This window comes from Neopsephotus bourkii, unplaced genomic scaffold (assembly GCF_033783945.1).
Source record: "Neopsephotus bourkii isolate Nb327-2 ecotype Australia unplaced genomic scaffold, CSIRO-AGI_Nbou_v1 NB_122, whole genome shotgun sequence".
NCBI classification, from domain to species: domain Eukaryota; kingdom Metazoa; phylum Chordata; class Aves; order Psittaciformes; family Psittacidae; genus Neopsephotus; species Neopsephotus bourkii.
Genome location: NW_026900639.1, coordinates 601,314 through 673,402, shown reverse-complemented (window position 1 = coordinate 673,402; position 72,089 = coordinate 601,314). Strand labels below are relative to the sequence as shown.

At 40.8% G+C, this 72,089-nt stretch overlaps 1 protein-coding gene across 1 annotated transcript; it reads left to right on the top strand.

Annotated features, from left to right (window-relative positions):
- Positions 1-30,736: 30,736 nt before the first annotated feature.
- On the top strand, positions 30,737-66,532 carry MYL3 (myosin light chain 3). Its single transcript, XM_061365870.1, has 7 exons — positions 30,737-30,961; positions 53,533-53,560; positions 58,065-58,214; positions 58,990-59,163; positions 61,116-61,193; positions 62,742-62,777; positions 66,305-66,532. The coding sequence occupies exons 1-6, from the start codon at positions 30,755-30,757 to the stop codon at positions 62,768-62,770; spliced, it is 666 nt and encodes a 221-aa protein (XP_061221854.1). The 5' UTR covers positions 30,737-30,754; the 3' UTR covers positions 62,771-62,777; positions 66,305-66,532.
- Positions 66,533-72,089: the final 5,557 nt, after the last annotated feature.

The window sequence follows — 72,089 nt, the reverse complement described above, 5'->3', positions numbered from 1 at the left end:
ATTTTTTCATCCTTTTAAAGGTATTTTTATCTTTTTTTCTCTCCAGTTTAAATGATCACCTCCATTTGACACAAGCGTGAAATTTATTTCTATTCTTTTAAAAGTGTCTTCCTTGGTACAAATATTATTATTACAAAACTGATCAGATTTTGGTCAAAATGAGTACTTCCTCCATAGGCAAACAATCTCCTCACTCTTCAGTACAGCCTCAGGCAACTTTTTACCAGAACAGCTGGCTGTTGCTAAAGAAAGAGAATGCTGAATAGTCATTTGAGATGTACTCGTCTTCTCCTATATGAGCTTTGTTTTAATTTGCCTGAAAACTGTAAGCACATTAAAATGTTTTCATTGGCCCATCTGTTAGCAGAAAAGACTTTGTGAAATCCATGTGAACTTCCATTGATATATTTTGCTCTATTAACTATCCAAGCCATGTTGATTATTTGTTATTCATTGTTAGATTTATAATAGTGTTAATAGAATAAATATTTATTATAAAAGACCCTGTTGTCTAAGGCACTGTTGTAAAGCAAGCAGAAAACAGCTTGAGTTAAGCACCACCCTTCTTTCAAAACTCTCCCTAACTGTGGTTGAATTCCATGTCTCCATCTCCTGATGATTTGAAGAACATTACTACAAGAGATCAACAGAGTGATTAACAGTTAAAAACAAAGTCTGGTTGTCTTTGTTTTTTTTTTAAGTGACACTGGGATTAAAAAAAAGAGAAAATGTGGTAGAAAAGTCTCACTAATCATTCTTTTAGAAACCTCTGAGTTGTTATTTCTATTTTTTTGACATGGATTTGCCTCCTTAAGGAGATGAAGTCTCCATAAATGCCTATATTCATAGGACCAAAACGGCAACACCACCAGAAGAGCTGTTACCTCCTGCCCTGATGGCAAGAAGAGCAAAGACCTGACGACCATGGGTGGGAAACCATATCATCCAAGTCTGTCTCTACCCATGTCAGGTGAATGTGGAGGCTAGTGACCTCATGAGTGTTGGAAAGCCCATCCATCCACATGCCAAGGATGGATTTCTTTCACATTTGGAAAATTTACTTTCTATAGGGCTGTTTTGGATTCAGAAGCACAGAACTGAACCAGAGGCTGAGCATCACTGTCACAGAGTGAACACCCTCATGCATTGACCCATGTCTGTTTTCAGTCTTTTTTTAACTGATTATTTATTTTTAATGTGACCTGCTTATTTTATGGGCCTGGTTGAAAGTTTATTGGTGTTAGCAGGAAAGGTCTCAGTGGCAGTTGTGTTTTCAAGCTCAGACTGTAGAAAGCTTGTGGAAGATCATTCATATATTATTTCTTGTAACCTTGCAGGGTGAGCATCAGACCACGTGGGCCACTGGGAACTGCTGACAAGGATGCAGTGGTTTGGGACTTTCATGGGGTAAATCAGCCTTTTTAGACACCAAAGTGCCAAGATGTCTTTAATTTCTCCTCCCTTTGACTACAGTCCTCCCATCACATTCTATTGTTTATTAGGAAAATCCTGGTATCATTCTTTCTAGTATTAAAAAAAAAAAATAAAATAAAGAGAGAACTGGTTCCAGATTTGTGCTTTCATAACTGGTTCTTGTTAGAATCACCATGACAGGTTGGGAACAGAGCCCAGAGTGGGTGGGTGGAGAGCTTCTGGCCAAGCAGTGCTGGCTGGCTCTTGGGGTGTGCTACGCAGGAGCTAGAGACTTTTCAGAAGCATTTGGGTTTTTCCCCTCAGCCCTGTGATCTCTTGTCCTTTTGCTTTATTTTTAGCCTGACTTCATCTGGTGTTGGTCTCTCCATCTACACCAAACTCTCAGGAGTAGGGCCTGCCTCCAGATCACATCTCTGCCTGGGCACAAGTGACGAGCTACGGTGCAGAAGCTGTAAAGTTTCTGTACACCTTGTGAAACTTGAATGAATCACCTGGGAGCAGTGGGCTAAAGAAGAACTGAGGGACACCACGTTCCTAACATCTCCCAGTGATACAGAATCATATAGTCATAGAACTGTAAAATTGTAGAATCATAGAATCATGGAATCATGGAATGGTTTGGGTTGGAAGGGACTTTTAAAGGTCATATAGTCCAACATGCCTGCAGTCAACAGAGACATCTTCAGCTAGACCAGGTTGCTCAAAGCCCTGTCCAACCTGACCTTGAATGTTTTCAGGGATGTGGCACCTACCACCTCTCTGAGCAACCTGTGCCAGTGCCCCACCACCCTCATTGCCAAAAAGTTTTTCCTTCTATCTAGTCTGAATCTATCATCTTTTAGTTTAAAACTATTACCCCTTGTCCTACCACTACAGGTCCTACTAAAAGTCTGTCCCCAACTTTCTTATAAGCACTTATATGTAAGTATATATAATCATATACTTAAAGTATGGAAAAGATATACCTAGCTCCCTGCCATCCCTCCTCATCACTATGTCCTCTCCATACCCTCCACTTCTCAAAATACCTCATCTTTCTTACATGTTGCCCTGGCTTACTTTCTTGCACATCTACCTACACAATCCCTTGAATCTGTGGTATACTGGCAACGGTTATCCATATCTTCATGTCCATCTCTCCCCTGTGCAGTCCCTACACCATTATTATGGCTAACAGCTGGATGGTGGCTAAGGAAAAAGGACAGATACTGATCAGACCAGATCTGCATCACCTTTTTCAACCCCTGTCTCATCCCCAAACACAGGTATGCCTGCAGGAGGCAGGAAAGACAGCAAAGTCATCTGACAAAATGCTGATGCTTTAAGATGTTTCTTTAAACCAGATGGTTTCTAGTAAGCTTGTCTCTGTGTTGGAAGCTATTTCCTTCCTACCCAAAGGCATATCAGAGCAAATTCACCAAAAGCATTCTGAAATATATATGTATATATACATACATATTACACACACTTATTTGGGAACACCTTTAGCCATGCATTCTGAACAAGATTGTCATCTCAAAAACTCCTATCTTCAAAACCGGGCTGATGGAGCTTGTCTGACCTTGTATGGGCTTCCATCAAAGAGGAGGACACTCTTACAAAACCTATGACCTGTGGACTTTGCTGTCACCGTCCTAGCTAGCTAGGCCATGTCAGTTAAACCTCAGGTGTAAAGGGTGAGGACAGTTCTGAGCAAGCTGCCCTTCACCTGAAAAACCCACTGTGCAGGCTGGAAGAGCTTATTCTCACCTGTCTGTATGGACGGGTGAGGGTCAATGCAGTAGGTGACAAGGTGCATGGGAAGCTAAAAGATCCAACATTGCATGCGGCTGGACCAGTGCATGGGTAGCTTGAGTTAGCTCAAGAGTTGACAGTCGTGGTCGGACACTTCCTGATTGCCTCAGCACCCTTTTTCCCAAACAGATTTGCATATCCCACATGCCCATGGTCATCATGCTTGTAGTAAATGTGGTTAAAGCCCTTCCCAAATCTTTGCTCATGAAGCCAAGCCATCAATACACACTTATATGCATATATCTGGCTCGACAGGAGAATATCCAGATTCAGCATATTTAGAGATGGGAACAAAGTCAAGCCTCAGTCCAGGCAGCCATGAAATATGGAGGCTATAATGTGAATATAGATTCAGCCATGGGGAAGAGTCTAGATTTTACCCTGAGATCTTTAGCAATTCACACGCCTGTCTTATTAAACACTGCTTTTCATTTAAGGATTTGGTGAATCCTTTGAACTCATTTTCTGATTTTCTGTATATATACACATAATCTACATTTTTTTGGCTCAGACGTTTTTGCGTTAAACCCACAAATGTTCCATCCCTGTGGTATTTGAGGTTGCTAGTCTTCAAATAGCCCTTGTTCACATCCCTAGCTAGGTTTACCTATATTCACCTTCTGTTGATGGAGTCTTCAGCTAAACCACCACATTTTCAAGGTTTTCCCCAAACCATGGAATAAGAAGTAGCTACCTTTTTTTCCCTGTTTTTTTTTTTTGTTGGCTTTTTTTAATATTTATTTATTTGATTAAGGTTTTTAAATTAAGCACAATATTTTTAAGTAGTTGCAGGAATCCAGAAGCTGGAACTGTTGGGAAGAAAAAAAAAAGAAAGAAAAGAAAACGAGAGACTTGCAGTAATAAATTGGCAGTTATGAAAAAGCAGGCCTGTGGTTTGCTATTTATACTTGCGTCTGATCTGTTTGGCTCTTGCCTGAACTAGATCATTGAGGGAATTATTGCTTTATTTATAATGCACCAAACATATCGTTGGTATGAAAATTATCATGGTACAGATGTGTTCCTTGGGTTGCATCTTGCACAACACATACCTCATAGTAAATCAGAAACAGCTTCAAGAGAGGAAGCAAAACTGGAGTCTATCTTTGTGCCCGCTGTATATATTTCTATCAGGCTATGATATTTGTTTGACTTCCTATGATTGAGTACTGAGCTAATGTTGATATTAACAGCTAATGCAAATGAAATATTGCCAGATCTGCTGCCAATTTACATTCAAACAAGGCTGATGGATTGTTTTTGGGGTGGGATTCACCTCAGCTAATTTTACAGTTCAGTATTTGAGTTAGTCAAGCCCAGACTTGGTAAAGGAGTTGCACTCCTTTCAGTGATACAAAGCAATACAAAGCACAGAGCCAAAGATCCCTACTCAGTTATTCTCCTGCCCTTTACCCCCCCATCATTTTTTCATTAAATTGTGGTGTTTAGTTAAACTCTAAGAGGTCAGATTTTTAGCATCTTTTCATGGGTGGGAAGATGATCAAAGTGAAGAAAGTTAAAAAAAAAAGATGGAAATGCATTGAAATCTCATGCCTGTTCTCCAGAAACAAGGGACCTTCTGTGCAGCAGAGTAATAAGATTTTTGAGTATATTTCTGATTGTGAAGGCCTTATCTTTACCAGAAAACTCTGATGAGTTGGTTTTTATTTTTGGGTGGTTTTTTTTTTCTTTTTAATCAAGCGACTACATGAAGAGATCTATTTTACAGAGAAAATACAGATACTTATACTCTCAAATCATCTTTGAAAATGCCTCACTATTGCAGAAACCAGAAGTGTTTCCATGAGATGTTTTACTAACTCCCGTTATTAACTCCTCTTCTTGAGTATGGCACTGGGAGCAAATCCTTCTGCAGCAAAAACCTGGTTTTGATGAAGACAAAATATTTAGCAAAAACTTCAGGGTTTTTTAAGCTTTTAAAATGAAACAATTTTTTTTTGCAAACTTGTTTTCTAAAGCCCCTTAATTTTTCCTTCAGTTTGAAAGTATTTTATGAAATGTCATTCATACTACCTCAGTACTGCTGGATGAAATGCAGCATTTATTGTTTAAAAAAAATAATCAAGAACAGCTGTTTCTCAGCACTCACTAAAAGTTCTTATCTTTTCTGGATCAAAGTGTTTTCTGTCTGTGTTTAAATAGGGCAGTATGATACTTTGACTGTTTTGTAGGAAACCTCAAAAGCTTTTTTTCATTTGGAACAAAGAACATTTTTGTTAATTTTGAATTTCCCATAAAATAGAAATACTGAGTTTCAACCAGTTGGATTTGAAAGCTTGACTACCTGTCTCTATTCACCAAGCTGCACAAAACAAGAGATCTACTGGCTTTTCCAGCAACATAACTTTAGTATTATACTTTGCCAGTACTTTATCTCACTTCTTTATCCATTTTACACTAGTTTTACTGTATAACAAATCCAATGCTCTTTTCCCCAACATTAACCTTGGTCCTATAAAATTTATATTACAGAGAAGAGCAAAAGCAGGAATGGTGAAAAATAATCAAGATTTGATCTGTCAGAATTTCTATGGAAATCAGGTTCAGTAGTTTTGCAGATTCTAACATTTTAATAGGTAAATATACTTCACTTCCATTAAGAAGTTATCAGTGACCTGTTTGGTCAAATACAATGTAATCATTCTTTGACATTTTAAAATAATATTATGTAGATGTGTGCATTCAGACCAATCTTATAAAAGAAGATGGTGAAATGGCAGGGGAAACTAGTTTAATACAAAAGGTTTACTATCTGTCACTAAAAGGTGTGCCTCCTGCTATATTTATTGCTTTACAGCTGTTGAGACACATAGCATAGTATTTATCTCACCTAAATTTAGCCAACAAAATGTTAGACAGCTGGAATCTCAGCTATTTGAGGGATTAGCCTAGTCAAATTTTGTGTTATATATGCTTTAGATAAGCAAAATTTCGCTATGATTCCTAATCATAATGTAGGATCTGAAGTTTTAGACATCTATTCAGAATATACAAAAGAAGGAATTAAATTAGCATGGCAGAAAATTTGTTAGAACTGTATTAAAATAATCTAATGATCTACAAAATGAGTTTGTTTCATCGCATCAAAGGCTAAAGCACTGGTGTCATTTCCAACTCCTTCTCCCAGACTGGCAACCAAAAAGTGTCCATGTTTTCTCCATCCCAAATCTACCAAAGGAATGAATGAGCAAATAAACAAAATTCACTCACCTTTGCACATATCAGCAGCAAATAAATCTGTTGATCAAAACCCAAAGAAACTGAGGAACTGAAGTTGTGAAAAGCCACTTGATTGACGGATGTTGGAGAGGTTCTGAAAATAGTATCTTCAACTGCAGATGCTGACAGTGTCTAATTAAACTGCAATGTGTACATTGTTAATGACAGTGACTTAGCAAGCATCTATTTTCTTTTCTGAGATTCTGGGCCAGGGCAACTCCCAGTATCATTGTAGGTTGGGGGATAAAGGGACTGAGAGTAGCTCTGAGGATAAGGTCTTCGGGCTGTTGGCTGACAAGGTCATCACGACCCTGCAATCTGTATTTGCAGACCAGCCTTGGGCTGCATCACCAGCACTATGACCAGCAGGTTGTGGGAGGGAATTCCCCTCTACTCAGCTCTGGTGAGACCCTCCCTTCAGTCCTGTGTCCAGCTCGAGGCAAGTTGTTAACCCATCGCTGCCACCACTAAACTAAACCCACCACTAAATCACATCCCTAAGTGCCATGTCTACATGTCTTTTAAATACCTCTAGGGATGGTGGCTCAACCACTTCCCTCAACAGCCTGTTCCAACACTTGACAAGCCTTTCCATGAAGAAATTTTTCCTAATACTTTCTCCTGGTTCAAGCTGATGCTGTTTCCTTTTGTCCTATGACTTGTTTTCTTGGAGAAGAGACTGACTCCCACCTCACTCCAACCTCCTTTCAGGTAGCTGTAGAGAATGATAAGGTCCCCCCTGAACCTCCTTTTCTCAGGCTAATCTCCCCCAGTTCCCTCAAGCATTCCTCATCAGACTTGCTCTCCAGACCCTTCACAAGCTTCATTGCCCTCCTCTGGACATGCTCCAGCACCTCAGTAGCTTTCTTGTAGTGAATGGCCCAAAATTGAGCACAGAAATTGAGGTACAGCCTTACCAGTGTCTAGTACAGGGGGATAATTTTTATCCTAGTACTGCTGGTCACATTATTGTCTGCAGAGCATCTTCTCTCACTATTCTCACTTCTCTTTTCAGCTAAAGTTGCATTGGTTTATTTTCCCCCTGCTTAAATATGTTATCCCAGAGTGAATACCATTGTCATTGATGGGCTCGGCCTTGGCCAGCAGTGGGTCTGTCTTGGAGCTGGCTGCCACTTGCTCTGTCAGACAAAGGGGAAGCTACTAACAGCTTCTCACAGAAGCCACCCCTGTAGCCTCCCACTACCAAACCCTTGCCACGCAAACTCAATACATCATGATAAATTCAACAGTATCCAAAAACTCTTGCAAGGTATAAGATGGTAAAACAGAACCATTTATACCACCATTGACAGCCTTGTGTATGTATGGACTAACGTGTTGCTGTTCTCCTCTGGGAGATGGATAATCCAGCAGACTGCAGTTGCCACTGCCACGTCCTTCTGGTTTTATATCACAGTCAAGAGGTCTGTGCCTTATGGCAGTGTCAGTCCTGCTAGAGCTGCCTAGAGTTTTCTAGCATTTGCTTTTACAGTGCAGAGTGTTCCTGCTCTAATGAAAGGAGCTTATGAGCTTCTCTGAGCAAAACCGATGTAATGGAAATAATGTGTCTTATAAAAGCTAACTGCCTCTTAAATAAACACTCACTAGATTATGGTAGCTCCCATCAGAGGCACATTTCCAAAAACTGCTAAAGAAAACATTGAAGAACAAGAGAGCAGGAAACATACTGGAAAAATTACCTTGAGATAAATACTGTTAGTTTATTTTTCTACTCTTATTTTAATGAGGTAATAGTTGGGGATATTACACAGATGAAATTGCCTTAGCTAACTGGGTTTGCATCTTACCTCACCATTTTTTATCTTCTAGGATTTCCTTCCTTTGGATTCTGAGGAATTTATACTATGCTAAGTGCTTTCTTGGTATGGAAAAGAGTAATCCTGGTGGAGATGTGTTCTGTAAACATGCCTTGGGTATTGGAATAAAGTTATGGTGGGCACGCAAGCTTGGTGATTTTCTGTTGGGTGTGCAGTATGCCTAGCACATCTAAGATGTGCATTTCTCATTGCTTTGGACTACTTGAGATGAGAAGCATAAACCCAGGGACATTTCACATGCAGTTGTTAACAGCAGAAAGCAGAATAAATGAAGGCAATACCCCTGAACGCTAAGTGTTTGCTGAGGGGAGGGGGATTAGGATTTCAATATAGCCCACATTTTCTGGTCTGCAAAAGCATTCCCTGTGCGTTGGAGCATGTAAAAATTATTGGCAATCGTTAAGCTCCCTTATTAATTCATGAAGACAAATAGGCACCTCTAAGAGGTGATTCACCCCATCATAAAACCAAAATGTAAGTAAGGACAGTCACGTAGTAAGCCAAGCCATGCAGCTGGTTTGGGATGTTGACTAATTGCTGCTCTGAGACACTTGCTTATCCAGATCAACAGACTGTCTTTCACAATGAATTTTTCTTCACATATTTCGATTTTGCTTCTTAGAGGAAGCTGCCTCTCTCCAGCTATCTACCGACTCTGTATGCTTATGGTCTCTGCTGCCTACTAATATTCTTCCTTTTCTTTGTAGACTTTAGTGCCAGGTGCGCAGTGCCAAGGACCTGGGCTGTCTTTTCTGGGAATGTGATATTTTTGAGCTACTGACCTTAGGGTTGGGGGGGAGGTATTGGCTGTTTTATGGATGTGCCCTTGCATAGTTGGGAGTTATGCTGGTGGTCGCTTATGCTTCCGGTAGGGTCTCCCATGCCAGTCAGCTCTCAAATGAAGGGTCAGACAAAGTGTGTCCATGGGCAGGATGGGCTCACTAGCCTTCGGGCAACCATCCTAGGAGAAGGACAACTCCAACTTCAAACCCGGGCAGATGGAGCTCGTACAGCCCTGTAAGGCCATCCATCTAAGAGAAGGATACTCTAATCAAACCTACGACCTGAGGACTTTGCTGTCACTGTCCAAGCTCGCTAGGCCCTGGCAGATAAACCTCAGGTGTAAAGGGTGAGGCCAGTTCTGCGCACGCTGTGCCTCACCTAAAATAAATCCACTGCGCAGGCCCGAAGGGTTTACCCACACTTGCAAAGCCCTGTAGCGACAGGTGAGGGACTAAACGGTAGGTCATAAGTTGCACTGGAAGTCTCAGACCCTACCCTGCATGCAGGCGGTTCAGGACATTGGTCGCTCAGGAGTGACCCAGGAGATGACAGTCTTGTTTGGCAGCATCCTGAATGACCAAGCAGCCTTTTTCAAGGACAGCACTGCTTGCTCCATATGGAGAGAGGCCTAGAAAAGGTGGCCTAACCAAAGCTCATCTCCCCCTTCACCTGGTTGGCTAGCCACGGCCAATGGGCTTCTTCTATTGCGGTCAATTAAAGACAAAGAGACAAAGGCATACACCTGCCTCCAAAGGTGTGTCCAGATTGACACTCGCATGTTGGAACATCAGAACCATGCTTGATACAGTGAACAGTGGGCGTCCTGAGCGCTGTTCTGCGCTAATTGCCCATGAATTGTCACGACTTAACATCGATATCGCTGCTCTCAGTGAAGTTCGTCTTCATGAGGAAAGTAGCCTCAAAGAACACAGTGCTGGCTATACACTCTACTGGTCAGGCAAACCCAAAACTGAAAGTCATCTTTCTGGAGTCGGCTTCATGATTAAAAACTCCATCATCTCTAAACTTGAAAATTTGCTGATAGGTCATTCCGATCATATTATCTCCTTACGTCTTCCACTACACAATAAGCAACATGTTGTTCTTTTCAGTATATATTCTCCAACTCTACAAGCTGACCCTGCAGAAAAGGAGAAATTCTACTCTGACTTGCGTCACCTCACTCAAAAGGTTCCTATAGAAGATAAGACCATAATCCTTGGTGACTTCAACGCTTGAGTAGGAAAGAACTTTGAAACCTGGAAAGGAGTACTAGGCAAGCACGGTGTTGGCAGCTGCAATGATAACGGTCACCTCTTACTAGAGTTCTGTGCAGAGCAACAGCTTACCATTACCAACACTATCTTCCAGCAGAAAGACAGCTGGAAGACAAGCTGGATGCATCTTCAATCTAAACATTGGCACCTCATTGATTATGTTTTAGTGTGCCAGAGAAATATTCATGATGTCTGCCAGACCAGAGTGATGCCGAATGCAGAATGCCAAACAGACCACCGCCTTCTGCGTTGCAAACTTAATTTCCACCTCAAGCCCAAACCTAAGAGGGGCGGCATTCCAAGGAGGAGGCGCAATGTTAATAATCTCCAAATAGCTGCAGTGAGGGACAGCTTTCAGGCTAACCTTCAAAGGAGGCTTGAAGACCAACTTATAGATTCTTCTCCTGAAGCGCTTTGGCAACATATTAAAAATAGCATCCTGCAGTCCTCCGTAGAATCCATCGGGTTCTCCTCCAAGAAAAACAAAGACTGGCTTGACGATAGCAACCAGGAGGTCCAGGAATTGATGACAAAAAAGAGATCTGCTCATCAAGCACACCTCGCTCAGCCACTCTGCCATGTAAGAAAAGCAGCCTTTCGTCTTGCATGTAGCAAACTCCAACAGAAACTTAGAGACATCCAGAACAAGTGGTGGCTCAACCTAGCAGAAAAGAGTCAACCATGCACAGATTTGGGTGACCACAGAGGATTCTATGAGGCTCTGAAGGCAGTGTATGGACCCACATTTCAGGTTCAAAGCCCCTTACTTAGTGCAGATGGCCAAATGCTTCTTACAGATAAAATCTCCATCCTGAATCGTTGGTCTGAACATTTTCAAACCCTCTTTAGTGCTAATCGTGTAGTCCAAGGCGAAGGAATCCAGCACATTCTGTAACATCCGGTGAAAAATGAATTGGATTTAGCCCCTACCATGGGAGAGACTCTTAAGGCCATACAGCAGGTGAAAACTGGCACGGCACCTGGGGTTGATGGAGTCCCACCTGAAATATGGAAGCATGGAGGCCAAGCACTTCATGCTAAATTTCATGAGCTAGTTGTGCACTGTTGGGAACAAGGCAAATACCATCAGACTTTCGTGATGCAATCATTGTTACTCTGTATAAGAAAAAAGGTGTCAAGTCAGACTGCTCAAGCTACCGTGGTATAACTCTGCTCTCCATTGCTGGTAAAATTCTTGCAAGAATACTATTGAACAGACTAGTACCCGCTGTTGCAGAAGAACTTCTACCTGAAAGTCAGTGTGGTTTCAGGGCTAATAGAAGTACCACAGACATGATATTTGCTCTCAGACAACTGCAAGAAAAGTGTAGAGAACAGAACATGGGGCTATACGTAACTTTCGTTGACCTCACCAAAGCTTTTGACACTGTGAGCAGAAAAGGCCTCTGGCTGATCTTGGAACGATTAGGTTGTCCCCCCAAGTTCCTCAAAATGATCATTCTGTTACATGAGGACCAGCAAGGCCAAGTCAGGTATGGTGATGAACTCTCTGAGCCTTTCCCAATAACCAATGGTGTGAAACAAGGTTGTGTTCTCGCACCGACTCTATTCACAATTTTCTTCAGCATGATGCTCCAAAGGGCTACGGCAGACCTCGATGAACAAAATGGCCTTTACGTTCGATATCGTACCGATGGTAGCCTATTCAATCTAAGGCGACTGAAGGGCCACACTAAGACCCTAAATCATCTTGTCCGTGAACTGCTTTTTGCTGATGATGCTGCCCTTGTTGCCCACACCGAAGCAGCTCTGCAGCGTTTAATGTCTTGCATTGCGGAGGTGGCTGAGGCTTTTGGGCTGGAAGTCAGCTTGAAGAAGACAGTAGTCCTCTACCAACCTGCACTGCAAGAAGATTATCGCCATCCCCATATTACCATTGGCGAGTCAGAGCTTAAGACAGTTCAGCAGTTCAGCTATCTGGGAAGAACCATTTCCTCGGATGCCACAATCGACAAAGAGACAGACAACAGAATAGCAAAGGCATATAGAGCCTTCGGACAACTCCATAAAAGAGTCTGGTGCAATAAACACCGGAAGTACAAAGATCAGTGTCTATAGAGCCATTGTATTGTCTACTCTTTTATATGGGTCTGAATCATGGGTCAACTACCATCATCACCTGCGACTCCTCGAACACTTTCATCAGCGCTGCCTCCGTACAAGTCTAAACATCCATTGGACTGACTATGTGTCTAATGTCACTGTCCTCGAACAGGCAGGGGTCACCAGCATCGAGGCCATATTGCTGAAATCGCAGCTGCGCTGGGCAGGGCACGTCTCTAGAATGAAGGATCACCGCCTCCCCAAGATCGTGTTTTACGGTGAACTTGCCACCGGTAGCTGCAAGAGAGGTGCCCAAATAAGAGATATAAGGACTCCCTGAAACAATATCTTAGCCTTGGCCAAACTGACTATCATCAGTGGTCCACCTTGGCCTCCAATTGGGAGACTTGGAGGCACACCATACATAATGCTGTTGACTCCTTTGAGAGTTCACAAAGAACTAGTCTCGAGGAGAAAAGACAACGCAGAAAGAATCGCGCCCCCCCTATACCACCCAAGGAGACCTTCTGCTGTGCTTTTTGTAGCCAGATTTGCCTATCCCACATTGGCCTTCTTAGTCATCAGCGTGCTTGTAGTAAGCGTGGGTAAAGTCCTTCCCAAATCTTCGTTTGCGAAGTCAAGCCATGGTGGCAACCTGAGGGACTCTGTCACAGCTCTGGAAGCTGCTACAAGATGGGTAAATGAATGCAGCTAGCTGCAAAATATAGTTGTATCTGTTATTTTCATGACTGCCACGGGTAGGATTTCTCTCACTTGAAAATTAAACATTTAGACTATGCAAGCTGTGTAAGCTGCTTAGAGAGGCAGAGCACTTTGAGGGAGTGAATCACTCAGATGAAACACTTCAGTCAACACAAGTGTCACGTTTGAGTTACCTTTGCTGATACTGCTCACATGGATATGAAGTATAACAAGGTAATGGCAGATAAAATACCTGAAGTTTATTACATACAGATATCCAGTCCAGCTCAGGAAGTCATGGAATGTGTTTTGGGGATATATATTTCTTTTCATAGAATCATAGAGCAATTTGGGTTGAAAGGGACCTTAAAGCTCACCCAGTTCCAATTGCGTGCCACAGGCAGGGACACCTTCTCCTAGACCAGGTTGCTCAAAGCTCTGTCCAACCTGGCCTTGAACACTGCCAGTGATGGGGCAGCCACAGCTTATCTGGGCAACCTGTGCCAGGGCCTCACCACCCTCACAGGGAAGAACTTCTTCCTCAGATAGCATCTCAGTCTCCCCTCTGTCAGTTTAAAGCCATTCCCCCTTGTCCTGTCCCTACCTGTCCTTGTCAAAAGCCCCTCTCCAGATTTCTTGTCAGCCCCTGATGTGCTGGAAGCTGCTCTAAGGTCTCCCTGGAGCCTTGTCTTCTCCAGGCTGAACAAGCCCATTTCTGTCAGCCTGTCCCCATAGCAGAGATGCTCCAGCCCTTGAAGCATCTTTGTAGCCTGCTCTGGACTCACTCCAACAGCTCCAAGTCCTTCTTATGTTGGGGCCCCAGAGCTGGACACAAATCTGCAGGGGGACTCTCACCAGGGCAGAGTAGAAGGGGAGAATCCCTTCCTTTGACCTGCAAGTCATGCTGCTGATGATGCAGCCCAAGGCACAGCTGTCTTTCTGGTCTGCAAACACATATTGCTGAGTCATGTTGTCCTTGTCAGCCTACACCCCAAAGACCTCAGGGACGTTCTCAATCTGTTCTCTGCTCAGCCCACATTCAGGTAGTCTTCTTCCTAGGTCTTTGTTGTTGGCCATTTTCCAAGAAAGACTGCTATAGGGTCCATAGGTCGGCCAATTGCAGTTACATACTTATTTTCTTCAATGGGATGAATCAGTCACTGGATTTACCTACCTGTTTTCATGGCTAGAGATAATCTAGATAAGCAATAAGTGGACATGAGGGATGGTGTTCTTACATTGTGTTAGGCAACTACAATGTAGTACACTAGAATTAGTCGCTCAAAGCCCCTTCTAGTCATTGTATAGAAAAGGGCATGGAGAGCAGTCCATCTCATGCTGAGTTATATCTCTTCTATAGACCAGAATCGCTGTACCCACAAAGTTTCTATTTCATACCTGTACATTTTTCAGAGAACAACACATCTCATTCTAATTCTGTTTCTTCTACAGACCAGGTCATTGTGACCTCAAAGTTATTATTTCTCTTCTATTTCTCTCTCAGACATCTGGGGTACAGGATCAACAACAGATGAATCATAGAATCATAGAATAGTTAGGGTTGGAAAGGACATTGACATTAATTCCTATTCCATGTTTAGGTAGCTGAAGATATTTGCTATGGACTCACCTCTCACATCCTTATACCAGACACAGCTAGCCTATTTCATGCTGCTTTTTCTCATAGAAAGAACTGATTGTGTTTCTGCTGTTGGCTGGTAATTTGGTCCTCATGTCCAGCACAGTGGTCCCATGTGATGCTCTGAGTGTTTCTACCAGTGATATACAGAAGGGCTCTTTTGTTCTTTGAACTGTCCACTGCTTCAGTTCACTATTTTCCACACAACTCCCATCACTGTGGACAGAAAAGGCTTTGCCTTGTAGATATAAGATGGTTTCCATGGTGTTTGATTGATCTGAGATGTTTTCTTTTCCTCTTGGGCAAGAGTGAATATGCAGTACAGGAAAATGTATTCTATGTGGTGGTACTCAGGGTTGAACAGTAATATGAAATTTTATGATGTACGTCTTGCAGGAGATAGTGATGAACCCTGGAAGGTCTTCCTGCTCCTTTCAAGACTTTGTTTGACCCAAGGAAGCCAAAACATGCTGTTATTCTGGATTTTATTTTTAACCTCTAAACCTCAGATCATGGATATGTACTCACAGGGAATCTGTTCTGTGCATAATTTGGCATTGTCATTTTTTATCAGAAATACCTGTTGCTTTATGCAAAACCCGAGAATCTCTCCCAGTCTCAGAACAAAGACACCACATCCACAGGTCATCTCATAGAGGCAACAAGCCTGAGACTGTCAGACTCTGCAGTACGTAGTTGTCACACTGCAACACAGCAATCCTTGTTTCTTCTGAGCAGTTTCTTTCACTCACCCAACAAAATTTCCTATATAAGTGGGATGGGGGAACATGCTGTTAAATGTTTATTACTAAAAATTTGAGGGAAACCACATGGATTTGCTAGACAAGACTTACAAAAACAAGTTGTAATAAAAAGTTTATAGCATCTACCCCAGCACCCTAACATAGACTTCCTTTTTGTTTATGAAACATATGCATAAACTGATGAGCAAAATTTGCCTCTCTGGCTACATGACAAACATCCATTTCTGACTGTGTTCATATGTACCAGATGAAGAGTTTTCCTGTTACTACTGCATTTGAAAAATTAGCATTCAACACAACTGAAATTTGCACTGCATGGGGCAGAGTTGCAGGAGGAAGCAAAGAGGAACATTATGTTACTAGCATAAATTCTTTTTATTTTACTTCACTTCTTCCTCACTCCACTTTGGGGACATTTGCTATGAGATTGATATGTGTGATTCTGACAACAGATCAGACAATTATAAATGGTCTGGTTATTTCAGCTTAATGTGCAACCCGTGACAGACCTCATCAATTTATTTCAAGTGCCAAGCATGGTGCATTGAGCAAAGGAATTCTGCTTTACATAGCAAAGCTTGGAGCACATGCAGATACAGTAATTTCCTCACTTACATTTTCCTTTCAGCTTTGAATTAGTATTAATTGAATCTGTAGATGAAAAAAAATAATTTCAAGTTTAATATTAATATTAGTGTTAATATTAATGTTGTTATTACTTTTATTATTAATATTGGTATTTTGTGCTGTGTTACAATACTACACAAATGGAAGAAATTCTCCATATGGCTTAGCTGTGTATGAACTTGAAGTAGTTGAAAGTTCCCAGCAAAAACTGAGGGAATCTGTGGTGTAAAAATAGCATACTGAAGAAAGAGCTAAAACATTATTTTCCAGTTCTCAGTGCCCAATGCAAATAAGCTAAATAGTCAGAGGGTCAATCGTAACAAGGATGAATCAGTTTAGACATCTGTACAAAAACACCCAAACAAACAACAAATCCACCAAAATTTGTATAATGGTGTGGGGAAAGAAATCTTCTATGCATTGCTTAGGGAGACAGATAATTTCCCATCCCTGAAGATTTTAGGTCAAGCCCTGCTGGGAATGACAGGTAGACTCAATCTTGACCTGGCAGAGGAGACATGAGCAAAAGGATTTTCTGAGACTTCAACCAACGCTGCAGTTGCAGAGAAAGGGTTAGTTTTGCAAATATTTTGTTAATTCTGCATTTGCTTTTTTTGGCATAAGAAGGCAAATGAATCCTTGTTAGGATTAAGATTTATAAATAAGATTAGGATCAGGCCTAATGGAGCAAAAGGGGATTCGAGTAGCTTTACGATCTGACAAGTTCCTTTCAGTTTTCTCCCATATGTCAAGTAATGCTAACAAAGGGTTTCCTGTTGGAAGAACACTCTCGGGAAGTACTGCTTGAAATAAACCTAAATAGAACAAATTGATTTTGTCATTCTTTGGGGGAAAGTTTAGATCTTATAAAAGCATTACGCATGATCTCTGCTTTCTGTGTTCATGTATGTGCAATGATCTGCCATTTACCTGATGTGACATGAGTCAAAATGATACTCAAAAGTGGAGGAAAGTGGATTTTACAATGTGCATAAGTAGGCAATTACCATGACTAATTAGGCAGTGCCAAAGAAGCTTCCACGCAAGCAAGGAGAGAGGATGGAAGATGGAGTCAGAGACTGATTTGTCTCTCTTTGACCAACCACCATGAAGACTGAAAAATTTCTTGCTTTACCTGCTTCCACCTTTTTTCCCTTGCTGGCTTTTGCTAGAGATCCTTCTTTGAGGTTAACTGTCTTCACTGTCGTAGAGCCATTCATATGGGTGTTAACCTTTCACCACAAGGTTACCTCCCTTTGTGCTGGATTAAAGAGAGTCGCATCTACCCCAGTTCTGCTGGTTGCATGGTCTTGAGGTTTCTTCTGGGGACGGAGAAGAACATACATTGTGGGGAGGCTGAAACCACACCAGCTATATATAAAACCAAGCCTTCATCAGCAAATCTTAATGGCTTTACATAATGAATGACAACACTGTCCTGTGTACTAGCAGGATACAGGAATATCAAACTTCAGGTTGGTCAATAGATACAGACAGCTGAATGCACTAACATTTTTATCCAGAAAAATTAGGCTTGGAAGAGGTCCTCTGTCCACTGACAGCTGAACCTTTGCTCTGGCCCCAGAACGTGACAGCTATCCAGTGCTCTTTTTTCCTTATTAGTGGTGAATATTCCCTGACTGTGTGGTAAAATGTAATAACCAAGACATGTGCATGAACAATTTTTCAGTATAGGAAGGACCATGAGGAAATGTGATCTGGCATGAGACTGCAGCCCTTTGAATGGGAAGATGTCCCAAATCCCTTTCCGAAAGCAGAACTATGTGACCTAAATTTAACAGCTATCCACTTTCTGTGCTTGGCTTTACGGAAAAAAAACTCCTTTTACTTCAGCAGGTCTTGTATTAACCTGTCTGAGAAACTACTAGTAAACCCAAAAACTCATATTAGAGCTGGGAGAAAACACGAGGATGAATCAAATCAATATGTAAACCTTGAGGTAGAATGGGGCTGGCTGTAAGACATTCTGAGATGATGGACCAGTGGAGAGTATGGCAGATCATGTCCCTATCTATCATCTTTCTCTTTTGGTGGAATAAGCAGAGGCTGAATATTCCTGTGTCCAATAACAAAATGACTGAGTCCCTAATATTTTTTCCTTCTTCTTCTACTTTTCTGAGTTTCTAGTGAAAAAAACCTACTCTAGACTCATGTGTCTCCTTACATTCCTCTTTGTCCCTGCTGGTATAGAGAGCATATGCAGGTAGGTTTCTTTGGCTCTCAGGCCTTGTTATGTTTTTATAGCCTGCACAATTAATTGGTCAGGAAGGCCAACATGAAGAGCTGTATTCTATATGTATGAAAACTTCCTCGGGAACCTGGACCACCACCAGCCTACCTGAGCTCATGATTGGTACCATTCACGGATACGCTGAGCTCTGTAGTCTACATGGTGACTGGGGTGGTCAGAGAATGGAAAAGCCTGGAAGATCCTCAAGACATGTCCCGAGATAGGCTCACCCCTCCACATATTTCTTACTAATGCACTGGGGGACTCTTCATGGGGATGGCTCCTTCCCATGAGGTCACCTTGTTACAGAGCCCATCTAGGTTGCAATGTGATGCCTTCAACACAAAACAGAGCCCTAGGATCAGATGACGGCAATTGCTTCCACTGCATCCAAAACACTGCCTCTCAGCAGAAAAATATGTCTGGAATGCACTGTCATTGTATTACATAGAGGGGCAATTTCACTTCAGGGGGTACAGTAAACCCCTGAAAGATGTTGGCAGATCAACAGATCATGCCGTAAGACTCTGCTCAGATTGCTTTTGGCATGGCTGCCTTGAGACAATTCTAATTAAAACCAGCTGGCCCTAACTATATTTAGTGATATTTATTTGGGTTTTGATGCCTCTTTTTATCTTCTGTTTAATCCATATGTCTGAAATAATTTCTAAACAGGCAAGAACAAGAAGCATGTTGTTGATCAGCTAATGAGAACAAGAGCTGGATAAAAGGGGATGGCAAACCCAACTGAAGGGCATGATACACTAACGAATTGGCCGTAGGCAATATTTATGTTGAGCTTTATTTGGTGTAGCATTGTGACTGGAAACTAAAGCAGCTAATTGTCATGCCTGTGTGACTGAGAGACTGGGAATAGTTCTGATTTCTAGTAGGAACCTCAACATCCTGGTAGAACCTGAAAGACCATCCAGTCCCAAGGCAAGAATAATTACATCTATGCTCTTCCTGACAGCAGTTTATATAAATTCACCTTAAGGATTTCCAGCAGGCAAGTTTTCCACGAGACAGATTCCAGCACACAGCATTCATCCTAACAGAGTTTCTTCTAATATTTAAGAAAGCAGATTAACCATCCTGCAGCTTACCCTCTTGACGGTGACAAACATTGAAAACAGACTAATTTTGTTTGCTCTGAATAATTTTTTCTTGTTTTTGAAGGCTATCAAGTTCCTGCCTTCTCCTCCCCTCTCCCTCATCTCGTTCCTCTTTATCCCAAACAACCCCAGTTCATTCAGTCTGTCTTTATAGTTGATATTACTTGGATATCTCTGTTTGACAGTATCTGGGGAAGTCTGCTTTCCCTTCCCCATATGAAAAAACAAACCCACCTCTGTGTCTCTGTCTACCTGTCTACAGGATTTGATCGGCTGTTATTTGGGTGACATGGGTGGGCTGCATACACATGGCCATCCCCACTTCACAAGAGTAGGCGCTCACCCCTTACCAGTCAGTACTCATCAGATGAGGATTTACACAACTGAAAGCACCTTCCCTTCGTCCCTCCCTTAAATCAACTTCCCAGCTAGTGTTGTAACGAGTCAGATGGTCATATGGCTCCTATTACCCTTGGATCCTAGCAAGGCCCATCACTTCATCTAACACCTTGTGAGTAGTGGCTGGGGATCTGATGTTTTGTGAAACCATACTTTTCACAGGTGATGAACCAGAAGGGAAAGTCTGGTAGACTCAGTGTTTTATGAAAATGGGGAGAACAATGCTGTCATCAGATTGCACTTAATCTTTCCCTCTTGGCAGGCCAGATGTGAGAGAGGTTGACATGCTTTGTTTCAGACTGCAGTGATAATGGTGAATGCGACTGTTCTATCTACAGCTGCCATTCAACATGACACAAGTGGAACAAAAACTCTACAATACTTGGAAAACCTACCTGTTTGTTAGGTCCTCTACCTATCTGACCTGTTCTTAAACCTCTCTTTTTCTGTAGTTTTTCTACACTGAATGGTCATGTATAGGGAAAGATGCCTAGTAGGCTTTCTTTTTTTTTTTTTTTTGTAATGAAAAAATGTTCATAAAATTAATATCCATAAGCAGTTTTCTCTATAGATGTTTTTCACCAGCTAAGGATGGGAAATGAGATGCAGCAATGTCCGGTTCTGTGCTGTACTCTGCATTCATTTCATTAGGTTTACTTTGCATGGTTAGGTGAATCACAGAAAATAATCTTAGTTGTGTATCTTCTGAAGATACACTGAACCATTTATCATGACTGCACTTACACTGGAGGAGATCTGAACAAATCACACCATCCGCCTTTTCACTCATACCTGCAGGACTGAGACCTGTTCACCAAAGAGATCACTCCCTGCCCAGGATAGGATCTGCTGCAAAACTGACAGCTGAGGACTGCACGGCTCCTCAAGTCTTACCTGAACACTAAACAGTTATCATCATCACCCTCAGCTAACAAACAAATCTCTCTGTATTATTTTGACTCTTCCTTGCCAAGCCCCAGGTCCCCTTTATCATTCCAGAAGATTCCTCTACCATGTTCTCTGTGCCGTGAATTTCAGGAACCTTGTATCTATCTAGTGCTCCTGTCAGAAAAAAGAAGCAGCATGAAAACCTGTGGTCATTAGGAGCAAAATTAACAGACAGGTTTGGATATGCCTGGGAGGTTCGTTTTATGGTTTTGTTTTTTTGTTTGTTTGGTTGGTTGGTTGGTTTGTTGTTTGGGGATTTTTTTAATGACAATGTTATTAATGTTTTCATATTTACCATACCCATAATATAGACTCATAGAACGGTTTGTGTTGGAACAAACCTTAAAAATCATCTAGTTCCAACCCCCTTGCCATGGGTGGGGACACCATGATTATATATGTATGTATATGAGATATAGACGTGTGTGTATGTATATGTATGTATGATATATATGATTATATGAGTGTGATATGCACAAATTCATATATAGCTAAACAACATATATGCAGAATTTCCTTGAAAGAGTCATTGAAGTACACTGTATTTTTCTCTTTCTGCTATATGTTTATGTATATATGCAGTAGGCTACACATATTCAAAGTGCATGCATGTAGCAATGAGAATATATTTATTTCTGCTCCAGATAAGCCAGTGTAACAAGCCAGACAGAAAGCAAATATGCTTTGATATCAGAACCTCAGAACATTCTTACAGAACCACTTTTGGGTTTTGGGAAATTCTTCAAAATGGTCAAGCATATCTCTGGTTTGTTGACGTCAACAAATATGAATTGGAGTCATTCTTTCCAGGAGCTGTCTTGTTTCATTATGTCCTTGTGGTGTACTGTAAAACCAAAATGTGACTGGCCTGAGCTGCTGGGGATCACATGTCTCTGAACTGGAAGCCAAGGTCCACTTCTGAGCTTAGTCCCAGCATTAGTCCCAGTTTTGATGTGCTCTCAGACACTGCTTTGGGATCTTGAAAGGGAAACACAGCACTTCTTCAGCTGCTGCTAAGTGCTAACCACTGATAATAAATTGCTATTCTGGGGAGCAGAAGGGTTTGCCTTCCCATGTGCTGTGTGCAGGAAATCCTATAGGCAAAACTCATGGGACATGACTCATTAGTTGCTTCTGTAGGAGACTGATATCTACTGTGGGTATCACAGCACAAAAGACACTTGGTGGAGCACAGGTTCAATGTCACTTTTCCTGTACCCTTACCCCATTCAGTGGGTTCAGTGAATGTTAGTAGTGGATCAGTGGCCGATCGTGGAGCTCATGCTATCCTTAGTCATTAGATATCTGTCCAAATCTTATTCCAGCTTCTTGAGGAGGTATATGGGAAATTTCTTGGCTCAGCTAAAAAGCAAGGGAAAGGAGGAGTACAACAGAAAAGGGGAAAAGGGCAATTTTTGAAGAACAATGAAAGTTTAATTAGATGTCAAGATAAAAAATAAGTTTGTTGGATGCTGTTTTAAAAGTGATCAATAAATAAATAAGAAATAAAAGGATAAGATGATAACTAAGGCAGGGTGATAAATGTAGCTAGAAATACATACTAGGGCAAGACCTGGATATGAATGCTAGGGGGTTAGCATGGGATCATAGCCCCTGTTGGCTGAATTGTGTCTGTACATCACAGACTGTCCATGGGCAGATCTGGATCTCCCTGTGCTTTGCACATTTTAAATGTTAATTCTGCCAGAGCGAAGCTCTCTTTTCACACCTCCAAGGTTTCTTTAGTCAAGCCATGTCTGGTGGAGGGTCCCCAGGGTTTCAAGAGCACAGAGCGGAGCTAACCCTTGAGTCCTTCAGCCCAGGACATTCCTGGCATTCCTTTGCCAGCCAGCTCTATTGTTCCCAAGCTGTTGTTTCAGATTGGGTTACAGCCCTTTATAGGGGCATTGAGTTTCACAACCCAGCCAGAAATTCCACTGCATGAAAAAAGATTAGTATTTTGGGAAGTGACATTAATGTTACACCTGTGACACCAAAAAGAAAAGGCTCCATGTTTCCCCTTAATATCCCTTCTGCTTATTTATTTATATATATATATTGTATATATATTTTATTTTTAAATAGTATCAAGACCAAGTAAATTATTTACTGTTAAAACATTGCTGGACAAGGTTTCATGGGTATGTTCCCATCACATCCACTGTGTGCCTTCTACAGGAATTGTATTCAACTCCCAGAATATATAGTGCAGTGTGGAAACACGAGAAATTTATTTATTTCCAAATTCTGTCACAGAAGCTCTGAACTTCGTCAAATCAACTATCCTTCCATTACAAAAAACAAGGAGTAGGATAACACTTCCCATTCCCCTTTTATCTCCCATTTATATGCATATAATAAATTCTTACATTTTTGATTTCTATAGCTTGCTTTTTTTAAATTTTTTTTTTCTTCCTGTCTGTAACTAGAAAGGAGGAATTCTGGTTTCTGCTGGGACTTCAAGATAATGATAAATGCTAACAAAGTATAAACTGCCTTTACAGTTATGGCCCGTAATTTTAAATTTCTCTGTTAACAAAAAGCAATAGAGAAATGAGTAGCAGGGCCAGATCATGAGTCTTATGGTTCTTTTGAAGTTGTTAGAGCTCATCTCCAGTAGGATTTGGCCTACAGGAAGCAAAAATAAGATAAGCTGGGTACATCTATTTTTGTTGTTGAGCAGAAATCTCAAACAGAGGCCTGAGTTGTTGGAGGCTGTTTCTTGTGATGTGGGATTTCTGCCTTCATCTCTCATCACATCAGGGATAGTATAAGCTCTGTGCATCTCAAAGCTAAGCTTAATGCTACAGTTGAGGTATGTCCTGAAGCGACTTCTGATAGACTGAGCTTGGACTTTGGTATTTCCTGGAGTAGAGACAGCTCCCCAGAAAATTTGTGGGTGTCAACATCACTCTGACAGCATCAGAACTGAAAAGTGGGAGTCTCAGACTCAGTCTACGGCCTTCTTTAACCTGGGATTTTTTTTTCCTAGAACAGAGCTAGATCCCTGTGAATTCATTTCAGATTGCTAGAATAGGGCAGCTCTTACTTACAGTCCCTTGGATTGCTTTTCAGTTAATGCCACTGAAAGCCAAACATCTTGGAAGAGCTGAGGAATACCACCTTTGCTCACTCCTTGCACTACAGCTGTCTCTGGTAGTGGTTTAGTAAAAATATGAAATGCTCAGCTTTGAAATTTACAGCAGCCACATTGCAGTACAGGTGGGTACAGCCAAAGGATGTAAAAATATTTACACTGTCGTATGAGCTGCTGATCACTTACAGTACCAAAAAAGAGAGAAAGGAGCAGAAATGAAGAGAGGAAAACACCACATCATCATTTAAATCAGCCATGTGTACCCCATTTTTCTTATAATGGACTTTATAAAGTTGAAAACATGAGGTAATGACAAAGTGGTGATGGCAGTGGGGACTTCTAGGTAAATCAACACGCATTTACTACTTTTACCTTCAGCATCTGCCCTAGGATCTGTAAGGTCTTTCTCAAAGAGAAGTATGTACTTACCTGCTAAGTAACCTGTGATCAGGGTATGGATAGTAACCAGCTGTCAACCTGTCAGTTGCTGAGATTGATCATTTTAACTTGTCCCTGAGAAGATCATGAGTTGACTTGCCCGTAGCCTGTAAGTCCTCAAAGGAGAAGAGTTCTCAGACTCTGTTGAGTTCCAGAGACAAACACATAAAAACCTTTGCTGGCTGGAGGTAGGTATGCTCCTTTTGGAAAAAATGGAATACATTATTTTATTATTTTCCTGAAAGAAAAATCAGAATGGCCTAATGGGGTTGAAATGGTCTGTATGTGCATGGAATGTGGAATTTCCCAATTTTAAACATCTGAAAGTTAAGCCTCCAATGTGAACAACTGGAACATCCTTTGCCAATATATATAGTGAAAGAAAAGTCTAGAAGGATATTTATCCTATCTGTTGTAAAGACCAAAGGATAGAAGGAATGACCATTTGGGGGTGTTTCTTAGTTTTAACAAAGAAAAGGCATAGCTGATCATTCATCTAAAAGCTAGACATTTCATTGATGCTGAAGTTAAATGACACAACTGTTGCCTAATGTTCTGATGAGAACTAGATGGTTTCCTGAAGAAAATGAAAGTCTATACTTAAAAGAAGTAGGCTATCATAAAGTCTGCAAAATAGCTGGTAATTAGTCCTTTCAATTGATACCTAACTCTTTTTGCTTTCGACAAACCACTGAAGGATCTTGTTGATTTTGTCATGCTTTCACTGTCTTTGGAACAGGTCTTCTAATGTTCGCTAAGGCTGTAATATAGAAAACATTTCATTTCTGTTCTTCATCCTATGGTACCTATATAGTCTCAGGATCCATTACATATTCATTTTCTACTGAATCCCACGTCTTCATGAGCAAGAGCACATTTCGACTGGGGTTTGTGTCACCAGCGCTGCTTGGTGTATTTGGTGTTGCATTTTCCGTATAAAATATACAGCTTTTTTTTTGCCTTCTTCTCCCTCCCCCCCACTTCCCCCCCCATCCAGATGAGCAACAAACATGTGTTCTCCTGATCCCAATAATTAGAGACTAAGATGGCTACTGCCAGACTATCTACTATTCTGGTCTATATCCACAGCTGGCATAAATCAACATAGTTCCCTTGAAGTTAGTAGAACTCTCTGATTTATAGCAGCTGAAGTGTTGCTCTAAAGGCAGGCATTTGCTTTCCTTCACAGCTGGTGTTCCTATAGGGAGATGTGGACAATTCACCCTATGGAAACTAGGAGAAGTAACAGTAATCTTTAAGAAAATTCTTATTTTTACCTTTCTGTCTTCCTCCACCTTTGCTCACAGCAACTTCCCATCAGATAAACCCCCTCACAGATGGCCTACCACATCCTTCTCTCTCCTTGCAAATACAACCTATTCTGTTCTTCCTTCCAGTATCTTCTTGTCTTGTTTGAACCACTCAGGTGTTAAGACATGGATGGAAAAAGCTGTATAGCTGACAAAAAAAATAATAAAATAAATAGGGAGAGAAGCCCCATCTGGTTTTATTTTATATTTTTTTCATTAGCTATCTTTGAAATGCCACCGACATTTGAAAGTATCTGACTTTCTGTTTATAACTTGATTATATAAAGTGCAGAGGTTGAGTAGCATATAAGCAGATGTGGTTTGCAGATTGCTTTCTTCATCCAACAGCTGACATCTGCTGTGCTAGGGACTGAAAAGGCAGAAAAATAAATTGTCTTCTGGTTACAAATCTTCTAAAAACACTTTTTCTCTGTTCTCTGGGGAAGACACTCAAGCTGTGGCCATCTCAGAACTCTAAGGACAGCATTCCTTATTGGGAAAAGTTGCTCAAGCACATTTAGGTGGAGAGAGAAACATCTTTGACGTGCTCTCAGCCTCTCATTTAAAGATGTCTGGACAGTTTCCATCAACAGTTTATTTTGAGGAGAGAATTAAAGTTTAAACTCAAAGATTAATTTTATTTTTAAGAGAAAAAAAACAACCCAGCCTGCTTGGGGGAGAGGGGTGTTATTCTGTTGAGAATTCAACTATCTGAAAAGTGATAATTTTTGGCACCAAATAGTTCAATTCAAATATCCCACAACAAAATTTCATGAAAATTCTTAACTTTTCTCAGGTCTTTATTGTCCTCGGAAAGAGACAATTCTCATTCTCTATACTAACTCCTCCACTTGGTCCAAGGAGGAGCATGGTAAATTGCAGTACATGGAATAAGACTGCTAGATGAACTTATCTAGGCTCCTTTTCTTGGACCAGATGAACTTTTGAGGTCCTTTCCAAACTGGGATGTTCTGTGATTCCAGCAGACATTCCGGCATTCCATTCCATATGACAGACAGACTTATCAAAGACCAGAGAATCATAAGGCACTGTGGCAGTATTCCCAAATTGAAACAATTCAGATTTGGCCAGAATATTTTGTTTTCACTTATATTCTATTTTTCTGTTTCCTAAATTTTTTATTTTATTTTATTTTATTTTTTCTCTGGAAAATGTCCTGATGAGCTCAGTTCTCTTTGAAGATTAACCTGGTCCATCTCTCAGGAGACATCATACCCTGATGATCAAGAGAATTTTAGAAAATTCACAGTTAACCCGGCCTCCCATGTAGGACATTGGAATAGCTTTTTGGGACTGAGTTCTGCTGCTAATATCTGCTGTGAATACAACTGAAAAATAAAGAGGACTCCCCACCCTGTTCCCTGCCTTTCAAAAACCGATTAATAGGAGGAGGGATATTTGGTCAGGATTTTTTTGCAGCTGCTGGAAATCTAGGGATTCTCATGGAAGAGACGAATGGGGGATTTAGGGCAAGATCATCTGCCTTGATTTGGCTGTTTGCAACAATTTACAGGGCATTGTAATATCTTTAATCCATGGAATTGATCCAAGACATCCACCCAGCAGTGGTTAGCCAGCCCTGCAGGTACTTAAAACCCAAGATGTACCTCCCTGTTTGCTTTGATATTGTATATTTGAATAAAGGTAATCATACATATATGTAGTAATCACATAGATGGAGCTGTTGACTGCCATCTATGTTACATCCTGATGAAAAAGAAAAGTGAAGAACACTCACCAGAAGCTGTGTGAAACGGCTGATCTGTTAGGGTATTTTGGTTATTGTTTGGTCTACAGGAGTAAACTAAACAGAAGTCAGGAGGTGATGTGCCAGGGGTATGGAAGAGGAACAGAAAGGTAAGAAATTGAATAAAATCCCGAAGTATTTAAGTGGGATTTTTTGTCATTGCCAGAAGCCTCCCATCCATACAGAGCTGCCAATTTACAAGAAGTGGCAACAGTTTTGATTTTGACAGAAGTGCAAAGGATCATCTCTGTGTCATGCCAGCTGTACTGTGAATATACCTTATCTTGAATATATAAAAAAACGTACAGATATAATCCTTGGATGACAGTATGACTACTGGATTTTGGCCAAGAATCGACAGAGGTGAGCTTTCAGATACCTTTCTGGGTTGTTTCTTTACTGTTATTTCTCTAATGTATTTTTATTAGAGAATAGCTGAAGTGTGGGGAAACCTACCAACAAACCCCACAACCATGCCGATTGTGGAATTCGGAAGACAAAGTGAAATATGACTCTCCCTGTTATTATGGTCTATTCTTATCTCACAGAGGTGGAGCTGACAAGATCCCAAGCTGCTGTTGAACTGCTGCTGGCATCTTAATTGCCTGGTATTTTCCAGTGCTGTTTTCAGCTCAGGAATAAGACCTGGTGGATTTTTAAAATGTCATGTAAAACACAGGTATGTGCTTGTGCCTGCTCGGACATTGTCTTTGTGGTTATGGCTTCTCTCAGAGCGCACACTAATTTGCATTACAGATTCACACTTTGAATTTAAACTTCGAATTTCCTGGGTCTGCCCTGGCTCTTGCAATGTCATTCAAGAAGTCTGTAGTGAGAGAATATGGTGAAATTGCTCCCTGGTATTTCTTTGGGTCTGTAGAAAGCTCTTACAGTTCTCCAGCCATGACACATTTCAACGCAGAAATCAATGCAACAAAACTTTTTACAGGGCATGAAAACGGTGCATGATTTCTGTTATTTCTTAGCAGAAATACCTACAGCTTGCAGAGTCTGCAGGGATCACTCATTCTGATCAGCAGGGTACATCTTTCCACACTTTGTTGTTGCCCTGAACAGAAAATGGCCAAATGAGAACTCAAAACCTGCAGAAAAACCTCTACTCCAGAGCTTTGCAATTTGAAAGAAATCTCAGAACATAGAATTCAGCCCAGGTACGGTTCATGTCACTTAATTTAGGTGTCTACAATGTAAATATATTTATGTGAACTCTGTGGTTCTGCTTCCATCACAGTCAACAGAGATCTAGCCCATATATTCAGTGTGAGGGTGATGTATCTCTCAGCTGCAGGTGTCTATGGCTTCACTCATTTGAGATGCCTCTGCCTCCAAAGGCCTCTCCAGAGCTCTGTGGGTGTCCTGTAGTTTAATAATTCACAGAGGATGGGATTAATTTGCCTACATAAGTGTTTCTGGAGCCATTTCTGATATCCTGTGGTATCTGAGATATGTATGGGACTGGCAAGTATGAAGTTTTGGCACAGACCCTATGGGAGACTGAGGCTCTTCTGCAATGGTAGTTGAAGGCCAGGTAGGACCATCTAATGCATCTCTGTCACACCTCCAATGCAAACAAATCCCAGCCTACAACCCAGGGACCAAATGTAGCTGAACTTCTACCCTGTCTGCACTTGTTATAGTGAGATCAATATATTGGAAAGTTGTTGTCAGAAACTTCTTCCCCATGTGACCATACAAACGTGAGTTTGAACTGGTGGGCCCCATTAGAGCAGTTCTGGTGGCTTTTGTGAACTGAAGAGTTGTCAGAACTAGAGTCTGGTCTAGGCAGAGTGAGTAGACAGATCTCTGCGTAGCTCCTCATGGAGACATGTACAGCCATAGAATGGTTTTGAGTTAGAAGGCACCACAAGGATCATCCAGTTTCAACCCCACGAGACCAGGTTGTTCTTAGCCCACACTGAGGAAACTCAGTTCTGGTCAAAGCTGGTAGTAGAGAAGGGATGCTAGGAAGAAATTGTTTTACTAGCAGGGTGGTGAGGCCCTGGCACAGGTTGCCCAGAGAAGCTGTGGCTGCCACATCAGTGGAAGTGTTCAAGGCTAGGTTGGACAGAGCTTGTAGCAACATGGTCTAGTGGAAGGTGTCCCTGCCTGTGGCAGGCGGGTTGAAATTGGATGGTCTTTAAGGTCTCTTCCAACCCAAACCAGTCTGAAAAAGTTAAATTCTTTTTCATATAACTGATACTAAATGAAAAGAAATATACATCCTCAAAATACATTCCAGAAATTTATTCCTCATGGACTTCCTGAACTGGTTATCTTTATGCAATAACCTTCAGGTATTGACAGGGGGTTGGAACTGGATGAGTTTTAAGGTCCCTTCCAACCCAAACCATTCTATGGGGAAAAAAGAAAAATAAAAATCTGGGTAATGTGGAAGTGTGATCTCCTGATTTAGAAAATGGACATAAGAAAATGCAGATCTGAAAACTAAGTTCAATTTGCTTTGAAGGGAGGTTATTTAAATCAAAGGAGTGGTGGGATTAGACAAGCTTCAAAGGGTTACCCTTATCTTAGTTATTTTAATGAGAATTTGGAATTCAAGTCCCTAAAATGGTCTGGAAATTCTCAGCCGTGAGGATGTACTTGAAGACACACAGTACTATCCCAGACCATATCTCACACCATGCATGTGTGTGTGTATGTATGTTTCCCTCTTTGTTAGATGCATTATAAGTACTACAGATTCTTCGTACATCCCCAGGAGAACACCAATGTGTGATCTGAGGTGTGAACTCTTCCCTGCACTAGATGACATGTTGGTGGTCAATCTCCCACATAGGTCTATCCCTCACGTCTAAATATAAATCTGTGCTTGTCATTTAATGAACTGCAGCACAACAAAGGCCAGGGGTGCAGTCCTGACTGAAAGTGAGATGCTCTGCAAGTGAAGTAGGAAGGTAATTGTTGGCGCAGTTGTGGGGAGGACAAAACCCATCGATGGGACCTGAGCCATAACCCAACCTCCCCCTCATACATGCACACGCAGGCACACACAACCAGAAATTTTTGACCCAGTGCCAGCCTCAGCCCTAAAACCCCTAAACTCTCTTTCCATTTAAGTGTCAATTCGTAACAATACCATATCCCATAGCTCTAAAATAGCCGAGTAAATGTCTTGTCCTTTTATAGCTGTGGCCCTATTGTAATCTCTGGCATGTGACAGGTCTGAGAGTGACATAATGTGTGACTTCAAGAGACTGGACAGGGATAAAGACCTGTGTGCGCTGATGATTTATCCTGCAGCAGCCATCTCTTTCCTGTCTGTCTGTCTCCTTCTCTCCCTTTCTAAAGCAGCTCACCAGCAAACCAATATGGCTCCAAAGAAGCCTGAACCTAAGAAGGCAGAACCTAAGAAGGAAGAACCCAAACCAGCACCTAAACCAGCAGAACCAGAACCCCCCAAAGAAGCTGAATTTAACCCAGCTTCTATCAAAGTATGTATCTTTTAACCTGGCATGGGAGGAAGCAGGCTGGTGGGGCTTGGGTTGGTGGTGGTTTTGGCAGTGGTATATTCAGTGCTGTGAGATGACATTCTCCAGAAGTAGCTCTTGGTTTTGAGCAGAATGTGAGCAGCAAAGACAATTGCTACAGGTGAAGTAAGAGTTGGAGCAAAGTATTGCGGGATCAGCTAAATAGAGACACTCAAAGCAAATTTTATTTTATCTGAGGGTGTTCAGACCTATTCATTCCATCTTATTCCCAAAGTAGCAGATTTTATTGCATGCAAACTTTACTGACCTCAGTGGGAAGCTTATTGCTCCTCTGCTGGCAACAATGCAGGTAGATGCCAGGAAGACTTGATTATATTTGAGGCTGACCACTGACTAACAGACCAAGGCTAGATTGTAAGTTTGGAGTGGGCTTAGAGCAGGCTTGGAGCATGGGTTGAATTAATTTCTCTCTGCCTGGAATGCATCATTTTGGTAGATACCACCAGCCCGAGACTTCCTTAAAGTAAGCCAGTGACACCTCCTGAGGTTTTCCAGAAAAGCCCAATTGAATGGCAAAGGAACTGTGTGCTTATGTGTATCTTGGGAGGCAGAGAGAAACTTGGGAAAAAATCCAGCTTTCTTGACTGAACTGCTGCTTTCAGGTTCTGCACCCAGGATTCCTTCAATGGGCATGAGCCTTCTCCTTCTCCTTTAGAGAAGTCTCTGCTGGAAAGAGCTGTTGCTGCTCTCAGCAGGATTTGCTGAAGTCTTCCTGAAATATGTAAGGAAAAGATTGTTTTCAGGGCCATTTCAGAAAGAGGTTTTGAGAGAATTTGGGAGAATTTAAGAATACTCTAATCCTGATCTGCCTAACTGGCGTGGCGTCAAATTGCCCTTTCATTGAACAACCCCATTGACAGGCAACTACCAGTGTCTAGGAAACACTCAAGGTTTTAAAACGGTGAAGTAGGTAATTCCACTGAAATGGTGCTGGAGATCTTTCAGATGCTTTTTTTCCATGGAAATTTACTCTTCATCAGATATCTGAGAGTGACCTTTACTTTGAAAAACATTTGCTTCAGGAAATGATAAGGAAAAAGAAATTTTATAGTCCTGTGAAAATGACCATGAAATGGACTATTCAAGAGTGACCTCTTGACTTACAAAAATGCAGTAAGCAAATAAAGATCTGACAATGACTAGTTCCCCTTTGATCTTTCTGCACAACACACATACACAAGCAATGTTAGAGATCCCCACAAGAATCTTTAGAGAGAGTTTTCCCATATTGTTAGCACAGTAAATACCCCATGATAAATGGACACGGCAAGATGTAGCTGGATATCTTTGCAAGGCATTGTTCTTTGGGAAAAGGCATTGACCTTGGGGAAAAGAAGAGGAGCTTTTTAGGGTCTCCTAGTTGTTTTTTTTTCTCATGGGGATTTGAACCAGACAATGGCTGGGTATAGATCAGCATTATTTTGTTGATTAAAGCAACCAGATTCTTCAGATTTTTTCTTGTTTCTTACAAGAAACTGAGTAATCAACAAGGGAGTCCTGGCTATCATCCATGTTTATGGTGAGCCATGGGACATGAAACAAGACTAGATAATACCAAAGAGGAAAATAACGCCACTGCCATCCATGGCACCAGCTCCTCAGAGCTGAGGTGAGGGATAAGTGTCTCCTGGACCCTCTCTTGTTAGGTCAGAAAGTGATTTACTCCCCAGGAAAACATAGGAACTATGTGAGAAAGGGAGTAAATTACTCTGTCTTTTCAGCGTGCTGCCCGAGTACACCGCAGCAAGTCTCATGGGTGGCTTGTAAATCATGGGCTGCTGAAACCATTTGCTTCTTTCACATGGGAGCGACTCCTACAGCTGGGGATTTCTAACAAAGGAAGCACTAAAAGTGGAGGATTTTCTGCCTTGAATCATAAAGACCTTGCAAATCTTTCAGTTCAAATGCTAGAGAAAAAAAGTGATCATTTGTAACTATATCAAGAAGAACTCAAATTACAAGAGATTTGGTTTTGGGCTAATTTTTAAAGTAATGCCCACAGAGTTAGTGCCGTACTCTGAGAACTTCCACCGTGACCTTGAGTAAGTGGTACGTGGTGGGATCCATCTCTCTGTACTTAACATTCCTGCACTGTAAAAGGAGGAGGGGGAAATAGCAATAACTTCTCTTTCAGGGCACAGATGGCTTCAGCCAGGATACCATGACACTGTGGTAATATTCATCTGGGGTAGTGTGACACTGTGGTATGAAGGGCAGCTAAGTCCATTAGAAACATGAGTTATAATTAAAAGAAAATAAATTAAAAAATCCCAAACTGGTACTGCTAAGAAAATAGACACTCCTCTTTGTAGTCAACACAATATCAGGATCATCAAATACATTTCCACCCATGTAGGATTTGAAACCAATTAATTTCTACATTTTTATTTTAAACTTATTCTGCACATGCATTCATGCAAATTCTTATATTTTTCCTCTATCCCAATTCGCAATTATGGACTCTTATAATGTTTTAAATTGCCAAAAAAATATATTTTGGGTTCCTTAAAAACAAATAAATCAATTCAATATCCTATTTTAACATCCCTTCATCTTTGCAGAGAATATTCCATTATCTACTATATACAAAATTAGACTAGGGAAAGCATTGGTAGATGCATAATTTGGGTCCCTTAGCAAGGGGAAATGACATTCTCTAGAGAAGTTTGAGAAGTTTTCCTGGGAATTTTTCAATTAAATGTTTTTCATCAAGAATGCTTCTGTCAAAATTGAAGCTATTTGTGCACAGGGCTGGGTCTGGCAGTATGCTGCTTCTTGCTACATAAGCCTAGTTGTGATGGAGCTCAGGCCATCTGGTGTAGATCAGAATACCTCCGTACATTCTACAACATTTGAAAAAAAAAAATAAAAGGCTTTAAAGAGTTTTGAAATTCTCCAAACATCTGATGTCTACATTCCAGGATAAAACTGGTTCTTGATTTTAGGCCAACGATAATCTGAAGTTAAAAAAAATCTGAGGAAAATAATCTTATATCAAAACAAAATGTTAAAAATGATCAAAATGCATCTTTTGATGGGAATGTCTCAAATTTTCAGTATTTATTCTCAGACTTTATTGCACAATTTTGAATTTGGAATTTTTAATTTTTTTTAAGTCTCAAAGCTGAAGTATTTCTGTGGTAGAGAAAATCTTCTTGTTTCAATTTTTCTGGTATGTCTGCTCTCATGATAATGGTTTAAGAGCCTTATTTCACACTCCAGAACAATTTTAGATTTTCCCATTGTCTTTCTCTAGCTGCTTCATGGTCTCAGGGTGTATTTGGCTTCTATTGGGATGTGATTTATAGTGGCTTAAATCTGAGCTACATCCCCTTAAGTAAATGCAGTTATACTAAAGTTTTAATGCTACTCACATATACATTCCCATGGGATTTGATCCAATACTTAAAATTTCAAAGTAGATTTGGTGCAATTGAATATTGTTTGGAACTCATAGAGAAGAGTTATGGGTTGTTTTATTTTTTGGTTTGTTTGTTTTTCTGTAAGACTTTGTCTGAACCCATGAGGAAGTCTTTCAGAAACTGTTACTCTGGAATGGGCCTTGAACCTCTTTACTTTGGGAAATAGATTGTCTTGAAGAGATTTTTGTAGCAAGAAGATTGTCTTTTCCATATTTCTAATTCATTCCCATCTGAATGCTGTCTTGTAGCAGGTGGACACATTTTGCCAGAAATATATTCTGCTCTCCTGAAAACCATTAAGGCTGATGGAAAACAGGATGAATATTTCATTGTTATGGACACAGAAAGTGTGACTGGGTTATCTAACTTTAACTACTGAAAAAAATTACCACTGACCTTAAGCAAATCGCCTATAATCAACTCTAGAGAGTTTTATCCCTTGCAGCTGTGCTAAACACCTATATGAGGATGAATTGTATCACCCTTGGGAGATGGTGATAAAGAGAGTTGAGAGAGGTATTTGGGTGCCAATTTCAGCAGCTAAAGTTAGCTGAGATGACGTGTGCTCAAAGTCCAGTGAGTACTGGGTACAAAAAAGATAGCTGGCATATGTGAGGACCTGGAAAGGACACAGCTTACCGTGCAGACTTATCCTTAATAACCACATTTTCCCATGCTGTCACTTGATATGCTTATTGTAGCAGCATGCAGCAATACAGGTGCCTGGGGAAAAAAGAGTCATCATTTATTTTTGTGGAGTACTGCAATCTTAAAGCCATGTGAAAACTGTTCTCCATGAAAAGTCCTGCAGGCTTCTGAGCATCTGCAGGCACAGTAAACAATAAAAGCTTCTTCCCTTTTATTTCTTCTTCACCTGGCATGGGAGCAGCCAGGAGGCAAATACACAGGCTTTGGACAGCACCAGTAAAGATGAGATCCTTCCAATATGCCTGTTCAGCTCCCAGGCACCGAGTATGCCGCACTGTGGTGGCAGACATGCAGGGGTACATGTCTGAGCCTACACTGCAGTGTGAATCAGGCTGAGCAGCAATAGGGAGGAAGATTGAAGTCTGGGGGAAGAGAAGCAAACATCTCTTGGGGGAGATGGATTGACTTTTATTGGGGAAAATCCCATTTCAACATCAAATACCCTGCTCGGTTGTATTGTCAGAGCAGGTTTTTGATGCTTTTCTGAATAGTTTATTCTGAACTGAAGTGACTGAAATGATTATTTCATGGTCAGCTTGGACGTGGGACAAATGTATGTGAGTTAATAGTGAATATATGTGTCCGAAGGCCTCTGGGGAATGAAAAAACAAGAGTCACTTTGTGGTAGAAAGGATTTTGTTTGTGGGGTAAACGTGTTGAGAGGTTTTGAGCATACTTTTTGAGAATGAAGCATATTTTGCATGTGTCAGAGAGAGGAATTTAACTAGGTCCCTGACTTCTGTAAGAAGAGATGGAGTGTGTGTAGGGGTGAAGGGTTTTGTCTGCAAAAAAGCTTCTTTGTGAATAAGAAAGCTAAGGTGTTTGCCTACTTGAGGGAGATTTTGAGTGTGCAAAAGAAGTGTTTTATGTGACTGTGTGAGGGAACCAGCTTATGAGCTCATGGGCACATACCTCTACTGGCGTGAGAGACAGATAACCTCATAGCTGGTTGGTGATAGGAGTGTGAGGTCCTGTGCAGTGTAGATCTGTGGGAATCACTCTACAACAGGGCATTTTCTTGTTAAGAAAAGCCATTTGCCTGGCCAAAGTTAGGATATCCCAGCACAAACATGATTTGAATCTCAACATATTGAAGAACCCTTTACCTCTGGTACAGAGACAAGAGGAGCAGGTGTCTTCAATGCCATTCACCAATCTGTTTCACCTCTTTACACCAGGAAAACACAGCTATATCAACAGTACATGAGATAGATGGTGGTACAGAGCTGTCCCCAAGCCACCCACACAGGGCTGTACATTACTCAGTGTGGGGATTATTTCTAGGGGTCTTTGAGTAGATGATCTCCTAGCACATACTAAAGGCATCCAGCTACTAAGGGGCTTATCTGGTTCCAAGAAAGCCTGTCTGGATATCCAGAGGACAACTGAAGGTGGCCACCATATGCTTTCAACCCTCGAACACCCTCTCATCTTTCTCAATCTAACCTATTTTTTCCCTTGGTTTCATTCCTTCCAGGTGCTACATGTTTCCATTGTCATCACCATTATTATTGGCCTAGATTGCATCTCAGTAGAAATACTTTTAGAGAGCTATTTCCCTCCTGTGCTCACATACTTGAAGGTTTCTGAAGTGGGCAGAAATCTGCCAGGCTAAACCAAGCCCATGCTGGGTTCCTTTCTCTTTCAGTGGTTTCTTCCTGAGCCTTTCAAGCACAGAGAAATTTAAGTAGTGATTCTTGAGGAGGCCCTAAGCAAAAATAACTGAAATTTAGTGAAGACAAGAGACACTATTGCAAGCTTGTGGGAGTCAGTAGGAAATCTTTCCTTTTGAGTTTTATGAGATTTGCCCCTGACTCACCATCCTAGCTATGGATCAGTGCTTTAGCAAGGCATGAGAACTTTTGTAAGCTTATTGTGATTTATTTTCAATTTAGCGAGTCGTGAATGCCTCTTAGGTATCTGCTCAAAAACTGCTGGCAAATTGTCTTCAGGTGCATAAAGACAACTCCCTTTTCAACATAATAATGGTACAAGCTCCTGTGTGGTGTCAGATGCTACCTATTTTAAATAACAGGTACATTTCTTAAAATGGGATTAATAAATTTGAATTTTGAAAAAGTCCAGTCCGGCTTCTATGGAGGGAACCTAGATATTTTGCTTATATGAGATGCCTATCACAGCTGGTTATAGCAAAGAAAAAGGAGCTCCATCCTGAAAATTTTGGCTGCACAATTTCAAATTACTATCTCAAGCACAAGGTCTTAGTAAACAATCCAGATAAGTACAGAGTCACTGGAGGTTTGGATTGTATTACTCCAGTTTCCACAACTACTTAACATGTCACCCATTTCCCTCTTGCACCAGAAAGATATTCAACCAAAGTGCCCTGATACCCTTGTGACAGGCACAGAAGAACCAGAAAAGTATTAAAGAGGAGAAATTCCACTCAAACCCCAGATAACCAGAGCCCTTTGCCTTGCTCAGCCTACACTATACCGGGGATAAGTGAAGAATGCCATAGGCTCCTAGATGATCTATCGTCATTTCATGTCACCGAGTGTGATGAGTACTTGTTTTATGGACCTCAAGTCTGTTTAATTATCTAATCTGACATCTTATACACAGGTTTTGACTCAGATGAGCTCTGCTTGAGCCCAAAGATTCTGGTTAGGGAAAAGCATTTTGGGCCTAATGACAGTGAAAGAAAGGAAGATCAAAAGTGGGATTCTCCTGATGTCTTTCAGGCATCTACAAGTTAGATATTCAAGGTTGAGCTATTCTCTTTAAGCTCCTGTCAATCACAGCTGCTAACAGGCACTGATAGAAGTTTATTCATTTCACCAGAAGGCGGCGAGCATCTAAGGTAGATGAAATAAAGCAGTGGCAGAGAAGAGGGCCCACTGAAATATAAGCATATGCAAGCCATGATCTGGATGCAGTGAGGAGCCCTGACAGCTCATTTTTGTGCCCCAGCTGATGTGAATTGCAAATACTTTGTGCTCGCCAGTAGAGTACTGCCAGAGCTGGACCATGCCTGGAAGCAAGCCAATAAAAAGCTATCTGGTTTGTACAGTGCTGTATAGCACTGCTTTGGTAGAAATTCACTGCTTTGGATTTCTACCAGTCTGTAACTTTTCCACAATATAGACATTGGCTGCTGAATGTTATCAGCTCTGCCTAAGACCCTATTCTAAAAGAAATTATAGACCTACTCCAAAGGGCTGACCACGGAGGAGGACAGATCGGCAGGACCCTGAACATGAGAAATCACTGCCATGTCTGAAAGAAAGTCCTGCATCTTTCCCGTCTGTCATGTCCACAAACCTGAAGGGAATCCAAATTCAGTAGCCCATGGTCCTTTCTGAGAAAAACATGGCCTGTGGATTTCAGGTCATGCCAGTCAACAATTGCTTTGCATGAGCTGAGGAAGCATCATCCTCCTTGAGGGATTCCCCTCCAAATTCACAACAGCTAAAGTCCATGGCATAGCACTTTCCCTTTATAAATGGTGCTTTCTCACACACTCTCTTCCCCCCCCTGCATAGCAGGGAGTGTAGAGGTCTGATGTCATACACATTGCACACACACAAGTGTGCACTGTGAGGAAAAGCTAGAGGATGCTGTCAGGTCTGTCTTCCCTCTCCAAAACCTCCCTGCCTAGGAGAGGCTGTTATATGCAGCTACCACAGATATTTTCTCAGGAGCTAGTTGCTGAGACATGCTGCCTTGCACATAAAAATCATGGCCAAGCTTATAATGGGGTCAAAGCCCCATTAACAATTTGCTTCAGTGCTTCTGAGTGGACCCCAGAGATAAACATAATTAAAATGCCATGTGGCCATAGCTCATTTCTAAAGGCAGCTCTGCTCTTTTTTTTCTCTTTTTTATTTATCACGCTTCATGTCAGCTGTAAGCACAGGATATTCCCAGGCAGGCTGCGGCTGCTTTTAAGCGTCGAAAGAGCACCTTTCTCCCTCCCCTCTGTCATTTCAGAAACACTGGCCCCAGGTTGACATGAGTTTGGCAGCTTGCTTAACAGAAATGAATCAGTGCCTGAGAGTGTAAGGGGTACTTCAGCATTAGGAAAAAACTTATAGCCTTGATCCAAGGAAACGTTTCATCAGAAGAGGGGATGTGAGATGTCTCAAGTCCCCGGGCCTGTAGCATCCCCAGTAGAGATGATCCCCAATGGAGATGCAGGCCAGGATGCAGAGCAGAGAAGAAATAGCAAGATGTTGAGCAAGCATGCATTAAAACACAGCAAAAGGCTTTCTTTGTGGTATATTCCACTCATCCTTAGGGCCAAACCTGAGTAGTGCTGGAAAGCAAAGGAGCTTTCCAGATGAATTTTCTGGGCCAATGGAAGTCTGGCTATCTTTGTATATCTCTCTTGTTCACAGAGCTGGGTGACATTTCTTGTAAAAATACTTTTCAAGGAGACTTGAAAACTGCAATATCGTGGTACCAGAATGTTTTGCAAATACACACAGATTTTGCAAAGACTTAAAAAAAAACCCAACAAACCAAAACAAATTTAAAAGGATCAAGAAAATTACCAGTTTCAGCTTTTTTTAGTCAATTCCCTGTTTAATTTTTTTTTCTTTCTTTTGATCTGAAGCAGCTATTAATTTTGGAGGGTTCTTTCATTCTTATATAAAAAAATACCCAGATTTTTTTAATGGTTGAAATTACTTCAGTTTGGGCAAAAGAGAACATTTTGACCGATCTGGAACAATTTTTCTCCTTCTTTTCCAACTAAAACTGTCATAAAGTAGAACACAAAACCCCAAAATGTTTTCTTTCTTAATCAAAATTACTGTTTCCCTTAAAATTTGGAAATTGTGCAGCAACACTTTAAAGATGTAGTAGTTTGATTTAAAAAAAAATAATTTTTTTTCTTCTAGGCTTTTCTGTGTCTTTGTTAAGCATCTGCCAAAAAAATAATTTTTCTGCAATATCTGATGTCTGTGGCACAGAGATGTAGAGATGTACAAAATCAAACCTGTAAACAGCTCAGCTTGGTCTGAGGGATGCAGAGATGAAAACCTATAAAGTTTCATAAATTCTTTTTTATTTGAAATATCTCAGAGTTGCAGCATTACTGAATCCTCAGGCCTTAGAGCATTTAAAGCAAAATGTGCAGCTGAGTCTGTATCTGGGTTGCTGAGAAGGACAAGCACAGTGTGATGTTTTGAGCATGCTTTTCCTTAGTCTTTCATGTAAAGGAGGTGATTTCTATAGAGGGTCTTAAATACCATTATCTTTATTTTCCTAACACAGAAGAAAAGCCTGTGGCACTGGGTAAACCCTGCCCAAGGGTAGCCCAGATTTATTGAGTCATTTGAAATCATCGTAGTAAGATTAAGAGTTTCTGCAAGCATGTCTAGGACTGGTTTTTTTTTGGGGGTTTCTTTGTTCGTTTGTTGGTTGGTGTTTGTTTTTTTTTTGCCTTACATTTCCCCTTGTAATCCTGCATGTTTCATATCTTTATCTGTCTCACGTTAGAAATTATATATTCGTTGTCTCTATAGTATTTACTAGCACTGCTTTTCACTTCTGTGTGAAGCATACAAACTGATCAAATCGTGCAAAGCAAAGAGTTGTTCAAAAGCAAATAGTTGGCTTAAAAAGGTTTGCACTGCTCTCAGCAGGGTGATTTCAATGCAGTTATTATTTTCCTGGTTCATTTTCTCTTTTCAGTCGCTATCTCAGACAAACTAGGACTCAAGAGTTTGTTTACTTCTGCTATTCCATCAGATTTGCAGCTTTTTGAAAAGGGGGTGGCGGAAATAAATGAGAGAATAACAAATAACCCTTTTTTTGACAGCTTGTGGGGTTTTCACATGGCTATACAGCAGGTCCTGACTTAGAGAGCCCTTACGATAATACATCCTACCACAGAAATTTATCTTTTGAGATCTCATCCAGCATGTTTATCTTCTTCTCCAGCACGTGGTATGGACGTGGCCACTATAGGTTTGTTTGCTTGTCTGTATATGCAAAAAAGGTTTGCATAATGTAGGTTTACTTTGATGTGTAGATGGGTAGTTCGGCAGGACATCAGGGCAGAGGTCTTATACCATGGATGTGTGTATGAGAGATGGGAAGCAAGTGAGAGCTGCCTGATCCACAACTTTACCATTGTCCCTCCAGCCTGTGCCTCCTAACCTTGCATTTTCTTTTCCCTCTCTCTCCAATCTGCCCCTTGATGAGCAGGGAGTTATTAAAAGCACACTCTGGATATGGAACAACTCTGTAATAAGATCTGCATTTCTCACATAGCTGCTAAACCTCAATCAATATGGTTTTAATCACCATTTGTGTAACGTGCAATAACTATTAAATTTAAATTAAATGCACAGCTCAGAGCATGCAAAAGGCTCTGGCCAAAGTGCTAACTTTTCTCAAGTTGCTGGAAGGCTGGACTGTAGAGACAGATTATTTATTCCTCTCGTAAACCAGTTAAATCTTAACTTGGAGAAGGGAAAAAAAATGTTTAGAGTAGCTATCGGAGGAATGGGGGTGGAGAGGAACTGTGGCTCTCAATAGAAACAGAAACGTCGGGTTTCCCCTAACTTTTGCAAAGATGTTAGTGTTTGGGCAGAGGTGCCAGGATGGAAAAGGTTGTTAGCAGGTGTTCCCCATGGACAGTGGAGCCACACAGGTTGTAAGTTGGATGGCAACATGACTTAGAGCCAGATCATGATGTGCTGTTTTCTCTCATGGTTCTGCACCTTATCCTTTTCCAGGAGCAGGTTGGTTACCGAATTGTCACCAAGTCTTTGATGTGCTGGCCAAGGGCAATGTATCCCCATAAGAAGTGGACTCCCAAGTGAAAGAGTCCTTCAGCTTTGCTGTGCAATCCCTGATGGTGACCTTGGGAGCAGTCATCTTGGGTAAAGACCTATCTCTGCACATATATGTTCCATAAGCAAAGTGGGGACACCGATAATTATAGATCTGGATGGGCTTTTGTGAAGGATTTTGATGTGTTAGAAGAGTAGGGCTGATATAAATACTTAGAAACTGCTATGGAACAATTGTCCTTGGCAGCAGGAAAAGGCAGAGTATATCTACAGTGATTTTCAGGCAGAGGTGTGTGGTGAGTACCTGATCTGGACTGGGTAAAAGTAGGGTAACCGGTTAGCTCTGTACCAAGACCAAGAGCATGGGAAGAGCTCCTGCTGCCTTTCTATACACAAAGTTCCTGCTGATGAGACCTGCCCACCTCGTTGCATAAGCTCTGGGACTTTGGGTCTGAATCATCCCAGTCTCTCCTAAAGCTACAGTAGCTCTGAATGATCTCAAAGTACAGAGCTTTCTGATATTAGACTAGCAGTGAGCTTCTCCATCTCCCTCTTCCTTCTTCCCTCAGCGCAGGGACTGCCGGGTTTGCTTAGACAGTTGTAAGGTTTCCAAGTGGCAGAAGTATTAGTTAAAGCCCAGGTATTACTAAAACCAGCAACAACAGAGCAATGGCAAAACATATTTACCAACAATATTATATATTTATATGTATAAAATCATCATCAGTGTAAAGAAGTGGAAAGAAATATGGGAAAGGAAGTGGATGCAATATTAGTAGAGAGGCAATGCCAATATAATCTCTAGAATGTTGGGTGTTTTGTTTCCCTCCTAAGCAAATTTCCTTCTTAAGTTTCATGTCTCATTATCTCGTTGCATGTATCTCAGATGTCATTGTTTCTTCCCCTGTCCTATCTGCAATCTGAATTCTAAAAAAGCAGACAGGCAGAGAGAGACCTAAATATAAACTGAGATCATGCTGCTATGCTCAGGGTATAAAGTCAGCTTGCAGCCCAGCTCTCTTTGATGAAATAGCTGCTTCCCAGAATCCTGGCCATAGCCAGGGAACTGCGTGTTACTGCCACTAATAACAGGGATCAGGAAAGTTTTAGGAGCTTTTACACATGAATGCTATCCACATCACAGACTGATTCCCACCAAGGGGTCAGTCAGCACAGCCGTCTCCAGTCATGCTTATACTCATGCTGGTTTATCCTGATACTTGCATCCTACATTTCCACAGATCTGTGCCCTAAATCCAAAAGATCCTGGCCTCTAAATTTGAAAGTTTTTAAAAAAGATTTATGCCAGTCCTTTGTAAACCATCATCTCTCACTTCTGGTTTCTCTAGCTGCCTTGGGGATTGATATGTGAATATAGTAGTCAGTGTGAGTTATTCATACAATATATATCAAGACGTTCTTCTCTGCGAAGTGAGGTGGTGAGACACTGGCACAGGTTACCAAAGAAGCTGTGTCCTCCCCATCCCTGACACTGTTCAAGGTCAGGTTGGATGGGGCTTTGAGCAACCTGGTCTAGTGGAAGGTGTTTGAACTAGATGATCTTCAAGGTGCCTTCCAATCCAAACCATTCTATGATTGTATATATACATATGAATGTAGAAAAAAAAAAGTATGGAAATATACACTATATGCATGTGTGCATAGACATGTATGTAGGAAAGAAATGAGTGTGCATTTATGCATATTCATAGTACCTATGAATCAGTACACATGTATATACATGTGTATATATAGATGAGGAAAAGCTGACCCCCATGCACACCCCTATAAGGTTTTTCTTTATCCAAATGCCTGGTGCATATGTAACCACACACCATACCCATGCAAGGTGCTTGGATGGTCAACCTAGGGTCCCATGCCCCCTTTTCAGTCCTCTAATAGGTGGGGGAGAGGCAAACCTGCAACCCACCCCACTGGGATTGTGCCAGAAAAGGAGGTGGCACTAAGCCTGCAACCCAGAAGGAGCCTACCCAACCTCCAGCCTGTAAAAGCTGCTCTGCTCCAGCAAACCTAGGCATCCAAAGCCCAGAATAGAAACAGTGACAATCCATCGATTGTATTTTCTGGGAAGCAGCGGAACATTGCAGCCACTGGGCAGACGTGACAGAACAATCTACTGTGAGAAGTCTGCCTCTGTGAATGACCTTCAGAAAACAAAACAGATTGTAAGCCACCTAACCTTAAAAACACAGCAATGGGGAGCAGGGAAATAAAATGAGGCGACATGGAAAACCCCACTATGGTTAAGAGCAGCCTGACAATAACTGCTGAGTGCTGGAGGGGGGAGGGGAGAAGAAAGAAGGAAGAAAAAAAGGCAGGGAAAATAAAGAAGAAAAGAGAAAATGTTCCTAAGGAAAATAGCTCAAACTTTTCACTGTTTGTGGTTAGTACTGACTACTAGGTAACAGTCACTGGCTGGCAGTGGTAGAAATGTTCTCTCCCTTTCACTTAATGGTTGCGAAAGAACAACCCTCCCAAAATGCACACCCCTCTGCCCAGAAATTAAATGTCATCAAATACCATGCTGCTTGGTGACAGCTCTTTATAAACACATAGACTGAATCTGCCTACATCCTTGCGCATGATGGCAGGAGCTGGCTGTATGGAATGCAAAAGGGCCCTGGGGACCAAGGCTACAGGACATGCCCAGTGCATGTGGGTCTCAGAAGTTTCAGTGTCACCTGGCAGGTTCTGCTGCAAAGCCTGGAGAAAACCGTCACGGGTCAGAGCACTTGTTAGTATGATCAGGATTTGGACATTGACACCTTTGTAAGAGGACTGAAAAAAACACCAGATCAAAACTCTGAAACATCAGCTGTGGTTGTAGGAAACTCCAGAATTGGCTTCTTTCTACATAAATAAACCTCTAAATCAAAGGACCCCAGTGAACTGAACTGAAATGAAAAACTCGTGGTGGTGGCAGGGAAAGGGGAAAGGGTTTCTCCTTTCTTTTTTTTTTTTCCAGGAGAATTTTAAATTTTAATAAAAGGGCAAGATTTAAAATTTCCATCCTCTTGACCAACCCCCCCAGCTAGGGCTCATCTTTTCATGCTAAAGGCCCGTGGTGATGCTGGAGACTGGCAGGAACAGCCAGTATGACCGCAGTTACACAGTGAGATCAGAGCATGCTGGTTTTCAGCTCACAATGAATAACATCCTGCTTTGGAAAATAATAATAAAACAAAAGAAAACAAAACAAACAACCAAATCCAACCCCCAGAGTATGAAGTATGGCAGATATGAGTTTGTGCTCTCAAATTTTCTACAGAGAAGTTTTGGCCCTCTGGAAACTCGAGCTGGGTTACAGTGTGGTTGCTTTGGGAGCAGCATGTGTGCTGCGCATGCCAGTTTTGTGAAACAAAAGAAGAGCTCTTTCCCTTGCCAGCACGTTATCATGGTAACTCTTTGGCAGCTTAATCCTGTTGATTGGGTAGTTTGGTTTTGTTTTTTCCAAGACAGGGGTGTGATATTTTAAACGGGTTCAGCTACTGTTTGATTTTGCAGGAGCTGCAAGTGCATAAGGATGGACTGGATTTGCCAGGAGCTGGAGGCTGGCATCCTTCCATCCCTGGGAGGGCTTGGGGTGATGGTGGCTGCAATGTTGATAATGGAGATAACATCTCTGGGACAGAAATGGGGGAGTGTGATGTTTGCATCGTGTTGCTGTGTGAGCCCCACAGTTTAAGGTTGTGTCAGGGAAAAACTTAGTATTTCTTACCAAGGACTCTGAATCTCTTTTGTATGTGCTTCTGGACTGTAAATCACTGTCAGACTAGACCCTGGAAGAAGAAAAGCATGGTAGATGGTTCTGGCATCTGGTGCTGATGGTGGAGGTACTTTGCTGAGGTATTTTTTTTGCTGGTGGACCTTGCTGTGTATGAGTAACAGCTTCAGCTTCCACGTAGGTGGTGGTGCGATATATGAGGGTGGTGAAGCCCTATGAAATGAGGTGGTGAGGACCTTGCACAGGTTGCCCAGAGAAGCTGTGGCTGCCCCATCCTTGGCAGTGTTCAAGGACAGGTTGGACAGGGCTTGGAGCAACCTGGTCTAGTGGAAAGTGTCTCTGCCAAAGGCAGGAGGTTAGAAATGGGTGAACTTTAAGGTCCCTTCCAATCCAAACCATTCTATGATTCTATGATTCTTATCTTCCAAAGTGACTCCTTATCTTCCAGGAGACCTTGCTTTGCAGATGCCTTTCTGCTACGCCTTTCCTGAGACCCATCAAGCTTATTTTACCAAGGCCAACTTGATGTCTCACATGGTCTCATTTACTGCTATAGTGACTGACACATCAGTCAGAAACCTGTAGGAGTTACACAACTGTGTAATCTGAGAAAAAAAATAATTCTGCAAAGGGTGGTTGGTTTTAGGCTTGGTGGGGAAATTAGAAGTAAGTAGCTTAAATTTTCAGGAGTTTTCAAAAACCCACAAAAATCCTTTTTTGGCTACTTGAAATGGATTTTTTCAGCCCCAAAAGAATTGTTTTGGTAGGGTTTGGAATGATATAATACAGAGGAGTGAGAATCTTTAAGTCAATTTTACACAAAATACGCCACTTCAACAGGAAAACATTTGAATTTAAAATAAAACATAATAATCATAAAGAAAAAGCTGCCAGTATTTACATTTCACTTTGGAAATGAAAGAGAAAGGGATTTATATATCAAAATAATAAGTGTAATAATAATAATGATAATAATAATGCCTCATTTTTTTTCTTTCTTAATCTGTTTGTCAAATGAAATACAGGAGTTCCTCTTTTTTCTGGGCACTTCTCAATATATCCACCAAGTGTATTATCTGGTGATTAATTTCCCTGTCCTGTTGGAGACCTTCCATTTTAAGATGGTCATTTTGCAAGGGGCACAAGTGCAAAGCTGTTCCATAATTATGTGTGAAATTGTGGAGTACACCTGAGCCCATGGATGTGGATTGAAAGAAGGACCTTCTTCCTTCTTAGCACCCACTTACCAGAAGGTTTGAGGGTCTGAATCCTCTAGGAAGCGTTGCAATGTGGTACACAAGCTGTATCTTCGAGGCTCTTCTCTTTAAAGAACCAACCCATGAACTATTGTCTACTTCAAGCAGAAAGTACAGTCTGACCTCTCCTACATCCCAGGCTCCTATCCAGGATTTAACAGAGAGTATTTTTTTTAGGTTTCCTAATTTCTTCCATGGTTGTGAACATCTGAACAAACATCTGCTGGTGAGGCTGGTGAAGGGGGGAAATTGCAAAGAAGGCTGGAAGCCAGCTGTCAATAGCTGGAGACTCCAAAACCATGTTGCTACAGGAAGAGCAGTCAGTCTTTAAAGTGTTTTATGTTTCTGGTCCTGGCCATTGCCAGAAGCTGTCTCAGTTTGCCAAAGTGGCTGTGTCATTCTCCTGTTGAGGCTCTGGAATTTCCGTTTATACTCCAGAAAGTTATGGCAACACATTCCTCATACAAGAAAGGGCGCTATCAATTTATAGACTACTACTAGAGTTGGAAAAGCACAGTGATTGAAAAGTGCACTGCTGCTTCAACCCCAGAAGGTATGTACAAATCATGAAGCAATGCCACCCAGAGCTTTAGTTCAGGCTGAGGATGAAGAGAATCAGTGCTGAAGGTGACTCTGCTCCTTTTTCACATAAGGCTTTTTCACCTACCTCTTGAGAGACCAGGTGAATCAAAAGCCACAATTTAGCAGATATCATCCAGACTTATTCAAAAATAAAGTAGGGATCTGGAAGTTATAAAGTGTGCTGAAGTTATAGTAGGAGCAATTGTGATATACTGCTATAATTTTTAAGCTCATGGGAAACCCAGATATAAGGAAGATTCAAGGTGACCATCTTCTGGTGAAATAGAGTGCAGGCTGGGTAAAAAAAATGCTTGTGTATTTCCTTATGTAGCATCATCCTCTGCAAGAACTTGGCAAAAGCTTTGCATCATTTTCTGGATCTTGAAATACATATCATTTAATTAAAGTCACTTGGAAAGATGAAGGGTAATGGGAACAAGTCACTGTTCAGGAGATTCCACTAGTCACAAGAGGAAAAATTTTCACAATGAGAACACTGGAATAATCTCCCCAGAGAGTGGTGAATTCTCAGTGTTGAAGTATTTTAAGACTGAACTGGTCAAGATGCTGGGCATCTTGACTTCAATTCAAGTGAAGGTCATACTTTGCCTAGAAAGGTTGGACCAGGTGATCCCTGAGGTCCCTTCCAAACTGGGATACTAGGATTTTATGAAAAGCTTCACCAATTCAGCTGAAAATAATGGCTGAATTCTATTTTCACTTCACTTTCATTGTCAGTATAGTTAAGTGTTGTAAAAGGTCAAAGATTCAGTCCTTTATTCAACTCCCAAATGATGTATTTTCTGCCATTCCAAAGTGACCTATCATTTCAATTCAACTAGCAAGAATTTTTCTTCTGAAAAAGCTGGGGACCAAATGAAAACCTGAAAAAACAGAGTATCAATAGAGTTTTATGGTTGGTTCCATTCTTCAAAATATTTATTATATTTTAGCTGTTTCCCCTGAAGACCAGGTGGAGGATCCTGTACTGTCATGTGCTCTTATACTAATCAATGTCTGTATGTTGTATCATAACTTCCCTCCCTTCAGACCATGACCTGAGTAGAAATAACGAGGAAAGTCCTTAGGACAACCTTGGGAGCTAAATGCAGATATACCAAAAGAGTTTCAGAAGGCAGAGGAGGTGATAGATCAGGAATGACTAGCAAACAACAGGAAAGGATGGAACTTGACCACATGTCAAAGTTTCCCCATGGGCAGTGGAGGAGTTTGCGTACATTATAACTGCTCTGCGCAGTAAGTGATGGGCTTATGTGTATTAATAGGTTTAGAAATGTCTTAGTGGAAAAAAACACATACTTGTGAAATACAAATGTAACCTCAACACAGCGATACTGATCTTGATGGCCTTCTGGGCCTCTTTCCATCTGCTGCATTTCTGCCTCCTAAATCGGTTTCCCAAGAGCACAGTAAAAAAACCCTTTCTCCTTCTCTAAAACTATCCCTGTCATGGCTAAGTGAGAACCTTGCTGTTTGTATTAAGATTCCTCAGTGTACTATGAAACAAGAGGTATATTGTTTCTTTTCTGGAGGGGCTCCTTGCTTGCATTATCTAAATGCTTTTCCCCAGGTAACCTCTTGACTGCTGGTTAGCAACAGTTTTATTAATAGGACTTATTTCAGGCTTAGATATGTCTGATTTATCATGCACAGGGTTATGTCCTTGATTGAGATACTATGGCTTTATAAAAAAATCGCTGAGATATGAAGCTGTGAATGACCTTAACAGCACCGGTGGGTGCATGTATCCCTCCTGGTGTCTCTGGAACAAAACCAGCTTAATGTCATGGTTCTGGCAAAGACGACAGTAGCATTAGGGCTACAGCTGATACCACCAGTGGCCAGGTGGTGATCCCCTCAAGCTAAGATTGCCAAAAGACTAGGAAAGCTGGCATCATACTTCCAGTTTATTATAGAAAAATGTTTATTCGGATGTCTGATGTATTTAAAGAACATGTAACATGGCCCACACAAGGGCAGGGCACAAGAGGAAAGATATTAGCAGTCAGAAGCATCAAGCACTACTACTGTGAGCCATGGTGCTGTAGATGCTTGGCACTCATAGTGCCTTTGCTTTAAAACCTCAGTTGCCAGTAGGAAAAATGCCAGGGGAAAATCAATTGTTCTGAAGTACCAGTGTATTTAAAACAAACAAACAAGCAAATAAGCAAACAAACAAATAAACAAAACCACAAGTCTGCTTCCAAGGAACTGGAGAATGTAAAGCCATATATGGGAAAGTAAATTCACATTAAGATTGTGAATAGGTTTTTCAGCCTCCAGCTCTGGGTGATGGTGGCTGCTTTGTAGACCAGGTTCAGTAAAGTGTGGGGTGATGCTGGTGTGTAGCAGTGTAAGTGCCTGGTGCAGGAGTGGGCAGCAGACATACCCCTGGAGGCATTCACTCCCTTGGATGCCTGTTGCATTAAAGCAGCAGACAGAGGTGCCTCAAAGCATGGATATGGGTCACTGTGGGTAAAATGCACTGAGACTCATTTGCCCACTGCTTGGGTTAGGCTGAGCCTGACTTTACTGCTTGTCTTCTGAATCCCTCCTGCCTGGGGTCTCCAGAAGAGTTCTCATGGACATCTCGACCCCCTTGCTCTTGGTACATGGAAATGACTTTGGTTTTGTATGCTCACACTGCTATGAGGGAGATGGGAGGGAAAATAAAACCCCATCCGTCTTCAGTCTAAATATAGCCTGGACTTTGTTCCATTTGTCTGCAATGATACCTTGTGGCTGGGCAAATAATGACTTGTCTCTTCTTACAACTCCATGGTGGTATGTGCTGAGAAGGGAGAAAATACCAGCAGCTGCCACCCACACATATCTGCAGCTTTCCTGAGAGGAAGCTGTGCCTGGGTGGTAGGTCTGGTCAAACTGTCTGCCACTGTCTTGCCAGTTGTCATACATTGTGCTCCAGCTCTGGGTGGTGTTTTTATAGGGCCATGATTAGACGTGAGGCACACTCAGCCCTTCAGCTCAAACCTTCCTTTTGATCCAGCCACAGTCATTCTTTTTTGCTCTGGCACAGTTTGTCCTGATCTGCAGTATGCCAGAAGTCTAGCCTCAAGCTTTCCAAGTGGGAGTCATCAGATCAGAAAAGGACATCTACATCTCTGCTAGTTGCTCACATTATTTAATCATCATCAGAGCCTTTTATCATCATCAGAGAACTGATTGGTCCACTGAGTGAAAAGGAGAGCATAACTAACCTTTTCCCCAGCTATAGACTTGAACCAAGTCAAATCACCCCCTACCCTTCTATTGGTATAAAGCACATGTGTATTCATTGACACATCTGAATGTCTAATCTAAGTGTAGCTGAGACAAATTTTTTTTCACAAGCAATCCACCACCATGATTTAAATATGAGTTGCCAACACCTCTGGCTGTATTTCACCCACAGTGGCTATCGATGCCTGAATAAATTCAATATGCGACTACCTTCAGTCAGATTCTCAAAGCTTGATATAATTAGACACATTGGGCATAAGGCTGCTGCTGACAATGCACCTGTATAAATGTACTCCCTGATGGGTATTTATTTATTGTTCACTAAGGTATGTGGATTTGGGATAGGACCCAATCTAGATGACCGTAATCTACATCAGGGACTGTAGTGACAGAACAAAAGGTAATGGGTTTGAATTTGAACAAGGGAAATTCAGGTTAGATATAAGCAAGAAGTTCCTTACTGTGAGGGCAGTGAGGCACTAGCACAGGTTGCCCAAAGAAGTGATAAATGCTCCATCTCTCTTAGTGCTCAAGGCCAGGCTGGACAGAGCCTTGGGTGACATGATTTAGTGTGAAGTGTCCCTGCCCATGACAGGGGGGTTGGAACCAGATGATCTTAAGGTACTTTCCAACCCAAACTATTCTATGATTCTACAGTTCATGAAAAATACGTGTTTGTACACTTCCATGCGTTAGAATAGGGAAGAGCACTGCTATTCTTCTGGGGTCTCCTTTATTGAATTTGTTATATACTTCCTTCCAGACAGTTTCCTAGATGTCACTTTGGTAGATATTTTATTGATTTGATTTCATTCAAGGTAAATCATGACTGAGAATTGCAAACAAAGTGGTAATCCCCTGAATGAGCTAGTTCAGGTAAAAAGTGAACAGGGCAGACAGAAAAATAGTGGCCTGATTTTCTATAATTGCAGGATTAGTGTTGAGTCCTGCCTTTCAAGTCCACCAGATATTTTCTAGTTCTTCCTTGTCCTAAGCCAGAAGATGCTCAGAAACACTATGTTAGGGAGGGATAAGGAGGTCACTGGTCAGAAATACAAGTTTTAGTCTGTCTCTATCTGACCTGTAGACCCCTGTGTCCTTTGCGTGCTAGAGCTCCTTGTGTTGTTCAGGGTATCTGGAGACAGAGAAGTGCCTCAGGGCTGTTCACTGAACCCTGGGTGAAATGAAGAGATTGGTGTTGTCATGTTCTGCTATGACACAGCCATCCTGGCTAGAGAGCGGGGAGTTACAACAGCTCCATCCTTTAATATTATGAAAACCCCAAGCAGATGATGAAGGGATGACTCATGTTGCATTTCACCTTGAAACAAGGAAATAAGGAGTTTGAGGTTCTCACTATGCCTTTTTTTCCACTTGGATGCTTTGCTACCAAGGAACAAAATCTGACGCTAAACAATGAAAGGTGGTCAGCTTCATATGGAAAATCTAACACAAAATGTGTGGGGTTGTACATATGTTGGGGAGGAGTATAAGTGGAAGGTGTCTCTGTCTGTGGCAAGGGGGGCGGAAGTAGATAATCTTTAAGCTCCCTTTCAACCCAGACCATTCTATGATTCTATGAGTCTATTTTAGAGGAATGATTCCAAGGGCATCCATTCATGTACTGTTAGGTGTTTCCCAAGTATATGCTTTCCATATATTCATTTATATGTTTATGCATAGCAAAATATGGTTTCTCTTTATTTATGTATTCACCATAAGGGCAACCTGCCTTTCCTCTTGCACTGCAGGCATGTTCCCAACCTGTTGGTTTGCAGAGGCAGGTGTAAATTCTGGTGTAAATTCACATTGCTGTCCTGTGCCTGTTCATGCAGAAGCTTGGACCTCACACTGGCATTGGTTTTCCTCCTTTTTCATTTGAGCTCGGCAGCAGCCTTTTGGCATCTTGTAGCATTTTTGAAGTCCACAGCAGCTAGAGTGCTGTGCCAGGTAAAAATATGGAGCATGACAACCCCAAAACTTAGGGAACAGGTGGAAATATGAAGTGATGAGAAAATGATATACACTGGAGAGTCAGAGCAAGGTCCAGAGAGTTGTCCAGTGTAGTACAGCAGTGGTTATTAGAGGATACTTTTGGAAAAGGTACAAGAACTGGGGAAAACTTCCCCAAAACACTGTCCTAAACCTCACACAGACACTTCCTAAACTATGTGTTTTAGTATATTCTGTACAGAAATATATTACTTTTCCCTGAAATGGTCCCATGACTCTTTACACACATGTAGACTGTGAACATCCACAGTATCCCATAACCAGCTTTCCACAGTTCAGCTATTAGAGCAAAAAAACCCCACTTTCTTCACTTTGAGCCTGATTTGTGCCAACTTCACTTGATAGCCCTTAGTTCTTTCACTGGAAAAAACTATGGGTCCCCATTTGTCTACAGATAAAATCCTTTCAGGAAAGTAGCCTGCTGCTACCATAATCATCTCTGGAGAGGGTGTGAGCAGTGGGGAGTCACTTGGGATAAAGGAAAGAGACTACAGCAGAAACACAAGAGCAGGAGAATAATAAAGCGCATCTGAAGCCTTGTGCTGAGGGCAGAGGCCCTAAAGATGGGGCTGGTGAAGGTGGAGGAGGAGAAAACAGGAATCTATAGGCTCTATAAAATTATTGTCTTGGCATTATAAGTAAGTCTCTTTCGTGGACCTTAAAACCACCCAAAAATTTATGACAAAGACTAAACCAGTTTTCTTCTTGTTTGCTTCTGTTTTCTGGGTTTTATCTGGCTGTTATTCTTTGTTTTTTCCAGGTTGAATTCACTGCTGATCAGATTGAAGGTGAGGAAGATGTGTTTCTCTTCTGCGCACAGTAAATATTGTTACCGGTACATGCTGGCAAGTGCTGGGTGAACACAGGTGTGGTGTTTGAGGTGCCTTGAAGAGTCTGTGCTTTAATTCATGACATTGCTCATATTCCTTCCCTCCCCTGTTGACTTGGTCAAGATAAAAAGGGAAAAGTCATGAAGCATGCAGAGTAGGTACTTGTTAAAGCACATATCAGCTCCACTTCCAGTGAGGAAAAAACAAAAAAGAACCACCCCCCCGAAAAAAAAAACCAACAAACCTCAGTCCAAATATGCTGTTTTAAAAATCCCACTAACAATATGTCAATGCCTTCAAGCGAAAGTCTCCCAACTCTGCTTTTGAGAACTTTTCCCTGTATTCAATCAGAATTTAATGTGTTACAGCTTATGGACAGCTCTCCAGAAACCAGCAAATAATGACAGCGATGGTGTTCTTTTTCTTTCAAAGCAAAACGTCAGCATTTGTTTCTGAAACCTTTGTCCCAGCCCAAGAAAGTGATACTAAAACCTCATGTATGAAGTCCTGGGAACATTACAACTGCAGCTCTCCCCTTTTTCCTCAACTACCAGCTTGCTTTTTACTTCAAGGATAATTGGTAGATGGAGTCACAAACATCTGGCATTTTGTTTTGGTCTTGAAACACTTGGCAGAACTTGGTAGAGACTATGAAAGATGGTATCAGAAAATGGGTTAATTAGAACAGATAAAAACACCCAACCACGAAATCCAGTCAGGCTGATTTAGAGAGAACAGATACGGAAGGAAGGATTTTCTGAACTGGAACCAAATGCTGTATCTTAAAGACTGAGGCTTGGCTGCAGACTTCCAGCATTGCCTTGGGATATTCAAGCCCCCTCCCCCGCTCCCTCCATCTCCCCTTAATGGGTTTGGCTTAGTTTCTATTTGCTAACAACAGGTCGAAAGTAACTCATGGTTAGAGCCAATTATTAATTTCTGGGAGGCTGTATCTTTTCTAGTCCCAAAGTCATGGGAGAACCATACAAGAGGCACGATGCTGAGCCACAAACCTCTGAACTATTCCAGCAGCACACAACAGTTGATCTCTCATCAGTTAATGTTTTGGGGATTGGATAGGACCCACATAGTATCTATGCCATATTTTCTCTCTTCCCTGAGGATAACTAGCTCTAGAGACTGTATCAGAAAATGGGAAAAGACTTATTCAGAAAAAATTCGATGCTTGTCTGGCTATCAGCCCATTGGCATGGCTAGGAAATGACAAATCTGGAGAAAACTTAGGGCTGTCAAAAAAGGTAACAATCCTAGAGCAGATGCAGAACATCTCTGGAAACAGAAAGTTGCATCTTCTTTTTAATTTTCTTCTTACAAATGGCTTCTGGTCTAGCTGTACTCACTGCTTATACAGAGAAAAGCTGGGAGTATAGGACTTGTGAAATAGGATGTCCTTGAAATATTAAAGGGAAAGCCATGGCGCAGGAAGAAGATAACATCATCTGTGTGGGAAAGACTATGACACTTCCATATCAGCTACCACAACATAGCAAAGTTATATTGTGTACTAGCAGTGGGAAGAAACACTAAATCCATTCAGGGTTAATTACACAGTTGGTTCATAGGTTCTGCCATGAGCTGCTGGAAGGAGTACCTAATGTCCTAAACATCACCTGGGGAACCGAGCAGAAAAGCACTGCTGATGAGTTAGCTCAATTCCTTCCCTCTGATCTCTTCTGGTTCTTTTTAATTTTTCCTTCATTTGTCGTTTAGAAGGTAGAGAGTTCTTAGGTTCACAGATGATTAAGCAGACAGACTGATAGTGGCTAGATATATATTTACTCTTTGGAAGAGCTTAGTTGCTGTAGGTGTGGAATTATATCTACTGCACAATCCATAGCTGTCCCTGGACTGTTCCTGGCACACTCTGTTCTCTGTACTGGTTTGCACAAGTCAAAACTTTGCCAAGAAGTGTGCCACTGGCTTAAGAAAGTGGACAATCAGTATTCCAGTGCTTGAGACATTTTATTTTGTGTTAAAAACACAGGTTAGAAAGGAAGCTCCACTTGCCATGATTTATAGCTGCAATACTGGCTGTTGAAATCACTTGAGAGCTGGGACTTGCGAATGGTCTGGAATATGTCCTTTTGATCTGTTTTCTCCTTCTCATTCTTCTGGGTTTCAGTTGCACTTTTGTGTGTGTGTGTGTATGTTCATTTTCTGCTCTGCATTGCACTGTTAATTTCATCAAATTTCTTCTTTCATTAAGTTGTCTGGAAGTCAAGGTCACCTCTCATCCCTTTAAACATCATGGGGATGTTTAAATATAAACCTGTAATGTATTATAATCACCTCTTTCTCTCACTGTTGACCAGATGAGGACCTAGGTTCCTCAGTGAGATGGAATACTTCCTGATTTGTCAGGTGAAACTAGATCAGTAAGAAGTCTATCCTGTATGATAGGTATTACTGGCTGTCAGTATGTCACGACTGACACAACTGGTTTTCTGGCAGTCCATTCTGAACTGAGATGGTGGAGAACAGACAGTGAAGCCTCTCAAGGTGTTTTCCAGCCCTGTCTTGTAGGGTACCCAGAACCTATTCCTTTTCCTGAGAAAAAGACTTTGTTGCCTCAGACTTACTTTCCTGCAAGGATTCATTTTTATGTTAGCCTTCAAAATGTTACTCTCAGAAGAAGAATGGTCTGTGGGTAAAGCCATGAGTAACACACCCATCTTTATACATCCTTATGCCTCAGCTGCCAATGAAATTCATTGGTTGTGGCAATGTGTATTTATGAAAGTGTATTTCTGGCCTTTTCAGCCCCCTAAATTACTGAAAAATTAAGAATATGAACTATTCAAGATGAGAAGCTAGGTAGCAATTAGGCATATGAAAATATATACTGCTTCTGCCAGTGGTTTAGTGGCTAGCAGGAGGTCAAAGGAGACCATAGCCAAGCTGGTTTCATTGCTTTGATGGAAACTTGCATTAAGCCAGAAAATCCAAAATGTAAATAATAATTAAAAAAATAGGCTGCTGTTGTATATTGACAAAATGGGGTGTCCAAGCACACAGGCCAATGTTCTGGTGGGAGGTGGTTACATCTGATTCTAAAAGAAAAAAGAACAAATTGTGAACCTTCAGGATGTGGCGCAGAGGGTGCTCAGGCAATAGGTAAGTGGTGCACAGATAGTAGCTCAGGGAGGTAGCTGTATTTCTGACCCATCTCAGATGCTGAGACCTCCAGGAAAGGACAAAGCTGGGGGTGGGGTCTTACCCCCTTCCACAGCCAGCAAGGAGACCATGAAAACCCACTATTGCCCTCTGCTGGAATGAGGGTTGCCAATGGGACCTGGGCTCCAGCCGGTGCCAAGGAGGCAAAGATACAGGAGAGAGAGAGGCAGGGAAAGAGAGAGCAAAGAGGAAGATTAAAAGAAAAAAACAAGGTGAGCGTTGATTTGTCCAAAACAACAAAAGGCATCATCATTTGAAAGTGTTGGATAAAGAACTGATGAGTAAGATATGAGTGCAATGATAAAAATGAAAACGGAGGGAGAAAGAAGGGGAGGCAAACCCAACAACACTAGAAGAGAGAAATGAGCACAGAAGAAAAAAGAGAGGTGGAATAATGAGGAGGAGAAGGAATTGAGAAGGGAAAGATGGAAAAAATCTGGCATGCAGAATGCATGGCTGAATGGTTGAATGTCAGGAGCTAGGGAATAAAATTCCTCACTGCATTTGGATAGTGGGAAGGAAACATATACAGAAGAGCAACAGCAGGACAAAGGGCAGATTCAGAAATTGACAGCTTTAAAGTCAAAAGATATCTGTGATCACGTATAGACCATGCACTAGGCAGTGTTTTCAGTGAACTATAACAGCCTATTACTGTTGCTTGCACCCTGAGATGCTCCTTGGTCTCTGCAATTCATCTGCAACCCCAGCAATGAGACACGATCCTGAGCAGTCAGTGTGCTGGGGAATCCAGGCTTTCCATATACCTCCACCCTAGCCCAACTGTTTCTTTTGTGATAATTCCAACAGGTTATCATGGCATATCTTGTTACCTGCTAAGAGAGGTACTCCTTTATCTCAATAGGCTGTGCCAGTGCTCTCTAAGTGTATAATGCTGAATAAGATATCCAGTTAGCTAACGAGCAGAACTGCTATTTAATTATGTGCCATCTGACTGGCTTTGATGAAGCTCTCAAGGTCAACAATTTCTGTAAGGTTTTCTGCACTTCTTGATGTTAGCTGAGATGGAAATACCATAAGAAGAGCATTTGACCTCTCTTATTCCATTCCTTGATTGAACCAGAAAATGCAGGGGAGGAGGAACACAAACATTGCAGATAACAGCAAAAACAAAGCTCATCAAATTTGTTCCCAAACTGCAAAATAAAAGGGTCAGACAGAGTTAGTTAGGGGGAAAGTCTAGGCTTGCTTTGACTTAATCTGTGGGAACATTGCATGCATTTCTTTTTATCTTTTTGTCTTCCAGAATTTAAGGAAGCATTCTCACTCTTTGACCGGACTCCTAAATCTGAGATGAAAATCACATACGCACAATGCGGAGATGTCTTGAGAGCTTTGGGGCAGAATCCCACCCAGGCTGAGGTCTTGAAAGTGCTTGGCAGGCCCAAACCAGAAGGTTGGTGTCCTCCTCTGTTTGTTTCAAAAAGATCACTCCAAGATTTTTGTGAAGCAGATGAGATATCCATTTTCTGATGGAAAGATTGTGAAATAACAAAGGGTTTGGAACAGCCTCTGCAAATCAACAGCAGAAAAGTAAACGAGGAAAAGTAATATCTCAGTTAATATCGTCTCAAATTTAGAAGAACAAATTAATGGTCCTGTGTGTCAATGTGTTCCTGCCTTTTAAAATTGCTTTGATAGCAGGCATTCATGTGTGTTTACTAAAACTGCAGACATTTTGAAGATGTCTAAAAAAAAAAGAGGGATAGACTGATTGTGAGGGCAGAGCTTGTTCTTCAAAAATATGCATTAGAAGGTCTGTAATAATGGTAGCAACATCTCCATTCAACATTGACCATACACTGGATAATTCTTCAGAACAAAGGAAATATCTCAAACCATATCTACATTTGAGCATTTTGTAAATTACTTCTCTGTCCTTTCCTTCCACTGGGGTGGAATTGTCAAGTAAGCCCTCATTCAACAATTGTGATATGTTGGGGTATGTCAGTGAAACAGTGGAAGATAAGTATTTCTCTCACCGCCAGACCTCTTTCCTACTCTATCCACTCTTCCATCTGTACTTAATACACTTCTATGCTCTTCTCTTTAGCTGATGTTTATCCCCATAGTTCTTCTACCCTCATGACTTACCCATGGTTAATGCCTCATGGATAGTCCTCAACTCTCCCAGAATCCACCAAAACTTATTTCCATCTGTGTCTTTGTAGACATGAACTCCAAGATGATTGACTTTGAGACCTTCTTGCCCATGCTCCAGCACATTGCTAAAACGAAAGACACAGGCACCTATGAGGACTTCGTGGAGGGTCTGCGTGTGTTTGACAAGGAGGGAAATGGAACAGTAATGGGAGCTGAACTCCGCCATGTCTTGGCTACACTGGGTAAGGTGAACCTTTCCTTATGCAGTTTCATCACTGAGGTTTTTCCCATACAGCTTTGTATTGTTATGAGTAACCTCTATGGAAAGAAATGATTGAGCAAGATTTCAAATTTTCCACTGTCTTCAGTATAAAGACTAAGAAAATGTTCTTTAATAATGAAGATAAATATCACTGACCTACAGCTCAAGGAAGACCTTTGCTTGCTTGCTTACCTCCTTTGTGTTATTTTCTGGTAAATATTATATTTCTATCACCATAAAACTATCCAAACATTGGAATGTTATTCAATATTTTTCTGCACCTACAATAAAAGTTTTAAGATGATGCACTTTTTTATCAGTCATCTGTTTAACAGAAGTGTCTCTGAAACTGAAAGTCCCTGGTTTTAAACAAGGGATCAATATTTGTCTGTCCTATCAATTTTTTACTTCAGAAGCTCTGATTTCACAGACAGTGCTGACAACAGAATGAGTATAGGGCAGAAAATTTGGCTGTGACTTAATGACAGGTTTCCATTTGGATTAGAAGGCACTGACATGCTGTCCTCTGAATCCAGTAAGCATTTCTCAAAATCAGCTTTTTCACTAGTGTTTGTCCACTATTTTTAAAAAAGGAATGAGCCTTTACAAAAGAGATTTGATTTAGACAAAAGTATTCCAGTGATGGATTGTGACCTGATATATCAATTCAAGGAAGCTAAAGCTTTTATGGCTGGGGGTTTTAATTCAATGACACATCAATGTTTATTAGTGGCACAGGGAATAAGAAAAGAAAGCAATGCTATTTTCCTTTTTATTGCTGATGATATTGAATCATTTTGGGGACCAAATTCAGTGATGACAACCCCCCCACCAGGGTCAGGATTGATGCCCTGTCTAAACTTACCTGGGACAAAAAAAACAGTATGGCCAATACTGCAAGTTTCACAATACTGCAAGAAATATTTTTCTACTTACTCTTCTATTTCCAGTAATACAGCAATGTCTGATATTCACCATTAGGAAGTATTTAAATCTTAAGAATTAATGGTTCTGTTTTGGGTGGCATCTCTAAATACTGACCAAATCCTAAGCAAAGCCAAATATTCCATAAATTAGCATTCTTCTCTGTTTAAGTAAAAAAAAAAAAAGAAAAAAAAAAAAGAAAATTCACAGATTCATATCAGCTAATGACTTGTTTTTGTGTGCCAGAGGTCAGTGATGGAAAAAGGGGAACAACATGAATAACAGGGCACACCCAATGCATTTTATTTTATTTTATTTTATTTATTTTATTTTGTTTTGTTTTGTTTTCTTTTTTTGTTTTATTTTTTTATTTTATTTTTTCATTTCATTATTTGGATTTTTATGATTTCAGCTGAAATCACCCTCAGATTTCTCATTTACTTTTCTGGAACTCATTTGAGCTCATCCTAAAATTAGTGCCTAATATCAGAATAAGGGGATGGATCGGGTTGATATCTGCTTAACCAAAATGAAGCCTTACAGACAAATGGGCTCCTAATATTTAGAGAATGAAACTAAATGGGAAGTATCACTGATCCAATTCGAGATCCTAAATTAGATCTTAGAGTCTTCCTGAAACTCAAACTCAGACTCAAACTAGATCCTGACTCTACTGAAAGGGTTTTTTAGGGAAGACTTGGTTAAAATGTGACTAAAGCCTTCAAGGTTTGGCGCTTAGAGAAAGCTTATTCTTAGAAAACTGAGTATGTAAACATGATAGCATGTGGGTTTCCATATTTATTCTGTCTTTCTGGGTTTCAGATCAAACTTTCTCAGTTTGCAAGGACAAAAGTAGCTTTCCTAGCAGCCAGCACCACAAGTTAAACTGAAGAGAAAATCACCCTCTTTTCTCTCACTTTCTTTTGTGTTCTTTGGTTCTTTGAAGTATGCTTCATAAGTTCTTAAAAAAAGGCCCAGGTGCTGAACAGGGTTTTTGCTTTCCACCAGGTGAGAGGTTGACTGAAGAGGAAGTTGATAAGCTTATGGCTGGTCAGGAAGATGCCAATGGCTGTATCAACTATGAAGGTAAGTACAACCCCTTCAGACTGGGCAGTGATCATGTGCTTGAAGGCTTTGCTACAAATATGCTGAGAAAGTTTAAATCTGTGGAAGATATAAAGCAGGATATGTGCTTTTCCATATTTTAGGCCAATTTAGATTCTATAATTCAGCTGGTAAACCTGATCTGTTGAAGTTTACTTGTGTTTTTCATAGCTGAATAGCCATGGCGCCTTCGAAAAGTGGGGCTGTATATTCTTATTTTGTTTGCCTTTATAAAAAAAACAAACAAAAAAAACCCACAAAAAACCCAACAACAAACTAAACCAAAACCATTATTTTTTTTACCTTCTCCACAGTTCCTTGCCCTCTCAAAAAACAAACAAACGAAAAACCCCACATCCCTTTTGAGACTTCCTTAGAGAAAAAACACTGAATTTTCCTTCAAAAAATCAGCAAAAAAATTTATCCTTATCATCCTCTTTTGGGTGCTAAGAATCCTAAAAGATTTCCCAAAGACCTTCCATTTTATTTCACTGCTATTTTAGAAAGCCAGAATAAAGTCATGGGTACGTGCACCATGGCTCTTTTCTGCATCTTGCAAGCCTACATGCTTCAGGCTGTTCTATAAAACCACAATATTCTAGTAGGAATCATGAACACGTACTTTTGTATACAGCTGAGCCTTTCTTAAGGTTGACTGGTGGCTGACCACGGCATTGTTTTTGTGATTTAGCTGGTCAGCCATATTCACTGAGCTTTATATGAATATTTGGGTTGGTAGTCTCCTTCTATTCACAAGTACCAGTGATCCAAGTTCAGGGAAACATTTCTTACAAATACTTTATAGATTAGAAATCTATAGATTTAGCCAGCCCAAATGATTTATGAATGTATGGTGAATTCAGATATATTAATAGCCTGGGGGAATTATTGGGAAACAAAAAAAATAATTCCTTACTATAGGATGTATTTTTCCTTTTCCTTTTGAATTTAAAAATTGTATACAACGACTGCTTTTTTTTTTTTTTAATGGAGAAAAATGGAACCAAACTTTCTGAAACAAAAGCTTGATTCAATTTTGAAATACTTTGTAAACCTGTTCACTGGAGAGAGATGGTCATGATACTTGGCTTCCTGAGCTTCTGTGTATTCTGGAGGTTCACACCAGAGGAAACTTTTTTGCCCCCTGATTTAATACAAATGTGGTAAAGTCTTGAAAGCCTTTCAAGATGAGGACCCAGAGTTTCTCATGGCTGTATCCTTTGAAAGCCAGTTCCATATAGCAGGCAGGGGTAAGGGATTAAGCAAGGTATGGATTAACTGATGTGCACACTCATTTCCACTGCCTACCTAGACTGTTGGCTACACTGCACTGTACATATGTTACCTTAAGGACTTACAAAGCATTTAGCACCCAGCATCTGGAATCTTATTTACAAAGTGCTGTGGTTCTCATTGCATCAGAGGAAGCAAGAAGGGTGAATTTAAATAACAATCAAACTGAGATACCCAATAATTTACTGAGTTCAACAAAAGGGATTGATAAATGACCCTTTTCTTTCTTGTTTCCAGCTTTTGTGAAGCATATCATGGCTAACTGAACACGAGGTGAGTCTTTTCTATTCTCCTTGCCTAAAATATTATTTTGGGTTTGGCATCTCAAATAGGTTTGAAGAATGTGTAAGTGATTAATCAAAGACAGTGAATATTTTCAGCATGTTGTACAAGGAGGTAGGACAAGAATGAGTGAAATGTCATCCTCATCCTATCAAATGCACAAAAATCAGTGACCTTTCTGCAATTGTCTGGTAAATCTGGGTACCTTTATTTTAGAAGTCCAACATACTATGCTGTAAAAGGATTTGATTTCCAAAGAGCAAACTGCTCATTCCCTTATGGTTCACTGGAAACTTCAAAGAATGCATATTTTTCATGTCCACTTACAAATCTCTGCTCTTACACTTCTAGAAAGGAAGGAGGCAGAACTGAGCTGACTAGAGAATGAATGGGCAAAAATTGTGAGGAAAAACATAAGAAGGAGTAATGCATGTTTATGTCACTGAACCTACACTTATTTGCCTTCCATAAATCTGGCTCCCAAAATACTCTGTCAAATTGGTTGGTTTTCCAGGAAAAGACATGAGCTTTGCCCAGCACATCTTCTGGCATTATTCAATAGTGTTCTCAAAACCACAGTACCGTTAAGGTTATCTCTGTCTTGCCATTGCAAATAAGCTGAATTTTATTTCCAGTATTTACTAACTATTGTTTATTTTTGTATTCCTGGAAAAGGTGCCTGCTCTTTAGAGCTGGCGTTTACCATTATTTATCTCTGTTCAGCTACCGGGGAAAGCCTGACCTGAGAAATAACCAGCTCCATCTATTTTGCAAAGTATCTGATAAATTGGGAAAAGCAGTGGCTTCTTTCAAATTTGTTCTGGTTGGTTTGGGTTTTGTTTGCTTGTGGGCTTCTTTTGTTTTGTTTTGTTTTGTTTTCTTCTGCTTTAGCTTATTTTTTTACTATGTCCTGACCAGGCCTAGCTTTGTTTTCCTTTTGCAGCTGACAATACCCCAGCCCACCAAGACTTTTTTGTTGTGTGTTTATTGTATTCAGTGGCATCCCAGGGAGGGAGTTAAGTTAAAGTCACATCCGGGTTTTGGGGACTTTTGTTCCCAGACATAATTGAACAAAATGTAAACTAGGTAAAAAAGATGAGTTTCTTTTCTTATTATTGATAAGTTTTCTTTCTTAAAGGCATTTATTTTCTCTGAACATATACTCAGCTTTCCAACACTGGCTCCCAGTTTTCCATTCCAAAAATCTGGATTGCCCCACAGCCACAGTGGGTAATCCCACAGCTACCATGATTCTTATTTGTTGTTTAGAGATGTTTTCAATCTTTAATCCTATCTTAAACCTACTGCCACTGAAAATTCCCACTGTGGTACCTAAAGTCCTTGTCACCTGAAGCAACCAACGTCAGCCACCAAAGAAGACAAGTGAGCAGTGGTAAGCTGAAGAGCTGGCAGAGGGCTGGGAGCTGCAGCAGGTGGGGCAGGAAGAGTTTATTTGATTATAATGCTTTGGAAAGAGAGTTGAGAGGTCCTGACACACAGAGAACCAGTGTGCCCCTGATTTGCCAATGAGCCATGATGGGCGTCATTCAATAGTGGCATCTTTCACTCCCTGCTGTGTTGCTGCTGGCATGTTAAAGAAAAGACAAATTAAGTCTTTACCCTTGAAAGGGTGATGGCCCTTTGCCATAGAGCATATAACAAACAAATCCCAAAACACTGGATTTTAACTCAGTGGGAATCTGGATCTGAGTCCAAAAATAAAGTAGTGGCTCATGTTTCTTGGCCAGTCCTATATGCTCAAGGAAAGCCAGAGCTGTATCCCAATGTAAGAACGGAACGGTGTCTTTTCATTTCTAAAAATGGTTAATGTGATTACTCTGTATTGGCTTCTCATATATACAGCCTCTCCACTGGCTTGTCCCCAGGTGCTACGTACTAGTTCTAATACAGAGTAACCAATTACATCTTCAATTAGTAACTGTTCCACTGTTTTCTGCAGACCTCTGAGGACAAGTGTTCTGCAGGATTATAGCCAGCTAGTCTTCCTTCACAGTAAACATTGCTGCAGAAAACACTCCCAGATTGGGTACATATCTACTTCTTACACTACTCAGCAGGAAAGACATGCGAAGCAGGACACATTAAGCTTTCTCACATAGCTAAAAAGCACTCTACTGTACTTGCGATCCAATAACCACTGCACTGTGAAGTAGGGCTGTGAGATATGTGCAGTGGACTATATGGACCCACTGTGAAAGCAATGCACACAGCTGTCCCCCTGCTATGTGACTGAATGCGTGATGAGCAGAGTCAAGATTATGTCACGGCCTGTCTCTTGACTGCATATCCATTAATAAGATCAAATAGCCAAAAATGTTGGAAAAGAATCTCTGGGAGCACATTGGATATTGTCAGAATTGTTCAGATGCTTCCTTAATACAAACCTTGTTTTACAATACTACCTTATTTACCTTTAATCATATAATCCTAAGTAGTAGAGTAGTACTGCTGGAGGGACAGTCGATACTGTTATACTATCGACTACTCACAGAGGCTTAATTTGGTGTCCCGTATGTAGGTTCATGGTTTGTCTGAGATGCTCCAGGTGTCTCATATATCCATGGCCTCTCAGATGGGATGCAGAACCCATGGCAGACTAGTGCTTTCTGGCGGCTGGCAGCCAGGCAGAGTATTCTAGTACATCTCAGGTGTGTTTAGGAGTTGAGGAGTGGGGAAGTGAACTGAGTCCCATGGCTTGAAATCATGTGACTCTAGGTAAAGTCCTAGAATATGCCATCAGTATTTGACTGGCTGACATAGTCTTCCTTGGCTCAAATCAGATTAATATGCCTACAAGTATATTTATGAAAGCAGGGTATCTATGTTTCCAGATGTAAAGGAGGTCCACTTAGATGCAACATTCAGAGTGATACACCTCATCCAAAGAAGGGACATGGATACAGTTAGTCCAGCTGCCAATGTTGAGAAGGACAAATCTCACATGAACATTATGTCGTATTTACCATTTGTATGGGAATGTTCTGCAGGCCTTGAGGCTCTCAAATTGCGTCAGAAGCTTATTGCTCAGTAACTGAATCTTGCCTGAAATCTAAACACTAAGAGAAATCTCTGTGCTCAAATGTTGCTGATGGAAGACTGACTACAGATAATAGAGGGATAATAGAAGTGGAAGAAACTATCCAATAGCTAAGAAACTGGACTGTTTTTCTGGAAAGATGATTCTTTATCCTGACATAGCTATACTATCTCTCCAGATCATTGCTTCCCATGTTTGGTCCATCATTTACACATTGAGTGTAAGATTCTGGGGTTGAATCTTACACTCCCGGCATATTCAACGTGATTAGGGATATCCTGTCACATTGCGTGATTGCTCTTTGGTATCAGTTGGCATCTATCTAGTGCAGAGACACTTATCTGCAGGCCTTGCTGTCAATAAGCTGACTACAGATGCATGAGGACAACAGAGGCTGATTCCTGGTGGCATTGTTTGTTTCTTCTTTCTTCCTCTAATGCTTAAAAATAACTCTTTTTAGGACAAGATAGGAGCCGAGAAACCCAGATGCTGGCCTTGGATTTCAGTGTTGTGGAATGTCTTCTCATTTTTCAGTCTGGATTCTCATTACAGAGTTACAAAATATGCTGTTCCTAAAGTTATTTAGATAAATGTTTTTTTGTTTGTTTTGCCTTGTTTCTTCATGGGAAAAGGGTGGCCTCTGTGGAGATTCAATAAACTTAGGAAACTGAAAAGACTGGAATTTGAACTCTGAATACCTGGGCATTGTGATTTCTTTCTGATATAGAAGACTAACAGCAATAGAAAACTGTTAAGAAAGAGGAGAAAAAAAGAGTAATTTTTTTCATGACTAAATAAATAATAAGAAAAAGAATTTGTCATTTAACCATATCCCTCCACTCTTCCTTCAAAAATAAAGTTCCTTTTATTTTTGTCTTTTGTTTGTTAAAAAAATACGCTGAAATAGAGTAAGGGAGAAAAGAAACTAAAGCTGTTGTATGAATTTCATGTATACAAGGAAACTCTTAAACTTTAGAATAACAGTAAAAGTGGAATTCACAGCAATCAGCAATGAATACAACCTTGTTCACATGTTTCTCAGCTTTTTAAGATACCACAGCAAAACATGCAAAACACCATGTTTCCTAAAATTCATCTCTTCTCAACAAGGATTACTTCTCATTCCAACAGTCTGACCTATGAAACAAGTAAAAAGCCTGGAAATTGTTCTAGTATATGTATCTTGGTCTTATAGCTTTCTGGGTAAAACATGTGATTCTTTGTCACTTTATTTCATCATAGTTTCTGTGTCTGTGTGAGGGAAGGGGAAATGGGAAATAAATGCTTTTTGAAAAAACATCAGTAGAAGAAAAGGAGAGTTGAGAAGCGTGAAAAAGCACAACAAATTAAGTTGGCCCATTTTCTGGGGAATAAAAATTTAAAATTTAAATTTAAAATTTTAAATTTAAAATTTAAAAGTAAAATTTAAAAGTAAAAATAAAGAAAAATATATATCCTTGGTGGGGGTGGAAAAAGGAGAAAGCTATAGGCTAGTAGAGCTTGTTAGGAAATACCAAAAATTCTGAATATGTAATGCTGGCAAGAGGTATTGTTAAAACAGGCGAGTTGGAAACTTAATGGAGAAAAGATAATCAGTGGAACACTGGAATACAAGGATACAAACTGCATAGCAATGACTGAAGAGGTCATCCTCACAGAGAAGAATGTTATGAATGGGAGAATACAAATCGTCAAATTACGTGAATATATGCACTGCAACAACATGTAGCATTGAACAGCCACAATGAAAAAAATCAGCAGTTACAGAGCTAACAACAGAATTAAGCTGATGGCAATAATAGCAAAATGCTAAAAGCAATTTAAAAGCTAGTGCAAAGGGAGGATTAGAAAGATGCTGATAATGACCAGAATGTTTTATATCCAGCCTGGGTTAACTGTACACAAAGCTGAAAGTAAGCGGCAAAAAAAAAAGTCACCTTGAATCACTGTTTTTGAATGAAACACCTCTGAAGCATTAGTCCTAAATAGAACCATGCATTGAACAGGCCATTGATAAGGCCATGGGATTAGCAACTATGTCTGCTCCAGTGTAAAAAAGATGGACACCAGAAATGTGCAACCAAGGTTGGGTGGGGCCAAGATTGGGTGGTCTAGTGGAAGGTGTCCCTGGCCATGTCAGGGAGTTGGAACTGGATGAGCTTTAAGGTCCCTTCCAACCCAAACCATTCTGTGATTCTCTGAAATTGTCACCACTAGTGATCTGTTTCCTCATCAGAGCAGCTTTTGTGGGTATCCACTTCCTTTCTCAACGTTGGCTCCTGTGATTTCTTAGGGCCTAGTTTGCTGTGGAGCAAAAACCATTTCATAGGCATCTTGCCTTCACTGTCTTGTAAATAGATGTTTAGGCCCCAGTGATAGCTTAATATTGTTTTGAATCAAAGATGTAGTAGGGAAACGTAGTTCTTTCTCCTTTTCCTGCTGGTGCAATGAACCACTTGGGAATGTCTCCTGTCTTCTACACTGTTGTTACAAAGACATCTCTATTTTAAAGAATCCTTGAGCTCTAGGGCTCATACAGCTGAGAAACACAGTGAGGGCTTACTACAGAAACACTTTGCTAGCACGTATGATCTGACTACCTCTTTCTCCTCCATCCCCTGTTGTTCGATCACCAAAGCTCATCTCTAAATTGGGCTATTGCCACTAGATAGTGAGTCCTATATGGTCTACTCTAGAGCCAAACCTGTCAAAATTTCCATCAAATCAAAGCAAGATTCTTGTTCTGACTTCTTTTCAGAGACATTTAGTTACTATGTCAGGTACAGCTCAGATGGAGGAGAAACCCTAATCTCTCCAGATGCATATCAGCTGCTTTCTTCTTCAACTGCTAAACACAAAGTCACCTCTTCAACACTACTCAGACTCCCAGTAAGTGGTCACCTTGAAGTATTATATCTAAATCTTGCAGAATATTTTACTATGCATTTCCCAAACAACATCTCTCTTCATCCACAGATGCAGATGGACCTTTCACCTTGGCATGTGGGTGTCATTCACTCATCTAAGTGCAGATATCTGCAAAGCTGGTGTCTTCATCTGTCCTAGGCTTCAGCACTTATCTTATTGGCACAGATTGTATCTGTACCATGCAGTTTATTGTTTTTTTTACTGTTTTTGTTGTTGCTGTTACTAAAAACACAGTTGAAACACCCATTATCACATGAATCCAGCATCTGGGACTTACACAGGGCTCACAGCTATTTCAGCAAAACTTAAAGGGCTGGTAGTGCTGCAAGTAACCATGCAAGTCCTTTGATGGAGCAACAGAAAAAGGAAAGACCAACAAAGAGCAAGCACAACCACCTGAGCTGATGTGCATCAGCAAAGAGTGCAAGGCAAGAGGACTACCAAAGAGTGGCCCATGGGGCAAGATGAACCAGTGAAGAAGAGAATAGAATAACAGCTGGTGTTTCACACCAAGTGCATTGACAGAGCTCTTTGAGGAAGGATCTGTAGGTCAGTTCAAGCTGCATAAGAAAAGATGTGTGTGGGAGCAGGCTGTAATTGTGCCTGCTGCTTTCGATGTGTCAGGACATGCTACTGCTGAATATTGTTATCATAAGCACAAGATTCACTCACAAGCAAACTGGAATAAATAAGCAATATTTACTCCTTCCCTTTTCCTCTTCCACCCACTTACCTCTAGCCCTAAATACTAATAAAAAGAAAAAAAAAGAAAAACCCAACCTCCTATCTAGAGAATATGTGTTTTAAAAAAAAAATGTGGGCAGGAAACATGCCAAGCTTCTAGAAGGTCTTTTTATAGCACTAGCATCTGGCTCTTTGGGAGACTCCGTAGAGAGTTTTGTTGGTGACTTTACATCTGCTGTGGTTAAGCTGCTAATAGACTGGTTGTCTGGGCCTCTGCCTGCTCCAGTGATTTCTTAGTACCATGCTTTGGTTACTTGAGGAGTTTCAGCCTATTGACTTCTTGCCAGAATTACATAGTACATTCCAACAGTGACTTGAATTGCGACACCCAGCCATGCAGAAGGGGTTTCAGCTGGAGCAAGGACATTGGCTGGTATTTCATTGCCCTCTCCTTAAACCCATCCAAGTCTGGATTAGAGCAGGAGGTGAAGCATGAATTTTTTTGATCCGGAAGCCAAAAGGAAAATGAATAATATTTTTTCAGTGATGCCCACAAGCAAATAAACAAGCAAGCACATCAGTAATTTAATCTGGAGGTCAATTAAAAATACTTTGTCCCCTAGTGGTATGTTCCAGCTCATTTTTTAAACTTATTCATTACTCTAAAAGCTGTTTCTTAAGCTCCACTAATTAATTACTGTTTTGAAGTGAAAAATCAAAATGGATCCTGTGCAGTTTTCAAACAAAACATATTTATGTTACCAACATTTTCCTCTATGAGTAGAATGAACTTTTTCAGCCAAACCTGGTGTCAAAATTATACCTGATCTTAAGCATGAATATTTTCTACATGCCATTCCCTACAGAATCTGCAGTTTTTTGCAGAACCGGTTTCAAAATTCATTTTTCTTATCTTACTCATTTGATTTTTTATAGCTTTAGCACTTATTATGAGATTAATTGCCCCTTAGAAACACTGTTTTTCCCTACACTGAGAATAAAATGACCTTAAACAACTGCTTCAGGAATAGGTTATTTAAGCTCAATTTAGTGGCCTAAGCAATGGTGTGCCTTTTCATTTGCAAAGCTCTAGGTTGTTGCACCATGCTCTAGCTGTTGCTCACAAATATATGTATCATCTGCAAGTCCTGTTTAAAATGAGATTAATCTTATTCAACTCATCATTTGCTCACAGAGACTGACACTTCATACACCTTCCCTGCATATAGCTTCACCACTTTCCCCACCCCTTCAAGATAAAGCAGCACCAAGATAAAAAAAGTGTCTTATCTGATTGTAACAGCAGTGTTTTCAGAGTAATGATGTGAAAACATCTGTGAGTTCATGTTTACTAGCACAGTTAATATCTGATTATATGATACTGATCTTAAATGCATATATGAGCATTCATGCAGAGATGTAACCACACTGCACAGTGTTGTCAATGTGAGCTATAAATTCACAAAACACCTTGTGGTTTAGCATAGTTATTTTTTCCCAGTTTTATTTAACACAAAAATTCTTTGGATTCCCTAAAGTTCCTTAAGTAGCCTGTGTCCATCTATCTTTCTTCTCCCATTTACCTGGTGAAGTTGTTGAAATATGTCAAAAGCCCAGCAGAACAGCAAAATGAATATATTCATTTATAAATCCAAAAGTGCTTGTGTTTCTGAGGTAGCTGTTCTGTGAATTCCTTCATTTTCCTGTAATAAAAGTGTCACAGGAGAGTTATGATGCATGCCAAAGAAAGAAGACAGAAGAAATGAGGAAGAAAAGTATATATGTGTACAGATAGACCTATACTGAATTGAAGCAAATGTATGTAATTTGGGACAGTACCGGCATTGAAGACGAGCTTCTGTTTTTACCAGGAAGAATCAATGGGTCCATAAGAATAAGCACACAGACACATAGATAACACGGACTCACACTGAATCTTTCAAGATGTGGTTTGACATTTCTGGAATGAAGTTTCTACTTTTTTTTCTATTATTTCTGAAGCGTCAGCAGTAGTAATACTGTATTAATAAATGATGTGTTGACAAACATACCTTCATGTCCCTGAATTACTGAAGCAATCATAGTGTTAGACTAAGGAGGTCCCAAAAGTTTGCTTCAGGTTGTGTCATTTGGGACACACATGCTGACACAGGCACCAAAGGCAGCAGATTGGAGTGGAAGGACATGACACAGCAAAAAACAGCAGTGGACTCTGCATCTGTTAAGTCCTCTTGAAAGATTAATTTCTCTGATTCAGCAATGCAAAATTCCACAAAGACCCATGAGGGACCTCCTTTTACTGCCCAGCAAATGGAGTTTCATACATATAAAAAAAAGAAAAGAAAGTGGAAAGAGAAGGTTGATGCATGCATGTGGGAAGCAGCTAGCAAATACAAAATATTGCATTAATACATCCAGGTATCACAAGCAGGATGAGCAAGGCACAGAATGAACAGAGGCACTATTAGTAACTATTATTCATCATTAACTGGTATTAATTTATAAATCCCTAATCATCACTGTTCTTGCCAAGGATTACAGCCACTGACTGGGATTACGCTGTGTTTGATCAAAACACAAAACAATTGCCTCAATGTGCCAACAGTTTAGTTTCTTTCAAAACCATTGTTTTC

What these genes read in the sequence shown, in the direction of transcription:
- MYL3 (XM_061365870.1), top strand. Translation starts at nt 30,755, where the DNA reads ATGATTTATCCTGCAGCAGCCATCTCTTTCCTGTCTGTCTGTCTCCTT. An exon ending in CACTGCTGATCAGATTGAAG is followed by an intron (nt 53,561 to 58,064) that starts GTGAGGAAGATG and finishes TTTGTCTTCCAG; the next exon opens with AATTTAAGGAAGCATTCTCA. An exon ending in TGGCTGTATCAACTATGAAG is followed by an intron (nt 61,194 to 62,741) that starts GTAAGTACAACC and finishes TCTTGTTTCCAG; the next exon opens with CTTTTGTGAAGCATATCATG.